Source organism: Aedes albopictus, chromosome 1, assembly GCF_035046485.1.
Source record: "Aedes albopictus strain Foshan chromosome 1, AalbF5, whole genome shotgun sequence".
Taxonomy (NCBI): Eukaryota; Metazoa; Arthropoda; class Insecta; order Diptera; family Culicidae; genus Aedes; species Aedes albopictus.
The window spans coordinates 180,417,337-180,489,425 of NC_085136.1; the positions used below are offsets into that span (position 1 = coordinate 180,417,337).

General features: G+C 43.2%; 3 protein-coding genes across 3 annotated transcripts; all 3 read right to left on the reverse strand.

Annotated features, from left to right (window-relative positions):
* Nucleotides 1–6,902: 6,902 nt before the first annotated feature.
* Nucleotides 6,903–14,143, reverse strand: LOC134285334 (uncharacterized protein K02A2.6-like). The gene is made up of 2 exons (XM_062845913.1): nucleotides 12,354–14,143; nucleotides 6,903–8,191 (listed from the first exon to the last, which is right to left on the reverse strand). Exons 1-2 carry the CDS (start codon nucleotides 14,121–14,123, stop codon nucleotides 7,940–7,942), a joined length of 2,022 nt encoding a protein of 673 aa, XP_062701897.1. The 5' UTR covers nucleotides 14,124–14,143; the 3' UTR covers nucleotides 6,903–7,939.
* A 787-nt stretch (nucleotides 14,144–14,930) lies between these two features.
* Nucleotides 14,931–40,405, reverse strand: LOC134290066 (uncharacterized protein K02A2.6-like). The gene is made up of 9 exons (XM_062857055.1): nucleotides 40,395–40,405; nucleotides 40,287–40,332; nucleotides 40,067–40,225; nucleotides 31,347–31,469; nucleotides 16,560–16,839; nucleotides 16,143–16,491; nucleotides 15,734–16,076; nucleotides 15,395–15,646; nucleotides 14,931–15,350 (listed from the first exon to the last, which is right to left on the reverse strand). Exons 1-9 carry the CDS (start codon nucleotides 40,403–40,405, stop codon nucleotides 14,931–14,933), a joined length of 1,983 nt encoding a protein of 660 aa, XP_062713039.1.
* Nucleotides 40,406–47,534: 7,129 nt separating this feature from the next.
* Nucleotides 47,535–48,238, reverse strand: LOC134290069 (uncharacterized). The gene is made up of 2 exons (XM_062857057.1): nucleotides 47,705–48,238; nucleotides 47,535–47,579 (listed from the first exon to the last, which is right to left on the reverse strand). The coding sequence occupies exons 1-2, from the start codon at nucleotides 48,236–48,238 to the stop codon at nucleotides 47,535–47,537; spliced, it is 579 nt and encodes a 192-aa protein (XP_062713041.1).
* Nucleotides 48,239–72,089: the final 23,851 nt, after the last annotated feature.

The following is a 72,089-nucleotide window of genomic DNA, read 5'->3' on the forward strand; positions in this document are numbered from 1 at the left end:
GTGTGTGTGTGTGTGTGTGTGTGTGTGTGTGTGTTTTTTTTCCTTCTAAACCATAGGGGGATAATCTGCTCAACAGACACCCTAACAGAATGTTAGGGTAGTGTAGGTCTGACAGGCCGTCTCAAAAGTAAAATCCAGGACTACTCTCTCCTCGTACCCACTAAACCATTCCTATGGTCGCCAAACCCTACGTCTCTCCGGAACCACCAAGAAGGTATTGCTTCAGAGAGGGGCTAGTGCACATCGCACCCACAAGGTTAGCTGCGTAGCCTGCAGCAACGAACATCGATGACTCGCTTTGGAGAGTCCATCACGGTAGCATGCTGGCGCTTAGCCAGTTTCCCGAGTGGTCCTCGCCACTCCCTTTGTCCTCGGAAGGCGGGCAGGGTCAACCCCGCCCGCGCCCTACTGCTGAGCGGACATCAAGAACTGATGCCCACGTGCAACCCAATCTGACCTGCCCGTAAGGAAGGGTATCACTACCCTTCAGGCCCTATCAGATGCACCCGTAGGTTGCAGACAGCAGGATCTCACCTACCCCGACCCTTGCCGGGGACCCCTTTCCAACCACGGGCTCGGATCCAACCCAGTAGACCGACGCCACGACAGCACCACTACCGAGACTTCCTCTCCGCGGCCACTTAATCGTTGTAAGGGTCGATCTCGACCGCAGGGCACCGGTATGACCTACGAAGCCGACTCCGAACCCCTGGACCACCTCTTGTACTGCATCTGGACTAGCCATTCTCCGAGTCCACGCGCCACCTCCTCTGTAGCTCCCAGACGATGTAGGTAATAGCCGTTGAAACGGCGTTCCAGCCAAACTCATCCCTACACATCCTCTGGACCAAGTTGTCCGGAGTTGTGTCCTCCCCGCATGTGGCAAGCATGCGGTCACGCATTGTGCGAAAACGCGGGCACACGAACAAAACGTGTTCCGCCGTTTCCTCTAAACCATTGCACACTGGGCATTCGGGAGAATCCGCATGCCCGAAACGGTGTAGATACTGTCGGAAGCAACCATGACCTGTAAGGACCAGTGTCAGGTGGAATGTGACTTCCCCATGGCGCCTATTAATCCAACTATCTACCCTCGGTATCAACCTATAGGTCCACCTTCCTTTGGTGGAACTGTCCCACGCGCGCTGCCATTTGACCATAGAGGCCATCCTGACAGTCCTGCGTATGCCTCTTGTGCCGCGCATTTCGAAGCACTCCATGTCCTCACTGATAAGAATGCTGATAGGCACCATACCAGTAATGACGCAGAGAGCGTCGTGTGACACGGTACGGTACGCGCTCGCAACCCTCAGGCACATAACCCTGTAAGTACTTTCCAGCTTCCGTCGGTAGCATTTAGTACTTAGCGCGGTGCCCCACGCCGGGCCGCCATACCTAAGTATGGATGTAGCAACACTAGCCAGAAGCTTGCGCTTACTGTCGTACACCGCAGAGCTATTGGACATCATCCGGGACAGTGCCGCAATAGCTGTGGAGGCTCTTTTACAGGCATAATCGACGTGGCTACCGAAGGTAAGCTTATCGTCGATCATCACGCCCAAGTGTTTGACGGAGCGCTTTGACAGGATAGTACAGTCTCCTACACTGATCTCCGTCTGCTGCTCCGACTTCAGGTTGTTAACAGCCGTCCAATGTGCCGACGGGTCTCCGGGTGGTTTCCTCGCCTTTGGAACCTTGCGGGACTCCTGAGGTTATGTGAAAGCACTTCCGACCCACCTCCGTGTCGTAGACTAGTACACGATTCTGAAAGTAACTTCCGAGAATCTTGTACAGGTACTCCGGTATCCCCAGACGCAAGAGCGCATCGGCAATAGCAGACCAGCTGGCGCTATTAAACGCATTCCTTACATCCAGAGTCACTACCGCGCAAAAGCGAATTCCCCTCCTCTTAGGCTCGAGTGCTTTCTCGGCGGTTTTTGTAACCGACAAGATAGCGTCTACGGTGGACCTCCCCTTCCGGAAGCCGTACTGGTTACTCGAAAGACCATTTTCGCCCTCGGTGAACCGCAACATTCTATTGAGGATGATCTTTTCGAGCACCTTCCCCGCCGTGTCAATCAAGCATATTGGTCTATATGCCGACGGGTCTCCGGGTGGTTTCCCCGCCTTTGGCAATAGTACCAGGCTCTGCCTCTTCCAAGCTTCTGGGAAAACTCCCTCGTCCAGGCATTTCTGCATAGCAGACCTGAACATCTCGGGAGCCTCTGCAATAGCTACTTTTAAGGCCAGGTTCGGAACTCCGTCTGGACCTGGGGCCTTACCTACGCTAAGGGACTTAGCTATCCCCGCAAGTTCCACATCGGTGACCCGCTCCTCATCGCCAGCCCCAGTCCCCGGCTGTCCTACGAAAGGAGGCCAAGGACTAGGATCATGACGCGGAAAAAGTCCTCCAATGATCCCCTCCAACATCTCTGGAGATTGCTCTGTAGGAGCCATCACACCTCTCATCTTGGCCATAACGATCCTTTAGGCGTCACCCCACGGGTTCGTATTGGCACTCTGACAGAGACCCTCAAAGCAGGCCTTTTTGCTTGCTCTTATCTCGGTCTTAAGCGCGGCTTTTGCAGCGGCGAACACCACCCGCCGTTCGTTTCGCTCTTCCTCTGATCGTGCTCGCTGCATCCGCCGCCTAGCCCGTAGGCAGGCGCGGCGCAGGTCCGCAATCGCGTCGGTCCACCAGTAAGCCGGTGGCCTCCCATTTCTAGGGTGGACTCGCCTAGGCATGGTCGCATCACACGCACGTGAGAGCACCGCTACCAGCTCGTCGCCGTCTAAACCGATTAAGTTTCGCTCACGGCGGAGCGCCTCCCTAAATACCCCTTCGTCGAAGTATGATGTCTTCCACCTGCGAGGGCTTGGCCTTGGCCTAGCCGCCTCTTCTTCTATCCGCTGTCTGCTGTTATTGTAGTCGATACTGTAGCGAACCGCCAGGTGGTCGCTGTGAGTGTAGCCATCATCTACTCTCCAGTTCGAACTACTTGTTAGGCCAGGACTACAAAAGGTCACGTCAATAATTGACTCCGCTCCGTTTCGACTAAAGGTACTCTTGGTACCGACATTAGCCAAGTCGACATCTAAGATGGCCAGTGTTTCTAGCAGGATCTGACCCCGCTGGTTCGTGGAACGGCTTCCCCATTCCACGGCCCAGGCATTAAAGTCGCCCGCTATTACCACCGGCCTTCGCCCTGTTAGCACGGTCGTTAAGCGGTCCAGCATTTGCGTGAACTGCTCGATCGGCCACCGCGGAGGCGCATAACAGCTACAGAAGAAGACCCCGTTTACTTTGGCGACCACGAAGCCCTCATAGGTAGTAGACACCAACTCCTGAACGGGGTATTTACCCGTCGTCCATATCGCCGCCATTTTTCTGGTCCCATCCGCGACCCAGTTGCCGTGGCCGGCGGGTACTCGGTATGGGTCCGATATGATGGCGATATCCGTCTTCCACTCAGAAACCGCCTGACAAAGCAGTTGCTGAGCCGCATCACAGTGGTTCAGGTTCAGCTGCGTTACCTGCACTGTGATTTGTTGTTCACTGCGGCTTTCTTGAAGGCCGGGCACCTTGGACCACCCATCGGATGTCTGTTGTTCGAGGATTTCCCGGTACAGATCATGCAGATGGGCGGACTCGTGCAGCTTTGGGCCTTATGACCTTCAGCGCCGCATCGCCTGCACAGTTTGCGCCTGTCAGGGCCTTTGCAGTCCCACGACTTGTGTCCTGGTTCCAGACACCTGAAGCAAACCTCTGGTGGCTCGTGGAATGTCAGGTGACATACACACCAACCCACCTTTATGCTCCCTACTTTAACGGACTTTTTGACGTCCGCCACAGGTAGCTGAACCAAAGCTATCTGTGTCCCTGCTGGCCCTTTCTGTAGCTTAACGGCTGCGGCGGCCACCTGCACATCGCACTGTTGCCGCAGTGCCGTGACGAGCTCTTCCACTTCGGTGATCTCATCGATGTCCTTGACCTTCAGAGTCGCCTCATGTGTCAGAGCCCTCACCTGCACACCCTCACCAAGGACCTCTTCTGCCAGCCTCTTATAGGCGGCGCCCTTGTGCTCCTTCTGGCGCTTCAGCTCAGGATCATCTCGCCCGTACGAGTACGTCTAATACTGCGTACGTCGGCTCCAAGACCCTCAAGCTTGGCGTCGCTTCGCATCATCTTCAAGACGTCAGAGTACTTGGACTGTTCCGTCTTGATGACGATAGCGTCGCCTTTCTCGCGCTTGGCACCTGCCCTCCTACGCCTTGGCTTGGCGTCCTGTGTGTGTGTGTGTGTGTGTGTGAGTGTGTGTGTGTGTGTGTGTGTGTGTGTGTGTGTGTGTGTGTGTGTGTGTGTGTGTGTGTGTGTGTGTGTGTGTGTGTGTGTGTGTGTGTGTGTGTGTGTGTGTGTGTGTGTGTGTGTGTGTGTGTGTGTGTGTGTGTGTGTGTGTGTGTGTGTGTGTGTGTGTGTGTGTGTGTGTGTGTGTGTGTGTGTGTGTGTGTGTGTGTGTGTGTGTGTGTGTGTGTGTGTGTGTGTGTGTGTGTGTGTGTGTGTGTGTGTGTGTGTGTGTGTGTGTGTGTGTGTGTGTGTGTGTGTGTGTTTTTTTTCCTTTTAAACCATAGGGGGATAAATCTGCTCATCAGACACCCTTACAGGAAGGTTAGGGTAGTGTGGGGTTAAGGCCGTCTTCTACAACACTAGTAGAAGCCAGGACTACTCTCTCCTCGACCCACTAAAACACATTCCTATGGTTGCCAAACCCTACGTCTCTCCGGAACCACCAAGAAGGTATTGCTTCAGAGAGGGGCTAGTGCATATCGCACCCTCAAGGTTAGCTGCCGTAGCCTAGCAGCAACGACCATCGATGACTCGCTCTGGAGAGTCCATCACGGTAGCATGCTGGCGCTTAGCCAGTTTCCCGAGTGGTCCTCGCCACTCCCTTTGTCCTCGGAAGGCGGGCAGGGTCAACCCCGCCCGCGCCCTACTGCTGAGCGGACATCAAGAACTGATGCCCACATGCAACCCGATCTGACCTGCCCGTAAGGAAGGGTATCACTACCCTTCAGGCCCTATCAGATGCATCCGTAGGTTGCAGACAGTAGGGTTTCACCTACCCCGACCCTTGCCGGGGACCCCTTTCCAACCGCGGGCTCGGATCCAACCCAGTAGACTGACGCCACGACAGCACCGCTACCGGGACTTCCTCTCCGCGACCACTTAATCGCTGTAAGGGTCGATCTCGACCGCAGGGCATCGGTATGACCTACGAAGCCGACTTCGAACCCCTGGACCACCTCTTGTACTGCATCTGGACTAGCCATTCTCAGAGTCAACGCGCCACCTCCTCTGTAGCTCCCAGACGATATGGGTGATAGCCGTTGAAACGGCATTCCAGCTAATCTCATCCCTACACATTCTCTGGACCAAGTTGTCCGGAGTTGTGTCCTCCCCGCATGTGGCAAGCATGCGGTCACGCATTGTGCGAAAACGCGGGCACACGAACAAAACGTGTTCCGCCGTTTCCTCTAAACCATTGCACACTGGGCATTCGGGAGAACCCGAATGCCCGAAACGGTGTAGATACTGTCGGAAGCAACCATGACCTGTAAGGACCTGTGTCAGGTGGAATGTAACTTCCCTATGGTGCCTATCAATCCAACTATCTACCCTCGGTATTAACCTATGGGTCTACTTTCCTTTGGTGGAACTGTCCCACGCGCGTTGCCATTTGACGATAGAGGCCATCCTGACAGTCCTGCATATGCCTCTTGTGCCGCGCATTTCGAAGCACTCCATGTCCTCACTGATAAGAATGCTGATAGGCACCATACCAGTAATGACGCAGAGAGCGTCGTGTGACACGGTACGGTACGCGCTCGCAACCCTCAGACACATAAGCCTGAAAGTACTTTCCAGCTTCCGTCGGCAGCATTCAGTACTTAGCGAGGTACCCCACGCCGGGCCGCCATACCTAAGTATGGACGTAGCAACACTAGCCAGAAGCTTGCGCTTACTGGCGTACACCCCTGAGCTATTGGACATCATCCGGGACAGTGCCGCAATAGCTGTGGAGGCTCTTTTACAGGCATAATCGACGTGGCTACCGAAGGTAAGCTTATCATCGATCATCACGCCCAAGTGCTTGACAGAGCGCATTGACAAGATAGTGCACTCTCCTACACTGATCTCCGTCTGCTGCGCCGACTGCATGTTGTTAACAACCGTCCAATGTGCCGACGGGTCTCCGGGTGGTTTCCTCGCCTTTGGCAATAGTACCAGGTTCTGCCTTTTCCAAGCTTCTGGGAAAACTCCCTCGTCCAGGCATTTCTGCTTAGCAGACCTGAACATCTCGGGAGCCTTTGCAATAGCTACTTTTAAGGCCAGGTTTGGAACTCCGTCCGGACCTGGGGCCTTACCTACGCTAAGGGACTTAGCTATCCCCGCAAGTTTCACATCTGTGATCCTTTCCTCATCGCCAGCCCCAGTCCCCGGCTGTCCTACGAAAGGAGGCCAAGGACTAGGATCATGACGCGGAAAAAGTCCTCCAATGATCCCCTCCAACATCTCTGGAGATTGCTCTGTAGGAGCCATCACACCTCTCGTCTTGGCCATAACGATCCTTTAGGCGTCACCCCACGGGTTCGTATTGGCACTCTGACAGAGACCCTCAAAGCAGGCCTTTTTGCTAGTTCTTATCTCGGTCTTGAGCGCGGCTTTTGCAGCGACGAACACCACCCGCCGTTCGTTTCGCTCTACCTCTGCTCGTGCTCGCTGCATCCGCCGCCAAGCACGTAGGCAGGCGCGGCGCAGGTCCGCAATCGCGTCGGTCCACCAGTAAGCCGGTGGCCTCCCATTTCTAGGGTGGACCCGCCTAGGCATGGTCGCATCACACGCACGTGTGTGTGTGTGTGTGTGTGTGTGTGTGTGTGTGTGTGTGTGTGTGTGTGTGTGTGTGTGTGTGTGTGTGTGTGTGTGTGTGTGTGTGTGTGTGTGTGTGTGTGTGTGTGTGTGTGTGTGTGTTTTTTCTTTTTTCCTTCTAAACCATAGGGGGATAAATCTGCTCATCAGACACCCTAACAGGAAGGTTAGGGTAGTGTGGGGTTCAGGCCGTCTTCTACAATGCCGGTAGAAGCCAGGACTACTCTCTCCTCGACCCACTAAAACACATTCCTATGGTCGCCAAACCCTACGTCTCTCCGGAACCACCAAGAAGGTATTCCTTCAGAGAGGGGCTAGTGCATATCGCACCCTCAAGGTTAGCTGCCGTAGCCTAGCAGCAACGAACATCGATGACTCGCTCTGGAGAGTCTATCACGGTAGCGTGCTGGCACTTAGCCAGTTTCCCGAGTGGTCCTCGCCACTCCCTTTGTCCTCGGAAGGCGGGCAGGGTCAACACCGCCCGCGGCCTACTGCTGAGCGGACATCAAGAACTGATGCCCAAGTGCAACCCGATCTGACCTGCCCGTAGGGAAGGGTATCACTACCCTTCAGGTCCTATCAGATGCACCCGTAGGTTGCAGACAGCAGGATCTCACCTACCCCGACCCTTGCCGGGGACCCCTTTCCAACCGCGGGCTCGGATCCAACCCAGTAGACCGACGCCACGACAGCACCGCTACCGGGACTTCCTCTCCGCGGCCACTTGATCGCTTTTAAGGTTGACCTTGTTACCTTCTTCAATTATTCTTTAGTAAAAGAAAGAGCTAACAATTCTATGATTTATTTATTCGGAAGGTAAAGCTTGAATGTCAAAATTTTTCACTTTGAATCTGCATCAAACTGCGATTGTTGCTCGGTCTCGTACCCATGGTAGCATCTCCCCCTTTGAGTTGATAGCAGTGGAAATCAGCCAATCTCCTCGGCGGCCGGATTGAGCGCTCTGGACGTCGCGATACTGGCTGCACGGGTGTTGATGTTTGGATGGGCAGACTGTTATCCGTCGGTAATAGTTTCTTCTTTTTCAATCGACAGAGTTTCTTCAGGAACAATCATGGATGACTCAAAAGTTTCTTCGGAAAATGACTGCTGATCTGATACGACGGCCGGCGACTCGCTTTGCCGGGGCTGTGTAGCTTTGTTTGCGGAAAGGCCAAAATCTTCGATTAAGATGGACAGCGGCGCTGGTCCAACTGGAACGGCTTCTTCCATTCTTGAACGGAGCTGGTCGACATGTGAGCGCAGAACCTTTTTTTTTTTTCTTCTAAACCATAGGGGGATAAATCTGCTCATCAGACACCCTAACAGGCAGGATAGGGTAGTGTGGGGTTAAGGCCGTCTTCTACAACGCCGGTAGAAGCCAGGACTACTCTCTCCTCGACCCACTAAAACACATTCCTATGGTCGCCAAACCCTACGTCTCTTCGGAACCACCAAGAAGGTACTGCTTCAGAGAGGGGCTAGTGCATATCGCACCCTCAAGGTTAGCTGCCGTAGCCTAGCAGCAACGATTATCGATGACTCGCTCTGGAGAGTCCATCACGATAGCATGCTGGCGCTTAGCCAGTTTCCCGAGTGGTCCTCGCCACTCCCTTTGTCCTCGGAAGGCGGGCAGGGTCAACCCCGCCCGCGCCCTACTGCTGAGCGGACATCAAGAACTGATGCCCACGTGCAACCCGATCTGACCTGCCCGTAAGGGAGGGTATCACTACCCTTCAGGCCCTATCAGATGCACCCGTAGGTTGCAGACAGCAGGATCTCACCTACCCCGACCCTTGCCGGGGACCCCTTTCCAACCGCGGGCACGGAGCCAACCCAGTAGACCGACGCCACGACAGCACCACTACCGGGACTTCCTCTCCGCGGCCACTTAATCGCTGTAAGGGTCGATCTCGACCGCAGGGCATCGGTATGACCTACGAAGCCGACTTCGAACCCCTGGACCACCTCTTGTACTGCATCTGGACTAGCCATTCTCCGAGTCAACGCGCCACCTCCTCTGTAGCTCCCAGACGATATGGGTGATAGCCGTTGAAACGGCATTCCAGCTAAACTCATCCCTACACATTCTCTGGACCAAGTTGTCCGGAGTTGTGTCCTCCCCGCATGTGGCAAGCATGCGGTCACGCATTGTGCGAAAACGCGGGCACACGAACAAAACGTGTTCCGCCGTTTCCTCTAAACCATTTCACACTGGGCATTCGGGAGAATCCGCATGCCCGAAACAGTGTAGATACTGTCGGAAGCAACCATGACCTGTAAGGACCTGTGTCAGGTGGAATGTAACTTCCCCATGGCGCCTATTAATCCAACTATCTACCCTCGGTATCAACCTATGGGTCCACCTACCTTTGGTGGAACTGTCCCACGCGCGCTGCCATTTGACCATAGAGGCTGACAGTCTTGCGTATGCCTCTTGTGCCGCGCATTTCGAAGCACTCCATGTCCTCACTGATAAGAATGCTGATAGGCACCATACCAGTAATGACGCAGAGAGCGTCGTGTGACACGGTACGGTACGCGCTCGCAACCCTCAGACACATAAGCCTGAAAGTACTTTCCAGCTTCCGTCGGCAGCATTCAGTACTTAGCGAGGTACCCCACGCCGGGCCGCCATACCTAAGTATGGACGTAGCAACACTAGCCAGAAGCTTGCGGTTACTGGCGTACACCGCTGAGCTATTGGACATCATCCGGGACAGTACCGCAATAGCTGTGGAGGCTCTTTTACAGGCATAATCGACGTGGCTACCGAAGGTAAGCTTATCGTCGATCATCACGCCCAAGTGCTTGACAGAGCGCTTCGACAGGATAGTGCACTCTCCTACACTGATCTCCGTCTACTGCGCCGACTGCATGTTGTTAACAACCGTCACCTCTGTCTTGTGGTGAGCTAGCTCCAGTTTCCTGGACCGCATCCACGCCTCCACAACCTTGATCGAGTGGTCGGTAGTCAACTTCACCTCCTCGATCGTTTCACCGTAGACTTCGAGCGTAATATCGTCGGCAAATCCGACAATCACCACTCCCACTGGGTACTCTAACCTCAACACCTCGTCGTACATGACATTCCATAACACCGGACCCAGGATGGAACCTTGCGGGACTCCTGAGGTTATGTGAAAGCACTTCCAACCCACCTCCGTGTCGTAAACTAGTACGCGATTCTGGAAGTAGCTTCCGAGAATCTTGTACAAGTACTCCGGTATCCCCAGACGCAAGAGCGCATCGGCAATAGATGCCCAACTGGCGCTATTAAATGCATTCCTTACATCCATAGTCACTACCCCGCAGAAGCGAATTCCCCTCCTCTTAGGCTCGAGTGCTTTCTCGGCGGTTTTTGTAACCGACAAGATAGCGTCTACGGTGGACCTCCCCTTCCGGAAGCCATACTGGTTGCTCGAGAGACCATTTACGCCCTCAGTGAACTTCAACATTCTATTGAGGATGATCTTTTCGAGCACCTTCCCCGCCGTGTCAATCAAGCATATTGGTCTATATGCCGACGGGTCTCCGGGTTTCCCCGCCTTTGGCAATAGTACCAGGCTCTGCCTCTTCCAAGCTTCTGGGAAAACTCCCTCGTCCAGGCATTTCTGCATAGCAGACCTGAACATCTCGGGAGCTTCTGCAATAGCTACTTTTAAGGCCAGGTTCGGAACTCCGTCCGGACCTGGGGCCTTACCTACGCTAAGGGACTTAGCTATCCCCGCAAGTTCCACATCGGTGACCCGCTCCTCATCGCCAGCCCCAGTCCCCGGCTGTCCTACGAAAGGAGGCCAAGGACTAGGATCATGACGCGGAAAAAGTCCTCCAATGATCCCCTCCAACATCTCTGGAGATTGCTCTGTAGGAGCCATCACACCTCTCGTCTTGGCCATAACGATCCTGTAGGCGTCACCCCACGGGTTCGTATTGGCACTCTGACAGAGACCCTCAAAGCAGGCCTTTTTGCTTGCTCTTATCTCGGTCTTGAGCGCGGCTTTTGCAGCGGCGAACACCACCCGCCGTTCGTTTCGCTCTACCTCTGATCGTGCTCGCTGCATCCGCCGCCTAGCCCGTAGGCAGGCGCGGCGCAGGTGGCCTCCCATTTCTAGGGTGGACTCGCCTAGGCATGGTCGCATCACACGCACGTGGGAGCACCGCTACCAGCTCGTCGCCGTCTAAACCGATTAAGTTTCGCTCACGGCGGAGCGCTTCCCTAAATACCTCTTCGTCGAAGTATGATGTCTTCCACCTACGAGGGCTTGGCCTTTGCCTAGCCGCCTCTTCTTCTATCCGCTGTCTGCTGTTGTTGTAGTCGATACTGTAGCGAACCGCCAGGTGGTCGCTGTGAGTGTAGCCATCATCTACTCTCCAGTTCGAACTACTTGTTAAGCCAGGACTACAAAAGGTCACGTCAATAATTGACTCCGCTCCGTTTCGTCTATAGGTACTCTTGGTACCGACGTTAGCCAAGTCGACATCTAAGATGGCCAATGTTTCTAGCAGGATCTGACCCCGCTGGTTCGTGAAACGGCTTCCCCATTCCACAGCCCAGGCATTAAAGTTACCCGCTATTACCACCGGCCTTCGCCCTGTTAGCACGGTCGTTAAGCGGTCCAGCATTTGCGTGAACCGCTCGATCGACCACCGCGGAGGCGCATAACAGCTACAGAAGAAGACCCCGTTTACTTTGGCGGCCACGAAGCCCTCGTAGGTAGTAGACACCAACTCCTGCACGGGGTATTTACCCGTCGTCCATATCGCCGCCATTTTCCTGGTCCCGTCCGAGGCCCAGTTGCCGTTACCGGCGGGTACTCGGTATGGGTCCGAAATGATGCCGATATCCGTCTCCCACTCAGAAACCGCCTGACAAAGCAGTTGCTGAGCCGCATCACAGCGGTTGAGGTTCAGCTGCGTTACCTGCACTGTGATTTGTTGTTCACTGCGGCTTTTTTAAAGGCCGGGCACCCTGGACCACCCAGCGTATGTCTGTTTTTCGAGGTTTTCCCGGTACAAATCATGCAGATGGGCGGACTCGTGCAGTTTTGGGCCTTATGACCTTCAGCGCCGCATCGCCTTCACAGTTTGCGCCTGTCGGGGCCTTTGCAGTCCCGCGACTTGTGTCCTGGTTCCAGACACCTGAAGCAAACCTCTGGTGGCTCGTGGAATGTCAGGTGACATACACACCAGCCCACCTTTATACTTCCTACTTTAACGGACTTTTTAACATCCGCCACAGGTAGCTGAACCAAGCCTATCTGTGTCCCTGCTGGCCCTCTCCGTAGCTTAACGGCTGCGGCGGCCACCTGCACATCGCACTGTTGCCGCAGTGCCGTGACGAGCTCTTCCACTTCGGTGATCTCGTCAATGTCTTTGACCTTCAGAGTCGCCTCATGTATCAGAGCCCTCACCTGCACACCCGCAGAACCTTGCGTCGGCCCACTTGACAATCCAGCAGGACATTGTAGCTCACACTCCCGATTGCTTCGAGAATGGTTCCAGGCATCCACTTCCAGTTCTCGTTTGAAGAGTAGACCTTGGCGAATACTTTGGAACCTGCCGAGAAACTTCGTTTACCTGACTGTTGTGGCTGGAAATCGGGTTTCGGTGATGGTCGCAACAGGTCCAAAGTTGTCCTCATCGGTCGTCCAAGCATGATCTGGGCAGGAGACTTACCGTTCAACACCGTTGACGGAGTGAATCGGTATACATACAGGAACGTTTGCAGTGCGCTAGCAGTTGATGTTTCTCCTCCCCCGACAAATTTCTTGAGCGATCTCTTCAACGTATCCACAAACCTTTCCGCTTGCCCGTTTGATTGTGGGTGGTAGGGCGCTGTTCGGATGTGGACGATTCGAAACTTTTCGCAAAACGTACGGAAATCAGCGCTTGTGAACTGACTTCCGTTATCTGAAACGATGACCAAAGGGATTCCGAATCGAGAGATACCTTCTTGAAGGAAAGCGATGGTAGTAGAGGTTGTAGGAGAACAGGTTTGAAGAATTTTCGGCCACTTGGAGAAAGAATCCACCATTACTAAATAGTACATTCCATCCACAGGTCCAGCAAAATCGATGTGGATGCGTTGCCACGGTCCCTCAGCGCGAGGCCATGGTTGTGGCTGAGCTTGTGGCGGAGATTTGGCAGCACTTGCACAGCTCGAGCACCGGCGGACGTAGCTGGTGATGTCTTCATCCATCGTCGGCCAGAACACGATTCCACGAGCAACTGCTTTTGCCCGCTCGATGCCAGGGTGTCCTTCGTGTACTTGCTTGAGGATTCGTTTTTGAAGGGACATTGGAACCACGATTCGGTCGACCATCATGAGGCAACCGTCGATTACGGAGTAGGAATCACGACGGCTGAAGAACGATCGAACCTCGATGTCTTGGATGCCTTCGCAGCGCGCCGGCCAGGTACCTTGAACGAAAGAAATTACCTTCTGCAGCACGGTGTCCTTCTTGGTGGCGGCCTTGAGCATCTCGTAGGTGACTGACAAATGTTGGTACGAATCGTGGAAGCAGGAACTGACATCTTCTTCAATTCGAACTGCGGCGATGACTGCTTCTTCTTCGTGCTTCTGGTGATTGCTAATCAGTCGAGACAGCACGTCAGCGTAGCCGAAGTCTTGCATTGCCACGTATTCGATTTGGAAGTCGTACCCTAACAGCGTCAGGGCCCATCGCTGGAGTCGATTTGCGGAATGCACGGGAATGCCCTTTTTGGAACCAAACACTCGCAGCAACGGTTGATGGTCCGTTTGCAATATGAAACGGTGACCCCACAGCATGCGGTGAATCTTCGTACAAGCGAAAACCAATGCCAGTGCTTCCTTTTCGATCTGGCTGTAGTTCTGCTCTGCTGCGGACAGTGATCTTGATGCGTGCGATACCGCCTTGATGGTGCCGTTCGAGAAACTATGCAGAATGACTGCACCGATGCCTGTTTTGGAAGCGTCGTCCGCTACGATGATCTCTTGCTCTGGATTGTAGTGAACGAGCAAAAGATCGGACTGCAACACGCGCTTGATGTTTTGGAAAGCGTGCTGACACTCTCGATTCCAGACGAATTTCGTGTCTTTCTTGAGCAGGTTGTCCAACGGATGGCGTAGTTGATGCATCTCACGGACGAACTTTCCGTAGAAATTGACTGCACCCAGGAATGAGCGCAATGTGGACACGTCGGTTGCAGCAGGCATCTCCGAAATCGCTGCAATTTTCGCTGGATCCGGTTGGATACCCCTGGCACTGATGATGTGTCCGAGGTTAGGGCAGTTCAGACTTTAAACATGTCAAAAATTCAAAGCTCCCATATGTTCATTACAATCCTTGGTGTAAAACTAGAGCCCTGTCAAATTTTCAGTCATTTCGGTGGTGATTTAATGGTGGCCCAAAAGCAAAATAGGTTTATATGGGAATTACTATGGAGAATTTTCAAAAAAGGTTATCCACGCTGTAGAGCATTAATACATAGATGACGTCATAGGGTCAAAGCCGAATTGAATTTTTCAGATCTCAATGATGAATGTTGCCGAAGACCGGAACTTATTTCGATAATCGGGTAAAAAGTTATTCAACAAATTCTCACTCGCATGCGCATCTTCATACACGATGCCCTACAAGGTGTGCAAGAAGGTAACACGCATACTATGATTGCGTGTCAAGCGTGTGGATAGAGCTGTGGTCCTCTGTTCAAGCATACATGGACGATTATTGATAAATAACTTTTGTCTCGTGAGTCGAAACGAGTTGCGGTCTTCGGCAACATTCATCGTTGAGGTCTGAAGAATTCAATTCGGCTTTGACCCTATGACTTCATCCATGTATTGATGCTCTATAGCGTGGAGAACCTTTTTTGAGAATTCTCCATAGTAATTCCCATATAAACCTATTTTGCTTTTGGGCCACCATTAAATCACCACCGAAATGGCTGAAAATTTGACAGGACTCTGGTTTTGCACCAAGGATTGTAATAAACATATGGGAGCTTTGAATTTTTGACAAGTTTATAGTCTGAACTGCCCTAGTCCGAGGTGTTTGAGCTGATCTTGATAGAACCGGCATTTTTCCACTCGCAGGTGAAAACCATATTCACGCAGGCTCCGGAAGAACATGTGCAGGATTCGGTTGTGTTCCTCGAGCGTCTTGCTGTGCACCAGAATGTCGTCGAGGAAAACTTCTACGCCGCGTAGACCGGCTACCATCTTCGCCATCAGCTGCTGGAACGCGCCGGGGGCTGATTTGACACCTGGTGCCAAACGATTGAACCGGAATAAGCCTTGGTGGGTGTTGATGGTCAGCAATTTTTGGACTCGTCGTCGACCTCCACCTGCAGGTATGCGTATGACAGGTCGATGATGCTGAAGATTCGACTGCCAGACACTTTGCTGAAGATCTCCTCCGGCGTTGGAAGAGAATAGTTGTTGCTTTAGAGTGCCGCATTGAGCCCAGTGGAGTAATCGGCACATACCCGCACCTTGCCGCCGGGTTTCTTGACTACGACGATAGGTGCCGCCCAGTCGGAAAAATCCACAGGTGTGATGATGTCCGACCGTTGGAGTCGATCCAGCTCTTCGTCCACTTTTTGGATAGCGTGAAACGGAACAGGCCGCTTCGGTCGAAAAACTGGTTGGGCGTGTTGTTTCAATGCCAACGAAATCTTGGTTTTCGTGCAGTGACCCAGACTGTCCTGAAAAACTTCCGGGTATAGCGTGAGGAAGTGCTGATCAGAGGAGAGCGAGAAATTGGAACTATTCACCTGTTTGCAGTAGGCAGCAAGCGGCTTCGATCAGAGATCGAATGCGTCCACCCAGTCCATGACGTTCAGATCTGCAACCGATGTGATGTAGCAGACCGTTGCCAACGTGGTGTCCCCGACGGTTATCGGGCAAGTGAATTCGCCGATCAACTCTAGTGGTTCCCCTGATGCCGTTGATGCTTCCACGCTGGTTGGTGATGATGGAGGTGCTCCAATCATTTTCCATGTTCGGTGGCTGATGACGGTGATGTCGGAACCGCAATCCAATTGCAGTTTGGCTGATTTTTGGTTGAAGATGACGGTGACGAACCTCCGGCGGCTACGAACCTGCTGTACGGTTTGGATGACCTTCGTGTTGAATGGCTTCTTCTTCGCACCAGTTTTCTTCTCGCCGCTGAACTCCGTGGAAGTTTTTCAAAAGCAACCACAGTAGCCCTCTGTGTGGCCCGTTTTCCCACACTGTTTCGAGGTGTGCTTGGAAAACTGGCAGTCCTTCACGAAATGCATCGCACCGCACTGCCAGCAAGGGGATGGGGGTGTCTTACCGTCGGCTGACGACTTCTGCTGGTAGGACGGCTGCTTTCTTGAGTGTCGTACTGCCTGCACCGCTGAAGATGTCGGTTTCTTCTCCACCAGCGCCGTGTCGTGCTTGAGGTTCGACAGGCGTTGGCACTCGGTGACCAGGCCTTCCAGGTTGATGGTGTCAGCTTGATCGGACTCGAGCTTGGACAGAAGTCGAGTCCTGACGTCGGCGTCCTTCGTCGATTTGAGACCGCAGATGAACTCTTGAACTGGTCGACGGTGAGCTTCTGCAGTTGGAAATCCTCGCATTGCCGGTTGACGATTCCGGCATACGAAACGAAGTCGTCGGCTTCACTCTTCTCGAGCTTGAGGCAGTCGTAGCGCTTCCTGAACAGAGATTTCTGTTGGCCGAAAATCTGCTTCAGCTTTGCCACAACGTCGCAGGTGAAATTACGTGGGTGGGATGGCAGGAGGTAGTTCAGGAACTTTTCGTGCACCGGGACGCTGAGACTGCGCAGCAGGAGCTTTACCTTCGCAGCGTCGTCCAAACTTCTGCCATCTTGCCGGAACAGATCCTCGTACTTCGAAAACCAGCGGTCGAACGTTAGGCCATTTTCCGGGTCGAAGTGGAACTCCTTGATGTTGGAGGCACTGGTATGACCTACGAAGCCGACTTCGAACCCCTGGACCACCTCTTGTACTGCATCTGGACTAGCCATTCTCCGTGTCCACGCGCCACCTCCTCTGTAGCTCCCAGACGATATGAATAATAGCCGTTGAAACGGCATTCCAGCCAAACTCATCCCTACACATCCTCTGGGCCAAATTGTCCGGAGTTGTATCCTATCCGCATGTGGGAAGCATGCGGTCACGCATTGTGCGAAAACGCGGGCACACGAACAAAACGTGTTCCGCCGTTTCCTCTAAACCATTGCACACTGGGCATTCGGGAGAATCCGCATGCCCGAAACGGTGTAGATACTGTCGGAAGCAACCATGACCTGTAAGGACCTGTGTCGAGAAAACCGATTGGAAAAACTCTGCTACACCTTGACGCCTCGATCCCCCTGGTACCACTGATATGCGACTGCTTCAGGGGGGGGGGCAATGCGCTCTTCTGCTATTGTGCTCATGCACTTTTTGTCGCTTCTAAATTTGTTATTCTAGTCATTCTCGTTTTCGTACCTAACCTATCGCCATTCAGCGACACAGTTAGTACAAACATACACCAAATTTGTTATTCTAAAATTAAAATTTGTTATTCTAGTCGTTCTCGTGTTCGTACCTAACCTATCGCCATTCCGCGACACAGTTAGCACAAACATACACCAAATTTGTTATTCTAATATCACCAACAAGTACTTCGGATCATACTGAGTTTCTCCGAGGAACGGTGCCGTTTTAGCACTCCAGTTTTTCGCGCACGACTCGGATAGTCCCCGACGGTGGATCTACCCTACGCCGACAAAGACTTCCCCGGCAGTGGAACATCTTCCGAAACCGTTTCTTCCCGGACAGGTGCCGAGGTCTCTCCTGCGATTCCGGTTGGAGACTGGCTTCCGGTTCACAGGCGCCCCGACGACCAAGTTCCGGTGCTTCTCCGCGATATACTCGGTCTAGTCCCCGGCGGTGGACGCGTGTGCGTGTGTGTGTGTGTGTGTGTGTGTGTGTGTGTGTGTGTGTGTGTGTGTGTGTGTGTGTGTGTGTGTGTGTGTGTGTGTGTGTTTTGTTTTTGTTTTTGGAGAACGTTGGGGATTTGAAGAACATATTCAGGGTGTTAAAGGGAATCATGAGGTCTCCATGGAAAATGATGCCTTTGGGAAATCTAAGCAACAAGTTGGGGATTCTCCCATAAAATCCGTTGGGGAGTGTGTGTGTGTGTGTGTGTGTGTGTGTGTTTTTTTTTTTGAGAACGTTGGGGATTTGAAGAACATATTCAGGGTGTTAATGGGAATCATGAGGGTCTTCATGGAAAATGATGCCTTTGGGAAATCTAAGCAACAAGTTCGACATTTTAGGAGAAGTTGTGGATTTTTAGAGATCGTTGGGGATTTGAAGAACATGTTGAGGGTGTTAATGGAAACTTAGGAATCATGAGGGTCTTCATGGAACATGATGCCTTTGGGAAATCAAAGCAACAAGTTGGTCATTTTAGGAGAAGTTGAGGATTTTTGGAAATTTTTGTTGAAGAACATATACAGGGTGTTAAAGGGAATCATGAGGTCTCCATGGAAAATTATGCCTTTGGGAAATCTAAGCAACAAGTTGGAGATTGTCCCATAAAATCCGTTGGGGGTATTTGGAGAACGTTGGGGATTTTTGGAGAACGTTGGGGATTTGAAGAACATATTCAGGGTGTTAAAGGGAATCATGAGGGTCTTCATGGAAAATTATGCCTTTGGGAAATCTAAGCAACAAGTTCGACATTTTAGGAGAAGTTGTGGATTTTTAGAGATCGTTGGGGATTTGAAGAACATGTTGAGGGTGTTAATGAAAACTTAGGAATCATGAGAGTCTTCATGAAAAATGATGCCTTTTGGAAATCTAAGCAATAAGTTGGACATTTTAGGAGAAGTTGAGGATTTTTACGGACCATTGGGGATTTTCGGAGATCGTTGGGGATTTGAAGAACATATTGAGGGTGTTGAAGGAAACTTAGGAATCATGAGGGTCTTCGTGGACAATGACGCCTTTGCGAAATCTAAGGACATTTTAAAAGAAGTTGGGGATTTTAAGGAATCGTTGGGGATTTGAAGTCTTGGAATAATACACGTCTGTACGTAATGGCGGTTGAAAAACTAATTATTAATTATTACTACACAATAACATCTGTTGCTATGCTTATGTTTCTAGGCTTATGTTACTATGCTTATGTTGCCTCGATTGCATATTGCCATTCCGCAACACTCCTCCTCAATATGGAATCAGGCCAATTCTTGAATGAAAGTTCTCCAGCTTGATCCGGTTGAGAAGGCAAGATCACGATCTATGATTGCTTTTGCAATATTATGATTAAACCACGGATTAGATTTACTTCGTTTACGGACAGTTTTCAATGGTACGAAAGCATCGTGCAAACTGATAATTGCCGAACTAAAAAAAAGTCTACAAGCAACTCAGGGTTGTCAATCTGATAAAACTGGAACCAATCAAGTGGACTGGAAGTATTTTGAAGGTCTCCTGCATTAATTTTGTTGTAATCACGATATTGATAAGAATTGATTTCATTTTGTCTTGAAAAACTTAAGGAAGCGAATATGAGGTCGTGATGAGAAAAAACAGGTACCTCAATCTGATTAAAACGAAGAACTGTTGATTGATCATTTGTTAAAATAAGGTCTAGCTGAGAATTTCCGTTTTCGTGGAAATAAGTGGGTTCTTTACCGATGCAGTAAACCATGGGTCTCTAAAGAACCGATGAGTTTTTTGGTCTTAGGCGCACTACTATTCAACATGTTAGTATTGAAATCCCCAAGAAAATAAATTTGATTTTAGTCTATACCATATTCACACCGCAAATTACGTCACGTTTTTAGGGTGGTGGGGGGGGGGGTTTGCAGAGCGTTACTACCCTTACAAAAAAAATTGAGGTCCCATACAAAAAGTGTGACATAGGGGGGAGGGGGGTTGAAAGAGGTCAATTTTTGAATGACATAATTTGTGTATCACCCCTAGAAGTAATGTTTTCTCATTGATAAAAAGTTCTAGCAATTTGAACTCAGTGTTGCCTATTTCATACACAGATTTACGCAAAATTTTCAGCTTGATATCCTTTTTTACGTAAACAACAATACCACCCCCCATACGTCCAACTCTATGTATCATTTCTTACAATCTGGTATCCACTGACATTTACAACACTTTCATCAATCCTCTCGTTCAGCCACGTCTCCCTTATGCAAAATACATCGACATTTGATAAAGATAGAATTTCACGCAACTCACTTAGTTTTTCAAGCTTCCTTGCACAAATGCTCTGACCATTTATACAAGAAATGTACAGTTTCCGGGCAACAGAGCCGACTTCAAAACAACTCCGGGCATACACAAGTTCGCAGAGGTGTTGTTACTGTCAATACTAGCCATAATTGAAAGAGCTTAAGGCAGTTAAAAGAAAGAAATGTATCGTGAACACTACCCCCTCGCAAAATAACATAATATTCAAACTAATAATTTTACAAGTGGCGCAAGAAAAACAAAGAAATTAGAGTAATCAACGTAAAGGCAGGATTTCGATACAGTACAATGACTTGTAGAAAAACCTATGGTGCAGCAAAAGATGAACGTCCTTCAATCCCAACAGCAAAAAACAGCAGCAGACAGCAACAGCCAACAACAGCAGCAACGGTAGCGAACGGTGTAGATTTGACTTTCAGGAGTGGAATCATAGGATAAGTTGATGGGATTGGAAGGATACAGAGAAGCATTGGAAATGTATCAACGTAACGTTAGCATATTTGACTTTCAGGAAGGAGTCATAGGAGTGCCGGAGAGGATTGGAAAGATTTAGAGTAACATTTTTAGAAAGGTAAATTGATGTTTTTCATTCTGACCAGAAATTTTCCCAGCGAAGCCTCGGAAGTCACAGCCATCGGTTTTTATGGGAAATAGCGACATGAGGAAATCTAAGCAACAAATTGGACATTTTACGAAAGTTGGGGACTTTTACGGAACGTTTGGGGTTTTAGGAGATATTGGGAGGTCAAAGGAAAATTCTTCTACTCAACTAAAATCATTGCAAATTTTCATCAAAAATCGTTGCAGTCTTCTACTGCTACGATTGGTTCTTTGTATAATAAGTTTTAGTTAGGTTAGAGTTAGGATAAGTTAAAAAATGTATTTCTGACACGCAGGTGAAAAATAAAGCCTGCAAAAAATCTTAACTGCTACAGCAAATGAAATGTAATATGTTATTAATTAATATTGATAATAGCTCAAATTTATTTTACCATATTAGGATACACAGAACACCTAGTTTAAATTGAAGATTGTAAAAATTGATTGAGATACCAATAAAGACTATTAAAAAAACTTATATATGCTATGTGTGTTAAATACTTACAAGAGAGTGGCCATCACGGCAGACTGGCTATGGGTGTGAATGACAGCTCCAGCATTCCTGTCACGATACGCTAGCATGAATAGAGGCGTACATTGGCTTTTTGTCAATCTGTAATAGAATAATAATATTGGAACTCTTCAATAATTTCAAGCTATTAATTATTTTACAACGATAGCAGTAACGATTGGATGGTTTGATACTAACTGTAAGCGTATTGGGAACCCCTGACCCATAGGAAAGTCAATGGAACAGGAATTATAAACACTCTATTCACATTTCCAATGTGGTTCTCCCGGACAATCTTCTCGTCAATACTTGGTGGCAAGGCGGACAATGCAAAAACAAAATGGTGGGAAAAAGTATTTTTTTGAGAATAAATTCAACAATTTAGGTTTAGCCGGCCTTACATTTTATTGAAAAAGAAAATGCGGTATTAATTTCGTGCTCTAAATTTTTATTAAAATTTAATGAAAGTCTATCTAATTGTGAGCTCATTGTTGCAGCCGTTGGTCGAGATGGACGACATGTATGACATTGAGGAACATGCGGGCAGGATCTCCATAGGCGAAAACTCCATCCTCTTCTTATTTATCTTCTATTTTCTCCTTCTGCTTCTTTACTTTTCTTCCTCTATTACTTCTTTATCACCAGGGTGTTCATTGTGCCAAGACTTGTTTGGCAATCTCCGTCACAAATCCATAATAAAAGGATAGTAAATGCAACTTGGGAAGCTGACGGATCAGCCAAAGAACGGAACGTGAGACTGCAGCTCACATGAAGATTCTCATTTATTAGAGTTACCTCCCACCTTATCTAGTAGACAGAATTAGAAATTTCCATGTTTCCTTACCATGGGAGGTAATTTACATTTATTGCATCCTCCATTCTGTCTATAGACAGGTGACAATTGCTACTCCCTGTAGGGAAACATGGAAATTCCTAATTCTGTCTAGACAAATGACAATTTATATATTTATTTGTCGTCAATCATGAGTAGACCAGTTTGTCTTAAATTTAGAAATACATAATGTATATCATAGAGTATTCACTTATATCAACTATTTAGAGCTATTTTTGCGTATCGTGTTTATCGGATAGCATTGAAATATTTTCTTAATTTATCTTTTGTTAATGTAAAGTCTATAGCCTCAGAATGTTTATTGAAAAAACCCATCATTCGATATAAAGGACCAAATTTGGCATAGTTTGTGCGATGATTGTTGGCAATGAAAATATTTCGGTTTCGTAATGGTCGAGATGGTATGTAAAAATTGAGTTTGGATAACAGTTCAGCTGAATCTATTCGATGAAAAACTAAATCATTAATGAACGAAATCATCGCAAATTCACGGCGCTCTTTCAATGTTTGTATGTTGATTAGCATACAACGGGCTTTGTATGAAGGAAGAGGAAATCTTGTCCAGCCTTATTTACGGAGTGCAAACAATAAGAATTGCTTTTGTACAGATTCTATTCGTTCCTCATGTGTAATGGAATATGGTGACCAAACTATGCTACAATATTCCAGTATTGATCTCACATATGCAATGTATAAAGTTTTAATCATGTATGGATCATAAAAATTGTAGCTGAAACGCTTGATAAATCCAAGCATGTTATTTGCTCTGCTAATGATTGTGTTATAATGGTCGATAAATGATAGCTTGGTATCTAATACAACTCCTAAATCTCTTATGATTTCACACTTTTCTACTTCTTCATTGCCTAGAGATATTATTATGTCTGGTGTGTTTCGTTTTCTAGTAAAGGCAATCGATTTGCATTTTTGTACGTTTAGTTTCAGTAGACTCTTTTGACACCAAATGGAGAAAATGTTAATTTCTTCTTGGAACATCTGAACATCTTCTTCGTTTCGTATTTCTAAATACAACTTCATGTCATCCGCATAAATAAGAAATTTCACATTTTTTAGTATTAAAGAAATGTCATTGACAAATAATATGAAAAGAAGTGAGCCTAGGTGAGAGCCTGAGGTACTCCTGATGTTACATTAATTGGTTTGGATTTTTTTCCTTTAAATCTGACTATTTGTTGCCGGTTAGTTAAATGATCCAGTTGAGGAGGCTTAATTCGATTCCCAATTTGTGTAATTTAAAAAGCAGCATAGGTATATCCACTCGATCAAAAGCTTTACTGAAATCGGTATAGAGAGCTTCAATATGGTTTCCGTTGTCCATAGCCGTTAACGAACTCAATTAAATTAGTATTGGTTGAGCGCCCTTTGAAAAATCCGTGCTGCATATTCGTTATTCTGTTTTTGGTTTGCTCAAATAATTTCTCATTGATAATTGCTTCAAACAGTTTGGGAATACAAGAGATAATGGCAATCCCTCGATAGTTGCTTACGTCTGATTTTCTGCCGCTTTTAAAAATAGGTACCAAGTACGAAATCTTCCATAGCTTAGGAAAGTTGCCAGACTTTAAGGACATATTGAAAAGCCAGAAAAGCGGCGCTGTTAATTCAACTGCTAAGTTTTTCAAAAATACAGGTGGAATTCCATCAGGTCCTGAACCTCTGGAAGCATCCATATTTTTTAAACCTTCTAAGATTTCTTGTACTTTTACATGATTAACTCCAATGTTTCTCTCGAGTTCTGGAAGGAAGTCAAAATAATTTCGATCTCGATCTTCTTCAGAAAAAGTCGTATAATTCTGTTGAAAAAAATTAAAAAACAAATTGCATATCTCGTCTGAGTTATTGCCAACATTTTCGTGAAGATGCATTTTTGATGGAAAGTTGTCTGTTTTAAGTTTGGATTTTACGTAGTTGAAAAAGTTTTTCGGATTGGATTTTATGCCAAGCTCAGTTTTTGAATTGTACTCCTCAAAAGCAAAATTAATAGCCAGATTTAATTTCATCGCAAATTTGTAAATAGTTTGTCAAATTTTCATTATTACTATTTTTCCTGTACTTTTTGTGTGCTTTTTGCTTACGATTTTTTAAGTTTTTTTATTTGCGCGTTGAACCAGACAGGTGTTTTTGTGTTATCAAACCGCCTTATTTTTTTTCAATGGCACTTAGTCTGACACAATTCGAAACCGTAATTTTTAAAAAACATCCACAGAGTTCTCTACATTCTCTTCATTCTTAAGAATAGATTGCCAATCTATAGCGTTAATTTTATGCTTTATGGTATTGTAATTCGCTGAATGATATTGAAACTCCTCTTCATACTCATATTCATCAGGTCTATTATTTTCCTGTACAAACAAAGAATATTCAACTGCTGTGTGATATGCCTCATTTTTCCACAATGGACATAAAGATTCAGTTACTCAGAAGTCTTCATGAATGTTCGTAAATAGCAAATCTAATTCCTGTAAGAAAACATGGAAATTCCTAATCCCCTAGGTGGGAGGTAACTCTAATAAATGAGAATCTTACAGTTCGTGTTCCGTATAGGCCACTGTATCAAAGGCCATAGTTACAAGCCCGGGGAATGATACCGTAAAAAGAGGTAACTTTGATAGTTTTTCCGCAAATTTTCCTAATATTTTTCCATGTAACAGTATACCCCCTAGTTTTATAATTTTAAAACTAGTACTGAAGTATCAGTTATCAATTGCAATTGAAAGATTCGATAATTTCAAATATATTGGGTGACTTTTAATTTTTCATTTGCGCGAGAATCATATTTGCATTTTGAGGTAACTTTGCTAGTGCCCTGAAAAACACATCAAATACAGAAAAAAATCATCACAACTTTGTAAGTATCGGGTCAGCCAATCGGGAGCGTCTTAGAGACTCCCCGATTCAACTGCCTCAGGGTCGGCACGCTCACCTACGTTTATCGCAGGACAGGGAATTCTCGCACTATAGTTAGGTAGCTACACAAGCACTTCGTTACAACAAGGCCTATATTTCTGGTTTCTGGACACTGTGCACACTTTATTGCTTCTTCTCCTGTTTCTCCTCTACACTCCTCCCCACTTTCTTATATTCTATCTAACCTTTTTCCTAATATTCGGGGCCCCTTTCCTCCGCAGCAAACCTCCTTTCTCCTCACCACCGGTCGCCGGCGTTCCTCCCTTCGGCGCACGTGGTACCGCAGGTTCTTCAGGCCACGTCTGGCCGCGTCTCTTGCCTCTGGGTGGCTTTGGGGTACAGCTGCAGCTGAATGGACCCGCCTACCCGAGGAGGAATGAATAACTGACACATAACTGGAGCATACCAAAGGCAGGTATCATACCAAAACCAGGTATTGGTCGGTTGTCCAGGTATTGAAAATAACTTATTTTGGTATTTTGTAGGTATTGATAGAAAACCTCAACGAGTTATTATTCTGGTTTTGAGGACTGATTGAGGTATTATTCAATTATGGAAAAATAACTATTTGTATGGAAAAATCGCCGATTATTATTTAGGTATTACCATACCTGAAGTCATTATTTGCGTGTTATGCACAGGAAACCCATCAGTTATTAATTAAGGTATTTTACCTCTTATGCGGGGCTTCTTAATACCTCATTCAGGTTGTAGGTATTCGTTTTTCCATACCTGAGTTTGTTATTCTTCAGCTGTTTTCTCCTGCTCGGGTACACGTCCTAGGCTGCCGATCTTTGGGCGGATCGGCCTTCGGCCAACAACGCTGCCGGAATCTACCCGGTTGAAGCACCAGGACGTGGTAGGGCGAAGGGGAAACCTTTGCAGGCTTCACACTAAAACTACGGGGTCCTAATAAAATAGACGGACAAGTATCGGTGTAAGGGAACAAGCTGACGTCGGTGGTTGAGTTCCGTTACCTGATGTCCTCTTTTCGCACTTTCTCTCCACTTCACTCCTCTTCTAACTCTTCAACTTGGCTCTCTATCGAGTTCGCTTTGAAACTTTCCGACTACTAACTTTTCGTCTGACTTGGCTAACAATCACCGGGTAAGTGAAAGACTTTGGCTTCAAGGTCCATGACCTCGGCCCTCGGTCATTGCCTTTTTGAAGTGCATCCTTCGTAATGGCCCCATTACGCCACCCCTTATGGCCGCCCATAGCTGCATCGTCTTCGACTTCTGGCGGTGGGTTGTGGAAGTTCGGTGGGAGATATGCAGCGTTTAAGGTGATTTTGCCTGTCCTAGCTGTATGCGAAGTGGGAGACTACTGGGGGGAATACCTATTTCTAACACGAAATCTACTTGCCATTAATTTTTCGTACATACAAAACACAAAATCTCTTCAATACTTCCAAATAATAAACCAAACACTTACAACTTCAAATCTTAGGAGTATGAACATGATGATAGAAGTCTTGTGGAATATATTAGACTAGCTGAATTGCCCGGCTTTGCTCGGGTTTAGTTTTTGAGGGAGACTGGAGCAAATGCGAAGTCCCATATAGCCGAATGGGTAAACATGCCGGTGTTCCGCAAGATCATGCTGAAAATAAAGAGATTCCAGGTGATATAAAAGCCATTTGAAAATACTGCCAAAAATCCAGAATTCCAAAGCATACTTAGTATGGGACTGTTCATGAACCACGTAGACTAAAATTTGGCCAACTCAGAACCACCCCCTCCTCCCTCGTAGACTTTTGACCATACAAAAATTTGAAAATTTGTTTGGAGCGTAGACTTTTACCAAACCCTTTCTGCGGCTTTCTGCCGCCGATGTTCCTCAGTCCTCCATACTGTTGCAACGCAATAAATTGCCAGAAGTGGTTATATATTTTATGGGAAACGAATGTTTTACGGTTCGCTATCTTGATCTTCAAAATAGCGTTCGATATCGATTTTAGACTTACATTCATCAAGCCCGATCGATTGATACCCACATTGCATGGTATCATAGCACAAACCATCATTCCATGGCCACCATCTTAGATTATGGTCCGCCATCTAGGATTTCAAATTGACGTAAAATATCTATTTTTTACATCTTCTCGTCAAGCCTGATCAATAGATACTCATATTGCATGGTATCATAGTTCAAACCACCATTCCATGGCCGCCATCTTGGATTTCAAAATGGCGTCAAATGTCGATTTTTGACTTCTACGCATCTGGATCGATTGATATCATAGCTCATGGCTGCCATCTTGGATTGAGGTTCGCCATCTTGAATTTATAGTCCGCCATCTTGAATTTCAAAATGGCATCATATATCGATTTTTGTTTTCTACTCGTCAAGCCCGATCGATGGACACCCATACTGCATGGTATAATAGCTCAAACCACCATTCCATGGCCGCCATATTGGATTATGGTCTGCCATATTGAATTATGGTCTGCCATCTTGAATTTCAAAATGGCATCAAATATCTAGTTTTGACTTCTACTCGTCAAGCCTGATCAGAAGATACCCGTATTGCATGGTGTCATAGCTCAAACCACCATTCCATGGCCGCCATCTTGGATTATGGTCCGCCATCTTGGATTTCAAAATGGCGTCATATATCTATTTTCGATTTCCACTCGTCAAGCTCGATCGACAGATACCCGTATTGCATGTTATCATAACTCAAATCACCATTCCATAGCCTCCATATTGGATTATGGTCCACCATCTTGGATTTATAGTCCGCCATCATGTATTTCAAAATGGCGTCAAATCTATTTTTGACTTCTACTTGCCAAGCCCGATCGATAGATACCCATATTGCATGGTATCATAGCTCAAACCACCATTCCATGGCCGCCATCTTGGATTATGGTCCGCCATCTTGGATTCCAAAATGGCGTCAAATATCTATTTTTGACTTCTACTCATCAAGCCCGATTGATAGATACCCATATTGCATGGTATCATAGCTCAAACCACCATTCCATGGCCGCCATCTTGGATTCCAAAATGGCGTCAAATATCTATTTTTAACTTCTACTCGTCAAGCCCGATTGATAGATACCCATATTGCATGGTATCATAGCTCAAACCACCATTCCATGGCCGCCATCTTGGATTATAGCCCGCCATCTTGGATTCCAAAATGGCGTCAAATATCTATTTTTGACCTCTACTCGTCAAGCTCGATTGATAGATACCCATATTGCATGGTATCATAGCTCAAACCACCATTCCATGGCCGCCATCTTGGAGTATGGTCCGCCATATTGGATTCCAAAATGGCCTCAAATATCTGTTTTTGACTTCTACTCGTCAAGCCCGATCGATAGATATCCATATTGCATGGTATCATAGCTCAAACCACCATTCCATGGCCGTCATCTTGGATTATAGTCCGCCATCTTGGATTCCAAAATGACGTCAAATATCTATTTTTGACTTCTACTCGTCAAGCCCGATTGATAGATACCCATATTGCATGTTATCAAAGCTCAAACCGCCATCTTGGATTATAGTCCGCCATCTTGGATTCCAAAATGGCGTCAAATATCTATTTTTGACTTCCACTCGTCAAGCCCGCTTGATAGATACCCATATTGTATGGTATCATAGCTCAAACCACCATTCCATGGCCGCCATCTTGGATTATGGTCCGCCATGTTGGATTCATAGTCCGCCGTATTGGATTTAAAAATGGCGTCGGATATTCATTTTTGACTTCTACTCATCAAGCCCGATCGATAGATACCCATATCGCATAGTATTCGTAACATATTTACCGTTAAATAGCATGCATTCTGACGTTTTGGCCACCATTTTGGAACCCGAGCCGCCATCTTGAATTCCAATACCCTTATAACCACCTCCTTAACCTAACAAATGTGTATACCAAATTTGGTTGAAATTGGTTGAGGCACTCCAGAGTTATGCTGGAAAATACATACATACATACATACATGCATACAAACATACAAATCAACATACAAACATACATACATTGACTTTTATATATATAGAAGATTAAAATTTTATGGTTAAATATGGATTGTTTTCAAAATTCTACATATAAAATGAGTTTGTTGAGTACTGACTGAAAAAAAAACAATGAGTTTAGCTATCAAAAATCATTATCATTGTAAAAATATATTTTGAACGATACATCAACATATAATTACCTGCTATTCATGATGAACTCTCATTTTTAGGTTGTTTCTGAATGTTTTATAAATTTTGAACACAACAGAATTAATTATATGAAATCACAATGGCATTGCATACTTTTAAGCGTTTATTGGTGTATGGAAATTTATGTCCCAATTTACAAAGTTGATTCCAGTTTGTTTAAAAGATTCAAGGCCAGATTTGGAATCTTCTATGATTGATCTTTCGAGAATTAAGGGCGGACGGGACGATCGGGGAAATATCCGCCATTGTTCTGTTGCTACTAAGATGGTAATCTCAGATTCTACTTCATATTTTGCAACAAAAACCTATCACTGTGTATGCTCACTTGGAGTGCATATGCTGATTGTTTTCAGCATCTTCAGTGCGATAGAACTCGAGATTACCATCTTCAAAATCGCGAGGCAAATTGTTAGAAAGAGAGGCAAGATAGGAAAAACAACACGGCGTCCCGTTTCACCTTAAATGGAGGTCAATCATTGAAAAAATAGTTGTAACAAAGTCGTACACAGATTGTTTGAAGGGGTTGACAAATGACAAAAATATCAAGAAGTTTAATACAAACTTAAAATGGACTTCCATATGTATAGTTTTGATCTACGTTTGCCTTTTTTCTTAACTGATTGAAGGAATCATAGTTATAAGATAAACTGTACCATGCCTGTCGGACTGCAAAACTATGAGTCGATAAGCGTCCAACATAGCTCTGGTCCTCACAAGTTCCTACCTCATGCTTCCATGGGTCAAATGATGACAAAGACCGCCAGCTAAGAGTTGTGTGCTTAGCTGGTAGTGCAGCCTGGGCACTGTTGTCCTTTTGACTTCAGCTAGATTGAGGAGGTACGACCCGAGCGTCTGTTCACCAAGGAGGTGCGACTCAAACAGCGTCTGTTCTAGCATCCAGCGGCTGAGTAAGAAACGCTGCACCACGCCCAGTAAGATCCAAGGTGATAGCCCTATCAGCGTGGTCGTCCCAGTGTTGGTTGGGACTTTAAACAGAACTGGCACGATGGCCCTCCGGTGGGACAGGAGTGTTGGCGTAGACCCAATAAGCCACCCGTAAAAATCCCCATTGCGAATAACATAGGAGAAAATACGACTCGATACAATCGGCAAAGACCCCCGCGACGAAATAAGGACTACGATTGGAAACTTGGAACATGATATTGCAAGTCACTAGGTTTCGCAGGATGTGACAGGGTAATTTACGACGAACTACGTCCCCGCAACTTCGACATCGTGGCGTTGCCGGAGCTTTGTTGGACTGGACAGAAAGTGTGGAAAAGCGGGCATCGAGCGGCTACCTTCTACCAAAGCTGTGGCACCACTAATGAACTGGGAACAGGATTCATAGTGTTGGGCAAGATGCGACAACATGTGATCGGGTGGCAGCCGATAAACGCAAGGATGTGCATGTTAAGAGTTATGGGCCCTTTCTTCAACTACAGCATCATCAACGTCCACTGCCCACACGAAAGGAGACCTGATGACGGTAAAGAAGCGTTCTAAGCGCGGTTAGACAAAAAATGTTCAAGTAGCTGTAACTTTTCGAAAAGTGCATCAAACATTCTCAAATTTTTACTGTAAGTTGTTAGTTGTGTATGTGGTCAAAATTTGGAAAGGATCGGACTATTATACTCAAAGTTAAAACGATTCTAAAAAATATGATAATTATCTGATATCAAACTTTGATCTCAGTTACTTTTGTGTTGTAGTCTGCATCAGACGCATCGACAGTGTGCTCTCCGTCGGAGTAATAAACAGTAGTTGCCCTTTGTTCGGTGCTGCTATTGTTGGTTCGGTCCGCGCACATTTGATTGCGAAAACAAAGCCTGTGCGCGATGGAAGTATTCTCGAATACTTTACAGTTTCGGTTCCTCACGGGGTCTTCGCCGCCGTCGTGGGTGGAAATAGCGGAATTCACAAAACGGATTCACGCGGATCTTATGCAAATGGAAGTGGTTTATAAACTTCCACAGCAAAAATCGCTTTGTATTAAATACAAAACACGGGAAGCGATGGAGGATACATTAAATCAATTTTAATATGCCGATGGAAAAGCAGCGGACGTTCACGTGACTACAGCGGGGAGCAACGTTGCTTACGTCCGACTGTTCGATCTCCCTCCGAAGGTGCATGACAACGTCGTAGCAGCAGTTCTCACCGAGTACGGAAATGTTGGCAAAACTGTGCGAGAAAAGTTTCCCGCCGGTCTGGGTCTCGACCACCTATGCACCGGTGTTAGGGGAGTGTATTTGGAAATCGGAAAAGAAATCCCTCCTTCGCTGGAGATAAGCTCATGGAGAGTGAGGGTCTTCTACGACGGATTAAAGGAGAAATGTTTTTTTGTGTAACCAGGAAGGGCATTTCAAGGCGGCTTGTCCAAAAAGGAGTACGAAGAAGCCGAAGCAGAAACAGAAGTAGAAGCCAGTTTCCTTCGCTGAGGTCGTAGAATCGGGAAGTGCAGCATTGTCGGATGATATTGTAATTATAGAGGAGGAAATAATTCAGGAAGAAGCAATACCGCAAACAGTCGCATTTGCAATACAACAGGAAGAAATAGAACGGCAAAGAAGGGTTCAAAAAGAAGCGGAAGAACAACGGATGAGACAGGAAAAAGCATTGGCTACTTTGACGAAATGGACGAGCTCAATTCTGGAAGCGGTGATCAAGCAGGAAGCGGCCGATCGTCGCGCCCAGTTTGCTACTGCGGGAACATCATCGACGGAGGTGCCGAAAAAGACAGCACGCAAAAGTTATTTTTTTAAGTATCTTTCTTTGTAATAATTATATTGTTTACTATTACGATTCGGCTCCGTTATGTGCCATGCACGCATGAGCCTTTAAAATAAATGAAAAGGAAAAAAAACTTTGACCTGTAATATCTCCGGAATCAATGAACCGAATGTAATGAAATTTTGAGCGTTTATGACTTATATAATAAGCTTTGAAAAACATTAACTTAAAATTTTTAACAGGGGGGAAAATTATAACGATTAGATTTTTTTTCTAATATAACACCTAATTATCCAAAACTTCAATATCGTTTCAAAATTCAAGATGCTAATTATAGTACATTTAAATACCTTCCAATTAACTCGGATATAAATGTGTTTTAAAGGAAGGAAGCAACATAGCCGGCAATGAATTGAAAAAAGTAATGGGATGAATATTAAAAATAGACCAATTACCTAAAAAACCATACAATAATTTAAAACGCTATAACTTTTTCTTTTATTAAAAATTTCAAGTTAAGTAAACCGTTTTTTGAAGCTCATCATAGAAGTCATAAATGGTTAAAATTTCATTGTATTCGGTTAATTGATTCCGGAGATATAACAGCTCAAAATTAGCTATCGAAAAATAATACCTTTTTCTAGAATCTTTATAACTTTGTTCTGAATAGCCCGATCTTTTCCAAATTTTGACCACTGATACACAACTAGTTGATCTACTGTAAGTTAAAATTTGAGAATATTGGATGCACTTATCGAAAAGTTACAGCTACATGAATAATTTTTGAAAAGTGAAAATTTTGCCTGTCCCGATCATTTTGTCTATCCCCTGTACGATGCTTGCTCGCCGCGTGACGTGAAAATCGTTGTCGGCGACATGAACGCGCAAGGAAGGGAGAAAATGTACAGACCGGTAATTGGGCGAAACAGCCTGCACGAATGATAACGGCCGGTGATGCGTATACTTTGCAGCCTCTCATGGTATGGTAGTCCGAAGCACCTTCTTCCCCCGCAAAGATATCCACAAAGCCACCTGGAGATCACCCGACCATCAAACAGAAAACCAAATCGACCACGTTATAATCGACGGTATATTCTTCTCGGATATAACCAATGTCCGCACATACCGCAGTGCGAATATAAATTCGGATCACTACTTAGTCGCTGTATGCATGCGCTCAAAACTTTCGACAGTTATCACCACGCGTCGAAGTCGAACGCCGCGGCTCAACATCGAGCAGCTGCGTAACGTAGAAGTGGCTCAAGACTACACGCAGCAGTAAGCAGTGGCCCTACCAACGGAAGAGCAGCTTGGCGCAACTACACTCAGGGCCAATTTCTTCACCTAGCCGGCTTAACGACCTAAGCCTGGTTTATCTTAAACCACACTTAAAGTTAAGCCAAATTCTTAAGCCAGGTTTAAAAATTTGCATTTCTTCACACCGGTTTAGCAAATAAAGGCGACGGCTTACGCTAAGCCAAGCTTAACGAAATTTCCCATATCATTCCAGTGACTTTCCAATGGAAACGTCATTTTAAGCCGCCGATATTTTGAAATGCCCGTTATATGCAGTATGGAGTAACAACAACAAAACATCCGCTAAAATTTTAGCAGGAAAAGCGGAATTGCTGGGTATTTTTTTCGGATACAGAAGGAAATTAACAATAATGATCTACCTAAACTGTTGGTGTTTTACCCAACGCTAGTATCGAAGATCTACGATTTAGTACCTACTACATATGATCGTTCCACAACATTTGGTGTTCGAATTTGCCTCTCAATGTTGATTTTATATTTTGATATCCATAATCGCCTTCGAATAAATAATCGTCCTGTTAGAGTTGCATTTTGATAGTGAGTTTTTGAAAATATGTTTGTCGTGAGATGCTGAGAGTTCAGACCATTTTTCGAATATGTTTAAAATTTTGAACTGTGTACATTCAATGAAAACCACAGCAAAGTTCAAGTTGGACTACAAACTGAAATCCCTTAATAAAAACAGTTTATTCTACTTTTATTCTATTCGTTGGTGTTTTTAATACTTTATTTTAAAAATGTTTAGGTTCCGTTCACAATGTTCTAAAGAAAAAGAAAATATGATCGCGCGTTACGGCCCATGCAAAAAAATTAGGATTTTAATATAAAAATGCGTTAATACGATGCACGTTGTACTAACTTTTCGGCACACTTTTTAAAGTTTGGAAAAGTAGGCCAATTCGCTGCCTTTTCACCGTTTGAAAAGTAAGCACATTAGGAACGTAATTACAAAAATGTAATTTCGACCTATCTAGATTCAATGTCATCGAATATCTTCGAAAAAGGCAAGAATATTCATAATGAAAAAAAATGGGATTAAATCAGAGTTTCCCATTGCTCATGTGTACATACACTCCCGTTCAAAAGTTTGGGGTCACCCCCTCAAAAACATGTCATTTTTTTAGGCCCATATCTCCGCCAATTTGCGTCCGATTTCAAAACCCTAGGTTTCATTCAAAAGATAATAAGTCAAAGGAACTTTGAACATGATTTAAAAGAAACTTTTTCAAAAAATTTTATATGTAAACGTTTACCCAAAGTTGCCAAATTCTCTAAAAATGAATATAAACTTACGGCAGTGTCGCTGGAAATTGGGTCGACCAAATTTTAAGATGAGAGCGGTAATATGACCCATTTTCTATTAGCTTTCAACTGCTTTTTACAGAACTTAGCTAAAAAATCTAGAAAAAAAGTTATTAAGTAAATTAATCCTTGATGTCATCGACCAAAAGTTTGGGGTCACCCCTCAATATGATGTATCGGCCAAAAGTTTGGGGTCACATTCGTAAAACATGGAAAAGTGATTTGGTGATATCTTCGTCATCTATAGTTAAATTTTAATTATTTTTGGCTCATTTCAAAGATAATTAACTAAATTTACGCTCGATGTCTTCAACTTAACGTATTTAACGATTTTTGTATATAAAAATGTTAAGTAAAGTTAGCACATTTTACCACGCTTCAAAAAATGTGGCAACTTTACGTTAAGTTTTAGTATGTAAATTTCAAAAAATATGTGTGGTTCAATGTCTATGCAGTAAGTATTATTCATTTTGTTTCAAATAAGCCAAGAAGAATTAAAATTGAATGAAAGATGACGAAGATATCAACAAATCACTTTTCCATGTTTTACGATAGTGACCCCAAACTTTTGACCGATTCAGCATTTTGGGGGGTGACCCCAAACCTTTGGTCGATGACATCAAGGTTTAATTTACCTAATAACTTTTTTTCTAGATTTTTTAGCTAAGTTCTGTAAAAAGCAGTTGAAAGCTAATAGAAAATGGGTCATATTACCGCTCTCATCTTAAAATTTGGTCGACCCAACTTCCAGCGACACTGCCGTAAGTTTATATTCATTTTTTAGAGAATTTAGCAACTTTGGGTTAAGTTTACATACACAATTTTTTGAAAAAGTGTCTTCTAAATCATGTTCAAAGTTTCTTTGACTAATTATCTTTTGAATGAAACCTAGGGTTTTGAAATCGGACGCAAATTGGCGGAGATATGGGCCTAAAAAAAATGACATGCTTTTGAGGGGGTGACCCCAAACTTTTGAACGGGAGTGTAAATGTGACAGCGAGCCTCCCACCAAATTGTCTCCCAGCACTTCAAAATCGCAGTGTGCTGCGCTGCTAAGAGGCTCACGAAAATCTGGTGGGTGCGAGCTAGACACCTAGCTCCCGGGGAGCTCGTCTCATGCGCTGCGTGAGCTGTTGGTATCTAAGGTGAAAAACAACTGCTTGGTAACGAAGAACCTCAACAACTTTTTTTCCATACAGAACACAAGTGTCTGGTTGGTCTATGCGATACGACTAGGGACTCTCAATGCAAAGGTTAAGGTTTCAATTCTCATTCGTTTAGGAAATTTTTACCGTAAAATTTTCTAATTTAATCGGCGCATGAGACGAAGCTCATGAGACACATCTTGAGAAAAATGAGGCACACAACTTTCAGTCTCAAAATGTACTGTGCTCCTGGGAGCTTGCTTGCAATGAGGCTCTCGTACATGGGACTACAGCACGTGTACATCAACTCTGGATTAAATGTGCGCCTCAAAAATCGATTTTTGCGACGAGTTGCAAAACAAATCACTAGAATATGATCATTTTTATCAGTACCATCGTGCTTCGCGGTGGTTCGATGAGAACAGTCATGTGTTCTATCATGCTAGACACTAAATTTTGATCAAGCAAGCTGTACCATAACCGTGACAATTTGGCAAGCTCTTGCCGTGACAACTCTGGTTGTGGATCAAACAATTGCATTATGATTCATAATACAACCGAAATCAGTTGTTGCATTGTGATTCATATTGCAATTGTTTGGTATAGTACGATAAACTAGTCCGTTATGATACGGCAAGTATAAATCAAATTTCATAGTGCTGAATTGCAAAAAGATATTTAAAATTCACTTACGTCGTATTTTTGGCAGTTTTGTTCTCTTCGTCACGGGAGGTTTTTAGAAACCTATTGAACTCAAAGTTGGCCTCAAATCCTTCCAAAGTAAGCTGAATGATATGGCAATGTTGCAGGCATTTTGGCCGACAAAAACCCCCGACGACGGGGAGAGAACAAACCTGCCAATAATATCCAACGTCACCCTATTAGGTATTCAAAATAAGTAGACGTTCGATAACAGCAACATGTTTATGTTTCACTTAACGAATGAAATTCGATAACTGCAACAACTGACAGACGTCAAAGAACTGTCAGTCACTACAAAATGCAACCAATGTGCATTCAGAAATCATCGCACTGCAACAAAAGTGCATGCAAAAAACATCGCATCGCTGTTGACATTTGATTTTGCACTTGCACTTTAAAAGCATTGCAGTTAAACCATTTGCACCGAGCGAACGTCTACTGTACACCACGAATAATATTGTCGCGCTTATCTTTTATTAGAGTCTGGCGGCGATCGTACGCTCGCAAGGAATACCGCCGCAGTGGCAGTCGCAAGGCAAAACAAAAGAAAATATGTTCCCGCCAAAAACAAAAGCACAGGGGTTTCGCGAAGTGACAGATGTTTATGAATGTATTTGTGATAAACGGTAAGAGTGGCTCACTGGAATGAGTGTGTTTGCTGTCAAACCCCATATAAAGGAATTAAATACTTTTAAATGTGCAGGGATGAGAAATGTACTGGAAAAACGGTTACCGGCTGTACATTTGACATTTTTCCACACGAACATCATAGGCCCAGCCAAACTCAAACTGTTCGAAAAATAAAAGTCATAACATTTTTTTTCCTGCAGCCGTCTTCCTCGAAACGGTTTCCAAGCGCGAGAGCACCAGTACTCGTGAACAACGACGACAAAAATTTCTGTCTCTCCCGTTTTCGCATTTTTCTGCGTTTCAAGCCGCTTCTAGACAATCTTCTTTACATGCATCACAAAGCTAGAAGTGTGCTCTAGCTATTGTAACCGTCGGTTCCAAATTTAACTTGTCGGCTCCACCGCAAGACCAAAATATCCTTTTCCCGAACCTAACACGCCCTTATTCCAACATAGTCACTAAAACAAATGGAGTGAGCGGCACTCATGCAGTGACTTGATGCATGAGAAAGTGCCACTCCACTCTCACGGCGATCTGTCATGCTCGAGTGTCAGTTCATATTCGAGCAGTTTGAACCGGTTCGTTCCTCAGGCTCCAACTCACAGGTGTCGCCCAAATAACAGAGTACAGGCAGATTCCGATTTTAAAAACACGGAAAGCATAGATTTGCATTAGTATGCAAATCTTTGATTCCCTATAAATAGGCTAGCATTCCATAATGCAGCTCTCTTTTCTGGTGATTTCTGAAAGAAATAGTAGTGCGCGCGTGTGTAGTGTATTTCCCTAAATGTTGAGGTTATATTGCAGAAACCTCATGTGGTGTAAATGTTTTAATTTAGTGTTTTTTCTCTCTTTATAATAGGATAAAGTTATAAACGTTTGTTAGTTCGACCTACTATCTGTGTTAATGTTAGTATGGTTAAAAATGTGTTAGTAACGGTTAAAATCATGCAAAAGTATGTAAATTGTTAGTATGTGTTAGAAACTTATCCTAAAACTAAATGTTAAACTGTTAGATCCATTGTTAGATTACACGCAAAACAAGAGAAGAACAGTTAGAAGACAACAACAAACACGTTAAAACAATAAGAAAAAGGTAACCTATATTGTATAATTGTGAAAAGTGTGTCAGGTCGTAAGGAATGTGACGTCACAGGGGTCTAATGTGTGGTTAGGTCCAAGGATTGGGCCTTTTTCTTTGCTTTGAGCTTTTTCCCAGCAGACGGTACCGCCTCGATGGCCAGAGCGACGGTGACGGCCAAACCACCCAGAATCGCCTTCGAACCGTTAGAAGCGCGAAACACCAGCGCGCTCTCCGCCAGAACCCCCCCCCCCCCCTTTTGGGAGTAGGAGATATACGAAACCATGCTTGTTACGTCGCTGGCTACCATCGTCGACCGCCGTATGCTGTGGGTTCAACAGGAGCCGCCATATTGGTTCCCAGTGGCCGGCTTTGCCACGATTTTTCGGCGTTCGCTGCCGAAAATCATGTTCCGGCTACCTCATCAACTCCGGTGGCCGCCATCTTACTACCTCCGTGGTCCGTGGGCTCCAAACGGCACTCGAAGAGCTCCAGACGTTCCCGAACTACCGGCTGGCGATAACAAAACCGCAAGTACAAACCCCCTAAAAGTGACGTCATTTCAATAAAATGTAAAATTGTAAATAGGAGCCACAGTGGTAGCTTATTTCGAGAGCATAGCCCTGGGTTAAGATTTTTCCACCACTTTTTGCTATTTTTCGCTTTGTCGGGCTCGAAAGGAGCCACCAAGCCTCGTCTTTCGGGAATTCACCAATTTTGTATCAGATTTTATGCTTTTTGTATTTCCTGAATGTAATTCGTATATTTGTGAAACACTGGTGAGTAAGTGTAGTCTATTGTACCGGTCCTGCTGTTATGTTCGTCCTCCTTGAAAGATGTGAGAGCCAAGTCATGCTATAAACGACCCTAAGATCCACAATCCCTGAGCCAAAGAGTTACAAATTGGCGCCCAACGAAAAATGACAGAAAGCTTTCATTTCCCCCCGGAGGGAACGAGAAAAAACAGTGGCCTGTTTTAGTTATTTGCTTCGTTCTCCTAACGAAGATTTTCTTTGAATGTGTCCAGAACTGGGTTTTGAACATCCAGGCCTGTTCGTAGCCTGTCCTAGAATAACAAATTTTGCATTACGAAATGCTGGAGCTCATAGTAGGAATTTTCAAATGCGCTTGCAACAAATAGTCGCTTTTAATTTATTTTCGTTTCGAATTCTGTTCGATAATCGCCGTTTAGGATAACAAATTTTAGAAAATTGCCGCGTACGCGTAGTTAAAGGTAGTTCTGGTTTGCCTATGTCGACTGAAATAGTCAAATACGAATGATGATCCGTAGAACAACCGTTGAGAAACACTTTCGGAGTCTAATGCAATCCCGAGAACGATTCGTTCGTTCATCGACGAGATTGATCAAAACGATTGACAACGATCCGTTTCGTTGGTTCAAACCGCAAAACGAGACCCGTAAAACAAGAATAAAACGTAATATGCCAGTCTTCGATTCGTAGAAGACCGATCGTCCGGCAACCGTGGCCGAATGATCAACCTGCACCATATCCGTCGGTAAATGGTCCAAAATAGAGATTCAATCGTAGGATCGAATCAATCACGACACGTTATGATTACCGAATTCACGATTTTCCGCGAAAGCTAATTTCCGCGATCGTTAGTGAACCCGATTAAAAATGTCCATACAAACCTCGATACAAACCTTTGCCTCAGCATTCAAGCGATTCTCCGACAGCATCTTATCTCATTAATAATTTGTAGCCCCGAGGCACAACCACCCCCGTAAACTTGGGAAAATTTCTTCCCTAAAAGCAATAAAAGCACCCCCGACCAACCCTTCTTTATTTTGAATCATTGTCTCCTGAAAATACAGCGAGAGTAATCAAACGATTCAGTTTTCTCGGGTCACCCGAATGGCCTGAGAGTTATCCTTGAAGAAGAGTCAAACGTCCCGTTCCTTTGAAGCCGACAGCCCAAACTCAGGAAGAGTAGCGGTCATGTCCGGCGATTCACATCGGCGATCGGGACCAGCTCGGCGAAATGAGTTGGCGAACGAAAAGATCCCATCGCAGATACCCTCATTCGGTGGACGGTTGTTTGGCCGATCCTAAAACCGAAACTGATTATGAAATATCTTCATGTCAGTCGTTAATTGAATATTTACTCACCCATTCAGATGTCCGGACGCGGATGTCCATCAATGGTGTGATGATGCTAAAAATAGAATAACAAATTTAACTCGTCGAGACTTTTGTTTACAAAATTATTACTCTTACCTGGTATGCATAATTGCCTCCCCTGGAGAAAGTTCTCCCCCCGATTCAATAACAGTCCGAGAGAAATATGACCGAAAAGTGACCCGCGAATCGATGACCCGTTAACATCCCGGGAACTTCCTACGGGCGGACACGATTTTGTTCCAGTTTGCGCCGGATTTCACATCGAAAAGTGTCCGCGATAGCTTCGAGTAAACACGGATTACGGTTTCGCGAGCCGATAGTTTAGTGTCGAAACGTAAACAAACGTAAACGATGTTGTTCAGTTCATAACAGAGAATGAGTTACTTTTATGAGTGCTTTGCTTCTTCGCATGAGCGAAGAAGATGAACAAGCAATATCAAAAGGGCCTATTCAAGATCATAAATTCGAAAATCATAATTTCGATTAAAACTTCATTGATTCACCTGATTAGACTTTGACCAAAAATGAAAATTCTTTCATTTTTCAGGAGGGACGACGGGGTATTGTAACCGTCGGTTCCAAATTTAACTTGTCGGCTCCACCGCAAGACCAAAATATCCTTTTCCCGAACCTAACACGCCCTTATTCCAACATAGTCACTAAAACAAATGGAGTGAGCGGCACTCATGCAGTGACTTGATGCATGAGAAAGTGCCACTCCACTCTCACGGCGATCTGTCATGCTCGAGTGTCAGTTCATATTCGAGCAGTTTGAACCGGTTCGTTCCTCAGGCTCCAACTCACAGGTGTCGCCCAAATAACAGAGTACAGGCAGATTCCGATTTTAAAAACACGGAAAGCATAGATTTGCATTAGTATGCAAATCTTTGATTCCCTATAAATAGGCTAGCATTCCATAATGCAGCTCTCTTTTCTGGTGATTTCTGAAAGAAATAGTAGTGCGCGCGTGTGTAGTGTATTTCCCTAAATGTTGAGGTTATATTGCAGAAACCTCATGTGGTGTAAATGTTTTAATTTAGTGTTTTTTCTCTCTTTATAATAGGATAAAGTTATAAACGTTTGTTAGTTCGACCTACTATCTGTGTTAATGTTAGTATGGTTAAAAATGTGTTAGTAACGGTTAAAATCATGCAAAAGTATGTAAATTGTTAGTATGTGTTAGAAACTTATCCTAAAACTAAATGTTAAACTGTTAGATCCATTGTTAGATTACACGCAAAACAAGAGAAGAACAGTTAGAAGACAACAACAAACACGTTAAAACAATAAGAAAAAGGTAACCTATATTGTATAATTGTGAAAAGTGTGTCAGGTCGTAAGGAATGTGACGTCACAGGGGTCTAATTTGTGGTTAGGTCCAAGGATTGGGCCTTTTTCTTTGCTTTGAGCTTTTTCCCAGCAGACGGTACCGCCTCGATGGCCAGAGCGACGGTGACGGCCAAACCACCCAGAATCGCCTTCGAACCGTTAGAAGCGCGAAACACCAGCGCGCTCTCCGCCAGAACCCCCCCCCCCTTTTGGGAGTAGGAGATATACGAAACCATGCTTGTTACGTCGCTGGCTACCATCGTCGACCGCCGTATGCTGTGGGTTCAACAGGAGCCGCCATATTGGTTCCCAGTGGCCGGCTTTGCCACGATTTTTCGGCGTTCGCTGCCGAAAATCATGTTCCGGCTACCTCATCAACTCCGGTGGCCGCCATCTTACTACCTCCGTGGTCCGTGGGCTCCAAACGGCACTCGAAGAGCTCCAGACGTTCCCGAACTACCGGCTGGCGATAACAAAACCGCAAGTACAAACCCCCTAAAAGTGACGTCATTTCAATAAAATGTAAAATTGTAAATAGGAGCCACAGTGGTAGCTTATTTCGAGAGCATAGCCCTGGGTTAAGATTTTTCCACCACTTTTTGCTATTTTTCGCTTTGTCGGGCTCGAAAGGAGCCACCAAGCCTCGTCTTTCGGGAATTCACCAATTTTGTATCAGATTTTATGCTTTTTGTATTTCCTGAATGTAATTCGTATATTTGTGAAACACTGGTGAGTAAGTGTAGTCTATTGTACCGGTCCTGCTGTTATGTTCGTCCTCCTTGAAAGATGTGAGAGCCAAGTCATGTTTAAAACGACCCTGAAGATCCACAATCCCTGAGCCACCGAGTTACACTATTTGTGCAAATTGATTTGAATTATTTATTAAAACAAGTGAGTAATTAGCAGTTGAAAATATTTGACATTTTTCGCAATCATCCGCCTCAGCATGACTGCTCATAAATATTTTCGTGGGGAAGCGAAAACCATCAAGCGTCTGCTTGACTGCCATCGGCGCGGCGTCTGATGGTATTGGTGCTGCCGTTGTTTTGTTTTTATTTGACTGCCAGTATCGATGAACGGAAAAGAGGAAAAAGTATTTTTGCCATCCCTGGTGGTGACGTTGTTATGATTAGTGACTGTCGCGCTTATCAGAAGCCAGAGGCAGATAATCGCCATATTCTGATTTTTCAAGAGACGCATAATACTTTTTAAATTTAGAATTATGAGTCAAAATGCTGAATATTCGATGGGCTTAACGTGCTTTGAACTAAGTTTTTATAAGAAATGAGTGTATAAAAAGAAATCAAAAGATTTTTTTTTAGTGTCATCCTAATTTTTTTTTGTAAAAAAAACAATACCCCTTGAACCAAAGAGACGAAAATATGTTTATTGTGACCTGAAAATATGGAAGGACCGGATTAAAATAAATAAACTTCAATGCAAATGTACATACTTTCGACTTCCAAATCAGTATGACAAAAACCGGTGTGAATATTTTATATTGACGACCCGCCGGCAATAGGTTATCATTTTCTTTATCATCGTCTCCATCCGTAACCAAACGTTTTACAATTTTGTCGTTCCTGGGTTTCATTAACATATTTTCTGCTGTTTCAAAAATTTATTTATGAAGCTGGTGAAGAAACCCAAACTCTGCAATTTGTGGCTTAAGCCTGGCTTAGCGCTGCTAAGCCACCTCAGAGCACCGCTTAAAATAAGCCACACTGTAAAAGTAGTAATTAGTGGACCGTGATATCTCGCAAGCACAATTGAACCAATTACGTTGAAGGTTGAAATCACTCTGCCTTGTATTCATTTTTTCTTAAACTTCTACAGATTTTCCTACTGGAGGTGCTTGGAGTTTTACATAATTATTATATGAACGATCACCAATTGTGATTGGTGTGAGTGTGAGAGAATTTGGTTAAAGAAGAGAGAAATGCGGAGAGGGCAATTCTAGCGAAGTCGGTTGACGACAATACATCGATTATGCCTTTGAATAAATGCAATATGATCGCGACACATTTTGTGTCGAATCAGAATAATTTATGGCATGGGAACTAGCAAGGCTTCCCACGATATGTGAATAGACGGTTTCGGCAACATGTGCAGAATGCTCATGTTACACCATCCCCGTAAGCGAAAATGTCTGAAGGACAAGGATAGATTGTAATGACTCCAAGGACCTCTCACAAAATTCTGGTTACATAGCAGGCTAAATGGAAATATTGTTAAATTTTATTTTGTACTTACTACTCACTATTATTTTTCACTCACTATTTATTATTCCTTCCCCCTGAGAGAGTTTGGAATTATTTAAATTTTATAAGTCTGGATTTATGTACCTCTAAACATTTATTATTGGTATCTACAATGGTTGCATTGGAAAAACTTGTTTTGGTAACTCTATACGGACCTTCATTGACTTTATCCAACTTGCTTCTATTTTCCAATTTTAAATACGCAATATCATCTGTCTTTATCTCAGTTTCTTGAATGTCACTATTAGCTTTAATTGTACGTTTATTTTTAATTTTTTGAATCGCGTCCAAAACGTTTGCATGCGCAACTTGCAATCTGAATTTCATCTCTTTATCGTAAGCTTCATGATTGTGTGGGGATCGGATGCGGAAAATAAAGAATTTTACCGAGACTTCAACTATAAAACATTTATTAATACGGATCGAAATTTTACGGTACTTTTCGTTTACGTCGCGGGATTGTTCTGCCTCCTTTTATTTACACTCGGTGGGCAGTGATGCCAGATAATCCCACAGCGCCCCTCCAGTTACACCAAAAATCTGACCCGATGACCAGATGGTGTAACTTTCGTACGATGATCATCCTGGGGATACTCGTCCAAATCTGGGTTGCATACGAAGGCAGGTTTGACGCGATCTATTGAAATACGGTGAACTTTTCCTGAAATAACTATGTCCATGAACTTCGTATCCCGTTCAACCACTTTGAATGGACCTTCATACGGCGGTTGCAATGGGCGTTTCACGGAATCTACGCGTACAAATACATGGGTACATGTTTTCAAATCATCATTAATGAAAATTGGTCGTTTGCCATGTGATTTGATCGGTCGTGGTTGTATGTTGTCGAAGGTCTGGTGCAGCATTTGGGCAAACTGTGAACGATCAACATTCGAAGCTGAGGGCTGGAAAAACTCGCCAGGAATGCGCAACGATTGACCGTAAACCATGTCTGCAACCGAGCACTGAAGATCATCTCTGAACGCTGTTCGAAGTCCGAGCAGAATCATTGGAAGCTCGTCGCACCAGTTTTTGGAATTTACACACATAATCGACGCCTTCAAAGTGCGATGGAAGCGCTCCACCATGCCATTGGCTTGCGGATGGTAAGCGGTCGTATGGATGTGGTGCACCCCCAATATTCTCGTCAGCTCTCGAAACAGATCGCTCTCGAACTGTCGTCCTTGATCAGTGGTCAAATTTTCCGGAACTCCGAATCTGGAAATCCACGTTGCGCATAGTGCTTGAGCTACTTATGTAGCAGTCATGTCGACCAATGGAACAGCTTCAGGCCATCTCGTAAAACGATCAACCATCGTCAAAAGATAGCGATTTCCTTGTGAGGGGGGTAAAGGCCCCACCAGGTCAATGTGTACGTGCTGAAAACGAGCTTTTGGTAGATCGAATTGTCCCAATGGAGAAACAGTGTGCCGAAGGACCTTGGACTTTTGACAATTCACACAGTGTTTAACAAATTCAGCAACATCGCGGTTCATAGAAGGCCACACAAATCGATCGGAAACCAATTTTCTCGTACACCGCATGCCGGGATGAGAGATCCCATGGAGCAGTTCAAGGACGTTTTTGCGATATGCTTTTGGGATAAAAGGCCTCGGTTTCCCAGTGGAAATATCGCAATATATCTGCCGACTACAGCCATCCATTCGTTTAACCTCAAATTTCAGGGACGTTGTTTTTGAGTGCATGATTCGTTGTAGCTCCTCATCAGTTGCTTGTGCCTGTCCAATTTGGTCATAATCAATGGACAAACCAGACTGCACGCTTTCTACGCGAGAGAAGCATCTGCAACGAAATTTTCTTTTCCGCTTACGTGCTGGATATCCGTGGTGAATTCCGAAATAAACCTGAGATATCGCTCTTCGTGGGGTAGCCGTGACTTCGATTCAGTAGTCAGCGCGTACGTCAGGGGACGATGGTCAGTGAAGATCGTGAAAGTACGCCCTTCAAGAAAGTGCCGAAAATATTTGACGGACATTCTCATCGCAGTCAACTCGCGACCGAATGTCGAGTATTTCAACTGTGGTTTGGAGAACTTCTCTGAATAGAATCCAAGTGGTTCCCAAACGTTTCCGTTTAGCTGTTGTAGAACCGCCCCGGCAGCAATATTTGAGGCATCGATCATCAAAGCCGACGGTTTCGAAGAATCTGGGTAGTGAAGCAGTATCGATTCCGCCAATGATCTCTTGCATAATTCAAAGCTTGACAAAGCAGCATCCGTCCACTGAAGCTTGCGCGTATCATTCCTCTTGTTGCCTGGAATAAGTTTCTGTAACTCTGCTTGAATATCGGAAGCATGGCGAACGAACCGTTTGTAGCCATTCAATATGGCCAGGAACCGGCGCAGTTCTTTCACCGTCGATGGCTTCTCGTAGTTTGCAATAGCCTGAACGCGTGCTGGAAGAGGGCGGACACCGTCGCAGTTGATCAGATAGCCTATGAACTCCACTTCGTTCTGGGCAAACACGCATTTGTCCAAGTTGATCACGAGGCCATGTTGTCGAAGGCGCTCAAACACAATCCGCAAATGCTGCTCATGCTCTGCAAGAGATTTAGAAGCGATACATATGTCATCAATGAATACGACAACAAAATCCAGATCGCCCAGGATTTTGTGCATATAGCGTTGAAATGTCTGGCTAGCATTACACAACCCGAATTGCATACGGGTAAATTCAAACAAGCCAAACGGTGTGATCACCGCTGTTTTTGGGATGTCCGCCTCTTCCACCGCAACTTGGTGGTACGCTCGCTCCAAATCAAGAGTTGTGAAAACTGACTTACCATGTAGTGAGTGCAGCAAGTCGTGGATGTGCGGTACTGGGTAACGGTCCGGTTGAGTAACGTGATTTAGACGACGGTAATCGCCAACGAAGCGAAACTGCCCATTTTTCTTGAGCACACAATGCAATGGGCTAGCCCAACTACTGCTAGAGGGCCTGCATATACCCATTTCACACATTAGTCGAAACTCTTCTTTTGCTGCTTTTACCTTGTCCGGATGCATCCGTCGGACCTTTGATGCCACTGGAGGTCCTCGTGTAACGATGTGATGAGTTACGTCGCTATGGGTGGAGGTACGCATCTCGGCAGGCATGGTAATTTCGCGGAACTCTTGGAGCAAATCATGGAAAGGGTGACTGGAATTCACAAGCGTTATCGTGTGTAGTGTTGCGGTCATCATACCCCCAGAAGACTTCACACCAGTTTGACCGTCAACCAGCTGTTGGTTTTTCAAATCAACAAGGATTCCAAACTTCGCCAGAAAATCTGCACCAACGATAGGCAGCGTCACATCAGCGATGAGAAAATTCCAGGTGAACTTACGTCGCAATCCAAGGTCGATAGAAACGAATTTCGTCCCAAATGTTCGAATGCGGGTTCCGTTGGCAGCGTGGAGATGCTGTTTTTCGCTCCCGTAACATCGATCGCTTCTTGTCGCTGGCAAAATTGAAACGTCGGAACCGGTGTCAATCAGGAAACGTGTACTGTTAGTCTTGTCAAATACAACCATTCGGCGGCTTTCACAAACTCCGTCCACCATCGCCGAAGACGGTGGGGAGGTTACTAGTTTTTTGAACTCCATGAGCACGGGTCACGGCAACGTTGGGCATCGTTTCCATATTTGTTATGGTACCAACATAGTCCAGTTCTGGATGCCGAGCGACTGCTGCTTCGATTACGTGACATGGATCGACTCCGGTTCGAATTAGGAGCTTTCATACGACGAATTTCCGCAGTGAGCAATTCGATCTGCTCTGCCAACTTGTCGCTGGTGTTCGCTGGTTCAGTATTTACCATTCCGACAGTAGTCTGACTGGACGAATCGGTGATCTTATCAGCCATTTCAGCCAGTTTGTCAATAGTGCCGTCGTGACAAGTCAAAATTGGCCGAATACCAGCCGGAAGCCGCTGGATGAAAATCATCTTCAATAGGCTGTCGTCTACTCCCAATCCGGTTGACAATTCTCGCATTTTCGCCAACAAATGTGTTGGCCGCATATCACCAAGGTCGTGAGATCCGAGAAGCTGCTCGAAGCGATGTTCAGCGGACAGTGCAAACCGAGCGATCAAACGATCTTTCACAGCTTGGTATTTATCTGCAGCAGGCGGAGTTGCTACCAAGTCAGCTATGTGGCAAATGACGGACTGATCCACCTTAGCGACTATGTGGTAGAACTTAGTCTCGTCACTCACAATTTTTGCGAGGTGGAATTGCGCTTCCGCTTGCGCAAACCACATAGCTGGGTCGGACTTCCAAAAATCCGGCAGCTTGACTGAAACAAATGCTGCAGTAGCCGCCGCAGCGGCAGCGTCGTTTCTATTTGGCATTTTGAGGTTACACTCGTTGGTCTTTGATCAATTCACCGAAAACGCGCGGAATTACGTTCGAACGGAATTCTTTTTTCGATTCGCGACGTCGCGGGTCACCAATGTGGGGATCGGATGCGGAAAATAAAGAATTTTACCGAGACTTCAACTATAAAACATTTATTAATACGGATCGAAATTTTACGGTACTTTTCGTTTACGTCGCGGGATTGTTCTGCCTCCTTTTATTTACACTCGGTGGGCAGTGATGCCAGATAATCCCACAATTGTACAACGGAGAAACATCTGTAATTATGTGTTCAAAGGTATTCGGTTTCCGAGCAAACAGTAATTCGAATGGTGTAAAGTTGTGGTCAAGATTTGGTGTTGTATTATAGCAGAAACCGTAATATGGCATCCATTTATCCCAATCGTTATTTATATCATTACAGAAAATTCTCAAGTACTCGTTTAAGCACCTGTGATTCCTCTCTAATGCTCCTATTGTTTGGGGGTGGTAAGCAGTAGAACATATATGTCTTATGTCCAACAAATTGCAAATTTCATGAAAAACGGCTTTAAATTCCGTACCTTGGTCGGTTTTAATGCAAGACATTGGTCCATATAGAAGAATACATTTTTCGACGACAGCTTTTGCCACAGTTGTTGCAGACTTATCTGGTATCGGGATAATTATAATATATTTAGTAAAATCGCATTGTATCGTTATGGCGTACCGATTTCCATTTTCGGATAATGGAAAAGGTCCAACCGTGTCTATCGATACAACGTCGAATGGTTTAATTGGAGTTGTTGTTATAGTAGAGTTTGTTCTTACTGGATTAAAATGTTTGTTTGACAAGCATGAAGCGCATGACTTCACGAAATCTGTTATTGTCCTCTTCATGTTTGGCCAGAAGTACATGGCTTTGATCTTCTTATAAAGTCGATTAATGCCTAAATGTCCTCCTGTAGACGTATTATGGTATAGTTTCAAAACCTTTTCGATTTCATCAACTTTTGTCAATATTTTTGGTTTAGTGTAGATTATTATGGTAATATTCCGAAGAATGCTGTTACCGATTTGTTTAAACAAATCAAAATTCAATAGATTGAAAATGCTATCATCTTTAGCAATAGCCAATTGTTTAATTACACATTTATTTCTCGTATAATGTTTATTAGCATTTATTTTGTTGACTGAGGCCTCAATCGTTTTAAAAATGTGTTGCAACAATTCAATAGTATTACTGTGTATTTGGAGGTTGTACCCTAAGGTCAACCCACCTGTGTATTTTTTTTTAAATAGTAAGATGTTCAACTTGTTTTTGTCATATCCGAATGTCAATTTTGGTAGTTCAAAAGCTTCGTGGTTGCTCAATGCCTCGTAAACATGGAGTTGATCAGGCTCCTGAGTGGAAAGATTGAGCTTTGCTTTCTCTTTGTTAGCCATTGCACGTGTCGTAACGTACATTTGTTTGAGATTTTCAGTATTAATCTGTACTCTGGAAAGAGCATCAGCAATGACGTTGGCCTTTCCTTTTATGTATTCTACTTTGAAATCAAATTCTTCCAAGTCTAGTCTCATTTGAGTTAGTTTGGATGAAGGATCTTTCATGGAAAATAAATAAATGAGAGGCCGATGGTCGGTTCGAATCGTGAACTTGCGCCCATAAAGGTATGAACGAAAATATCGTACTGCCCAATGAATCGCAGTTAATTCTTTCTCTATGGTGGATTTATTTGATTCACCTTTCGTAAAAGCTTTAGAGGCGAAAGAAATGGGCAATTCGACACCGTCGTGTAGCTGAGCAAGCACTGCTCCACATGCTACCTTGGAGGCATCTGTAGTCAAAATAAATTCTTTTCTGTAGTCGGGATACTGTAAAATGCGTGGTGACAGCAAACTTGCTTTTAATGCTTTAAATGCATTTTGGCAGTCTGCATCCCACTTAAATTCAACGTTTTTTCGAAGTAATTTGCTTAACGGGTTTGAAATGTGCGAAAAATTTGGGATGAATCGTCGATAATAGTTGCAAAAAGCAACAAATCGTCGTGTTTCATCCGAGTTTTTTGGTTCCGGGTAGTTCAAAATCGTTGCGTATTTAGATTTGTCTGGTTGTATTCCTAAATCAGAAATATGATGGCCTAGATAGGTGACCTCGTTTCTGAAGAAATTACATTTACTGGGATTTAATTTTAAGTTGTGTTTTCTTAAACATTGGAAAACATGCCGTAGGTTTGAGAGATGATGTTCAACGGAACATCCAATGACTATAATGTCATCGATGTACAGAAACGCGCATTCCGGAGGGAGACCACTTAACGCTATGGTCATCATCCTCTGGAAGCTATTCGGGCCGATGTTTAACCCGAATGGTAGCCTGTTAAATTCGTAATGTCCACTATTTGATGAAAAGGCTGTAAAAGGTTTGCTTTCCTCCGTTAGGGGGATCTGATGAAATCCAGACATCAGGTCAAGCGTAGTAAAATATTTCGCTCTTCCTAATTGGTCTAAGATTTCGTCGATTCTAGGCAAAGGGAATTTATCGGGGCTGATTTTTTTGTTTAATTGGCGAAAGTCCACTACAAGGCGCCATTTCTTGTCACCTGTAGTAGATTTCTTCGGAACTAAAAGGATTGGGTTATTGTATGGCGATGTGGAATTCTGAATAATTCTATCTCCCAACATTTGTTGAACTTGTGAATCCATTTCTACCTTTTGTGATTCGGGAATTCTATAATTTTTTTATATATACCGGGCTTGGATCGTGAAGATGAATTTTTTGTTCGTAGAAATTATTTGCGGTTAGAATATCATTTTTCAAAGAAAATATGTCATTAAATTCGATGCACAATTTTTCCAATTTAACTTTTATTTTCGGATCCAAATTTTGAACTGTTAGTTCATTTAGAAGAGATTGTTTTCTTGTGGAGCTTGAATGAGATGATTCAAAAGCAGTCAAGATTTCAAGATCTGAAATTTTGGAAGAAAATTTGATGGAATTTGAATCATATATTCAGTAGTATTCATGAATTTAATATATGGATTACTTTTATTTATGATACTGTTTGCGCAAAAAACTCCTGGCTGAATTTCTTGTGCAATGGTGACATAGTCTTCTGATAGATCAAAAGCAATTGGTTTTATTACTTCACACCTAGGAGGGATTACAAATTTGCCTTTTAGCTGATTTTGAATGGGTATGTCTCTAACTTTTGAGGTTGTTTTACTGACAATAGCCAAGTGTCATAATTAATGTTACAACGCCAGCTTGTCAAAAAATCCCTTCCTAGAATTCCATCTGTTGGAATTGGAAAGTCATTCCTTACGATGTGGAATTTCTGAGGAAGTGTCAGATCTTCTACAATTACGTTTGATTTTGTATCTCCTAGGGTGGTCTCAGACCCAGTACCAATACCTGTAATATTACATTTGTTATCTGGAAAATAAATTTGTGACGGCTTGATATGTTGTGCTTTAATGATCGAAATGTCGGAACCACTATCAAGCATCATTATGCATGGTGTTTCCGACGCTTCGATATTTATGCACACAAAATTTGAGGCAGATACATTTATTGTGTATGCTGCCCGAACGGAACTCCTAAAGGGTGCTGCCTTTGTGCTGTTGGTTGGATTTGCTGCGGAGCGACTAAAGGGTCTGCCTGTTGATGTACGTGCCCAGTTGAAATGACCCTGACCTGTTCATGTTGCTGTGGAGGAAACTCAGTAGCATAAAACACTCTTGAGCTACCATTTAACTGATTATTTGAGTTATTTGGACCATAATTTCTGTAAAACTGATTTTGGCCATTACGAAAACCACCTCTGCGATGAAATCCTCTACCGCGGGAAGTGAATCTTCCGCGATTTCCATAGAAATTTGTTGGCCGGTTGTTTGGTGTCCTATATCCATAATTTTGTTGATAACCACGACCATTGTTGGGGTATCGGTGATTTTTCCTTTCATTAACATTAGCATGCAAAATTGATGCTGTAGATCCTTGGCTTGTTTGCTCATTTTCCACCATAACATTCAGGGCTTCTTGTACCGTGGTAAATTTGCTAACTTTTAACATTATTTTAGTTTCAGAATTGTGTGAATTTGAAATTAGCGTCTGTATCGCTTGCTTTTGGGCCAATTTCTTAGCTACATCTCCTGGAACTTGCTCTCGAATGTACGCTTGAGCAAGGTTTTCACAAAGATTTTCGACATCTTTTGAAAAATTTACCATATCATCAGTTTTCTTTAATTTCAAATTTTTCAAATTGGCTGCGGCTAAATCGCATGATCCGGTTTCGCTACAATTATCCTTAATTTTCTGGATAATTTCATCTAAAGTTGCAGGAGCTACAGAGAATAAATTTCTTGCTCTTCCTGTCAATTTCGTAAGTACCAATTGTATTGCACTCGCGTGGTTTGCCTCTGCCACTATCGTTTTAGTTAATTCCACCGCATCTATAAATGATTTTGATCCTGACGGCTTACCGTCGAATGCTGGAATCAACTGCGCTAGCTGCGCAGCAGTAGCAATATTGAAGGCCATTGCTGTGTTTGGAGCGATGGTCAAAGGCTGTGTAGAATTTGAACGTTTCTTATGTTTAGAATGATGATGAGGGGATTTGTGTAGATTCTTTCTTCTTGTGCCTAACAGCAACTGCGAACACAATACCGTAGTCTTAGCAACGCGTTTCAAACTGTGTCTACTGGACGAATTTAAATTATTTTGTATTTTGTTTTCAGCAATTTTTTGATTAACAATTTGTTGTATTTCGTAATTAAAGAGATGCGAGTTTTTACTTATATTAGTAAAAACTGTTTCCTCCAAAATCGCACAATTTTCCTTTAAAAATGCTTCTATTTCGTTGTACAACGCAGTGCTTATGTCAAGTTTTGCTTGCAAGGTTTTGTCCGAAATTTTATTATGTATGGATTTTTTCAAGTTTGAATGAAGCTTTTTTAACTTTTCGAACTGATTCATTGATAATATTATTCAAATTATAAGAAACTGACGATTGCTTTTCAAATTGTTAGAAAGGAAAATCCATTACCTGAATGTAAACTTGAATGGTATCACAACGCACAATTTTTAAATTTTTGAACTATTTCATTTATAATGGTACTTAGCTTTACTGTCAGCTGGAACGGCATCCCGTGGTGCATGAGCTGCAAACAACAATCATCCAAGTTGCCATTTGTGCCCCCTGCACACTGCTTCGGTTTTACTGCTGAGATCGGATCCACACGAAATTGTAGTAACATATCCACTGCACTCAATTGTTGTGTCTGTACTCGATGTAGCAGCGACTCAAAATATAAACATCACTGATCATCTGGAATCCAAGGTTTCACTTGTTCATGCTGCAGTAACACATTTGCGACACCCAACTGTTGTGTTTATACACCTAGTTTGAATTGTCCATCAGCGACTCAAAATATAAACATAACTGATTCTCTGGAATCCTGGTTTCGTACACTGTTCATCTCACGTTATCAACTGGAATTTAACGTTGATAATTGACTTGGCGTAATCTAAAACGATGCACTTGCTTAAATATCTTCACCTAGGTTCACCGCGAAAGTCGTTTTTCGAATTCGCTGGGGCTTATTAGTTCCTTTTTGCACTTTAGTCTTTCTGAACTGTAACCTCAGTAAGGTTTGCCATTGATTTAGCAATTCGATTAGCTGCACGTCTTCTTTCACGTTTGGAGATGAGTTTATACAGCATTACCACTAGCTGTATTGAGACAAGGATAATGATGATCAACAACTTTTCGTCATGGCCAATGTGAAATTCCGTATGTACTTACTTACTTACCGGTCAGGCTAAGGCCGGGGTGGCCTCTGCTGTACATAGTAGCCGCCTCCACTCCACTCGGTCCATGGCTGTTTGTCGCCAGTTCCGCACTCTGCGTAGGGTCCGCAGATCGTCCTCCACTTGGTCGATCCACCTAGCTCGCTGCGCTCCTCGTCTTCTTGTACCGGTCGGATGACTCTCGAGAACCATTTTAGTCGGGTTGCTATCCGACATCCTGATGACGTGACCCGCCCACCGTAGCCTCCCGATTTTCGCGGTATGGACGATGGTTGGTTCTCTCAGCAGCTGATGCAGCTCGTGGTTCATTCGCCTTCTCCAAGTCCCGTCTTCCATCTGCACTCCGCCGTAGATGGTACGCAACACCTTCCGTTCGAAAACTCCAAGGGCGCGTTGGTCCTCTGCACGTAGGGTCCATGTTTCGTGCCCATAGAGGAAGACCGGTCTAATCAGCGTTTTGTAGATGGTTAACTTCGTGTTACGGCGAACTTTATTCGATCGTAGAGTTCTGCGGAGTCCAAAGTACGAATGATTTCCTGCCACAATGCGCCTCTGAATTTCTCTGCTGGTGTCGTTGTCGGCGGTCACCAGTGAGCCCAAGTACACGAATTCTTCAACCGCCTCGATTTCATCACCGTCGATATGAATTCGGGGTGGCGGGCGCGGTGATTCCTCCCTAGAGCCCTTTGCCATCATGTACTTTGTCTTCGACACATTAATGACTAATCCGATTCGCCTGGCTTCACTCTTTAGTCGGATGTACGTTTCCGCCATCGTCTCAAATTTACGAGCAATAATATCAATATCATCGGCGAAACCAAGCAGCTGAACGGACCTCGTGAAAATCGTCCCACTCGTGTTTATCCCCGCTCTTCTTCTTACACCCTCCAAAGCAATGTTGAACAGCAAGCACGAAAGACCATCACCTTGCCGTAACCCTCTGCGAGATTCGAAGGGACTCGAGAGTGTCCCTGATACTCGAACTACGCACATCACTCGATCCATCGTCGCCTTGATCAACCGTATCAGTTTATCCGGGAATCCGTATTCGTGCATAATCTGCCATAGCTGTTCTCGATCGATTGTATCATACGCCGATTTGAAATCGATGAACAAGTGATTCGTGGGCACGTTGTATTCGCGGCATTTCTGCAACACCTGGCGGATGGCGAATATCTGGTCCGTTGTAGCGCGTTCACCCATAAATCCAGCCTGATATTGCCCCACGAACTCTCTTGCAATCGGTGATAGACGGCGGCATAAAATTTGAGAGAGTATCTTGTAGGCAGCGCTTAGTAGTGTGATCGCGCGGTAGTTCCCGCAATCCAACTTGTCGCCCTTTTTGTAGATGGGACACACGATACCTTCCATCCATTCCTCCGGTAATACTTCCTCCTCCCAAATCTTGGTAATGACCCAGTGTAGTGCTCTCACCAGTGCTTCTCCACCGTATTTTAGAAGCTCGCTTGGTAGTTGATCTGCTCCAGCGGCTTTGTTGTTTTTCAACCGACCAACCTCCTCCTCAATCTCTTGAAGGTCAGGGGCTGGAAGTCTTTCGTCCTGTGCACATACTCCTAGATCGGTTACCACGCCACCTTCGGTACTTGCAACGTCGCCATTGAGGTGCTCATCGTAATGCTGCCGCCACCTCTCGACCACCTCACGCTCGCTCGTGAGAATATTCCCGTGATTATCTCGGCACATGTCGGCTTGTGGCACAAAGCCTCTGCGCGAGCGGTTCAGCTTCTCGTAGAACTTTCGTGTGTCCTTAGCGCGGTACAGCTCTTCCATCGCTTCGCGATCTCGTTCTTCCTGCTGGCGCTTCTTCATCCGGAAGACTGAGTTCTGCCTGTTCCGCGCCTGTTTGTAACGTGCCTCATTCGCTCTCGTACGGTGTTGCAGCATTCTCGCCCATGCTTCATTCTTCTCGTTTTTCAACTGTTCACATTCGCCGTCGTACCAGTCGTTTCTGTGATTCGGAGTCGCGAAGCCTAGTGCTGTAGTCGAGGTACTACCTATGGCGGATCGGATGTCCCTCCAGCCATCTTCAAGTGTAGCTGCGCCAAGCTGCTCTTCCGTTGGTAGGGCCACTGCTAACTGCTGCGCGTAGTCTTGAGCCACTTCTACGTTACGAAGTTGCTCGATGTTGAGCCGCGGCGTTCGACTTCGACGCGTGGTGATAACTGTCGAAAGTTTTGAGCGCATGCATACAGCGACTAAGTAGTGATCCGAATCTATATTCGCACTGCGGTATGTGCGGACGTTGGTTATATCTGAGAAGAATTTACCGTCGATTAGAACGTGGTCGATTTGGTTTTCTGTTTGATGGTCGGGTGATCTCCAGGTGGCTTTGTGGATATCTTTGCGGGGGAAGAAGGTGCTTCGGACTACCATACCACGGGAGGCTGCAAAGTTTACGCATCGCTGGCCGTTATCATTCGATACGGCGTGCAGGCTGTTTCGCCCGATTACCGGTCTGTACATTTCCTCCCTTCCTACCTGCGCGTTCATGTCGCCGACAACGATTTTCACGTCACGCGGCGAGCAACCATCGTATGTTTGCTCTAACTGCGCGTAGAACGCTTCTTTCTCGTCATCGGGTCTCCCTTCGTGTGGGCAGTGGACGTTGATGATGCTGTAGTTGAAGAAACGGCCCTTAACTCTCAACATGCACATCCTTGCGTTGATCGGCTGCCACCCGATCACACGTTGTCGCATCTTGCCCAACACTATAAATCCTGTTCCCAGTTCATTGGTGGTGCCACAGCTTTGGTAGAAGGTAGCCGCTCGATGCCCGCTTTTCCACACTTTCTGTCCAGTCCAACAAAGTTCCTGCAACGCCACGATGTCGAAGTTGCGGGGATGTAGTTCGTCGTAGATTATCCTGTCACATCCTGCGAAACCTAGTGACTTGCAATTCCATGTTCCAAGTTTCCAATCGTAGTCCTTATTTCGTCGCGTGGGTCTTTGCCGATTGTATCGAGTCGTATTTTCTCCTATGTTATTCGCAATGGGGATTTTTATGGGTGGCTTATTGGGCCTACGCCAACACTCCTGTCTCGCCGGAGGGCCATCGTGCCAGTTCTGTTTAACGTCCCAACCAACACTGGGACGACCACGCTGATGGGGCTACCACCTTGGATCTAGCTGGGCGTGGTGCAGCGTTTCTTACTCAGCCGCTGGATGCCAGAACAGACGCTGTTTGAGCCGCACCTCCTTGGTGAACAGACACTCGGATCGTACCTCCTCAATCTAGCTGAAGTCAGAAGGACAACAGTGCCCAGGCTGCGCTACCAGCTAAGCACACAACTCTTAGCTGGCGGTCTTTGTCATCGTTTGACCCGTGGAAGCATGAGGTAGGAACTTGTGAGGACCAGAGCTCTATTGGACGCTCTCCTTATCGACTCACCGTTTTGCAGCTCAAATTCCGTATGTAGCTCCTGATTATTAATGATGGTCAGGTCTCCATCTCCACTCTGTTTAATCGCAGGGCTAGATTTTTGGTTACCCATGCTTCACTAATTCACTAATCACGGAGAAGGCGCGGGTCAACGGTCAGCCATGTAAAAGTAGTAATTAGTGGACCGTGATATCTCGCAAGCACAATTGAACCAAATACGTTGAAGGTTGAAATCACTCTGCCTTGTATTCATTTTTTCTTAAACTTCTACAGATTTTCCTACTGGAGGTGCTTGGAGTTTTACATAATTATTATATGAACGATCACCAATTGTGATTGGTGTGAGTGTGAGAGAATTTGGTTAAAGAAGAGAGAAATGCGGAGAGGGCAATTCTAGCGAAGTCGGTTGACGACAATACATCGATTATGCCTTTGAATAAATGCAATATGATCGCGACACATTTTGTGTCGAATCAGAATAATTTATGGCATGGGAACTAGCAAGGCTTCCCACGATATGTGAATAGACGGTTTCGGCAACATGTGCAGAATGCTCATGTTACAACACTTAACGTAAACCGTAGCTTTATTAAACCGGGCTTAGCGGTTAAGCCGAGGTGAAGAAATTGAAAAAAAGTTAAGCCCGGCTTAAAATGTTGCTAAGCTTGGTTTAAAATTTAAGCCTGGGTGAAGAAATCGGCCCTCCGAAATAAAAGTATTCACGGAATTACTATTATTTATGCATTTTGTATCCGCATCTCTCTCACTCTCTTTCTGTTTTCATGCTATCCGCTGCTTCGTCTGGGTTGACAAATCACTTCGCTTCAACCCAGGCTAAACGGCAGATAACATGAAAACAGAAAGAGAGTGAGAGAGATGCGGATACAAAATGCATAAATAATAGTAATTTCGTGTATACTTTTATTTCTGAGTGTACACTTGAAGATGGCTGGAGGGACAACCGACCCGCCATAGGTAGTACCTCGGCTACAGCACTAGGTTTCGCGACTCCGAATCACAGAAACGACTGGTACGACGGCGAATGTGAACAGTTGAAAAACGAGAAGAATGCAGCATGGGCGAGAATGCTGCAACACTGTACGAGAGCGAATGAGGCACGTTACAGACAGGCGCGGAACAGGCAGAACTCAGTTTTCCGGATGAAGAAGCGCCAGCAGGAAGAACGAGATCACGAAGCAGTGGAAGAGCTGTATCGCGCTAAGGACACACGAAAGTTCTACGAGAAGCTGAACCGCTCGCGCAGAGGCTTTGTGCCACAAGCCGACATGTACCGCGATAATCACGGAAATATTCTCACGAGTGAGCGTGAGGTGGTCAAGAGGTGGTGGCAGCATTACGATGAGCACCTCAATGGCGACGTTGCAAGCACCGAAGGTGGCGTGGTAACAGATCTAGGAGTACAGGGGATGGCCAAAATGTTTGGGATAGGTCAAAATTTGAGATTTTTTGATGCACTCTATGAAAGTTACAGCATGTTGAATTTTTTGTGGGAGAAAAAAAGTTGCCTATCCCAAACATTTTGGCCATCCCCTGTATGTGCACAGGACGAAAAACTTCCGTTCCTGAACTCCAAGAGATTGAGGAGGAGGTTGGTCGGTTGAAAAGCAATAAAGCCGCTGGAGCAGATTAACTACCAAGTGAGCTTCTAAAATACGGTGGAGAAGCCCTGGTGAGAGCGCTACACTGGGTCATTACCAAGATTTAGGAGGAGGAAGTATTACCGGAGGAATGGATGGAAGGTATCGTGTGTCCCATCTACAAAAAGGGCGACAAGTTGGATTGCGGGAACTACCGCGCGACCACACTACTGAGCGCTGCCTACAAGATACCTCTCAGGCGGCGGTGCTAAAAAAGTAGCCTCAGGAGACGGTGCCTACAAAACACCGTTACACTAATTTTTAGAAAAATCATATCACCTGGGAGGATTTTCGGCGTGGCAGTCGCAATTGCAATCAAACGATCAGATATTCTCCTTCATCCGACGTTTCGATGTGTATTACATCTTCTTCAGGGAATTAGGGGTGTTAATCGCTTTCGTTTTGAAAGGCTTTGTGGAAGCATAATCCGTCCGAAAAACTATTTAAAAAACGTTGGAATCGACTTCTTGAACACTAGTTATGTTTTTGCCGAATTCGGTTCGCACTTCTAACAACACTACTAATTGGCCGTTAGTAGTGTTGTTAGAAGTGCGAACCGAATTCGGCAAAAACATAACTAGTGTTCAAGAAGTCGATTCCAACGTTTTTTAAATAGTTTTTCGGACGGATTATGCTTCCACAAAGCCTTTCAAAACGAAAGCGATTAACACCCCTAATTCCCTGAAGAAGATGTAATACACATCGAAACGTCGGATGAAGGAGAATATCTGATCGTTTGATTGCAATTGCGACTGCCACGCCGAAAATCCTCCCAGGTGTCCAGATACCTCAGTCGAAAGCTGCCTCCGAAAAATCATATCTTCTTCGTTTTAAACCCAAATGTATTTTTTTTATATTGCTGAAAACCTTGGGGCTTCAGCTTTCATAATAATTTTCATGGATAGTTTTCATGGATAAAACACTGAAAACCATATAGATTATGGAACTATAGATGTGATTCTATGATCACAAATATAAAACTTCTGAGTAGATTCAGTTTTATTTAAAAAAATCGTTAGATATTTCACGCCATCAAAACACATCCAATTAATTTCGTCAGCAATAGTCCATACAGCTTTCGAGCCACGATTATTTATATTGTTCTACATCAAATCATTGGTTTCTTGTATACCAATACTATTCGTATAGTATCCTTCCCGTATGCGTATTTGCCGAACTAAAGCTTATGCGAAAACAACTTTTTTGACCTTAAATGTCTATGCAAGTCTTTGATTTTCCATAAAACCCTTCAAGGGCTTACCATAGCTATATTGGAAATTTTAAAACACTCATGGAATATTTTGCCTCCTTTAATCAACAATCATAATACCAAGAACTATTCTATACTGCGTAATTGGTGGGATTGATAATTATATATTCCTACACAAATCTTGAATCTGACAATGATTGGTTTTTGCTCAATGTGTGCAGAAAAAACTGGCGCTATTTACGAATTCAGATCAATAGTTCATCTAAAAATATAAAAACAGCAAATTTTATATTTTTCCTACAATCTACAATAGATAAGCTCCAATTGCTTCTAACAACACTTTTTTCCTAGTGACACCGTTTTTGAGCGGCCGCTGGTTGAAAGTGTACCGATTCTAAAGTGCGCAGGCTTTAGTCGTAGCCAGTAACATGGGTTCAAAAGGAACATTAAATTTTAAAATCAGTCTACTAATATGTGTTCATTCAAATATTACGTAACGCAAAATTTGACCATTTCTGACCCCCTCCCTCCCCCACGTAAATAGTTTTGTATGAGAATTTTTTAAATGTTGTATGAAGCGTAACACAGCGCTAAACCTCCTTCCTCCCCTTTAGCGTTACGTTATATTTGAACGAACCCTATTCACCACTTATTTTTCAGTTACCAAATTGAAAATAATCAAAAATGGGGTGGGGAGCTAGTTTTAGGTCCCAAACCTTTTCATTTCTTTTTCAAATCCTTAAGCCTAATTTCATGTTCAACAGGAATCGTCCAAGATATTTATCGATGGATACTGGTAGAAACTTCCAACAGAGAACATCATTTGAATCATTTCTTAACAACTGCGTACTGTGATCCAATAGAAACGGTTTCTTAGGAAATACAGGCAATAAATTTCCTATGCATCAAGATAGGCCCACGTATTCCTACTGAACTGCAAATAGCCTTTTGGTTAAAATAAACATTAAAATAACACAAAAATTAGACGAACTATGCAAACTAGTAATAAGGGGCAACCACTTAAATCAATTACTTCTACGGAAGACATAAAGAATAAAAAATAAATAAAATAGTTATTTATGTGACGAGTTGCAAACAGTTGATTTTTTCAGCACGAGTCGAACATTTATCCAACGATGCCGAGTTGCATAATGTTCATAATTCTACTCAAATGAGTTGCATTATGAACATTATGCAAGTATTTTCCATTATGTAACTCGTTTCAGTTGCATTATGAACCGGTACGAAAAACTTGGTCATTATGATACTGAAACGAGTAGTATAAAATAGAAATTATGACACTGAATTGCATAAAAACTCTTAAAAAAACTCTTCCAGCAATGCTTACTAGTATTTCTCCAGAAATACCTTCTATGAAATCTCCCGAAGTTCTAGGAATTCCTCCAGAAATTTCTTCAAGAAGTTTTGGTGGGATCATTCAAGACAATTTTCCATGGATTATTCCAGAAGTTCCTCCAGCGATTTCTCCAGGAACATCTTCAGAGATTTTATCCAGAAATTTCAGCTGTGATCCGTCAAGCAATCGCAACTGTGGTTTTACCAGCAATTGCTCCTAGGACTCCTCCAGAAATTCTTACTGTAATACCCCCAGGAGTTCTCCAAGAGATTTGTCGTGGAATTTCTTCAGGATTTTTTTCTAGAATTAAGCATGGCAATATTCCGGACATTCTTATAGAAGTTTCTCCGATGAATTGTCTAGGAGTTCCTTCAGAGATTTTATCCAGGAATTCCTCCAGTTATTTATCATGGGATTCCTCCAGGAGCTCCCCGTGGCCTTCCTCCAGAAATTCCAGCAGGGATTCCTCACGTACTATTCCTCTGTTTCTTCCAACTATTCTTGCTAAGCCTCCTCCAGAAATTCTAACTGTGATTCTTTAGCAATTCTGCTAGGGGTTCCTCTAGAGCTTTCTACTGGCTTTCTTGCTGTGATCCTTCCGAGCAAACTTCCTGGAATTCTTCTAAAAATTGCTTCGGTCGTTCTGCCAGGGATTTCTTCAAGGACTCATCCAGGAAATCGATGAGATTTTATCTAGGAATACCTCTAGATATTATAACCACCGTACCTCTAGAAATGATTTTAGTGATTGCTTTAGGCATTTATCCTGGCATTCTTGCTGGATTTTTCCCAAGAAATCTTCCTGAGATTTTTACAGAAACTTCTCCTGTGATTCCATCAGGGCCTTGGGCCTTCTCTGTTTCAGCAGATATTTCTCCAAGAAATTTTTCTTTAGATTTTCCAGACATTCCAGGTTTCTTCAGACATTTAGGACTGGTTTCCTCCAGTAATCCCTAGGATTTCTGTTGAAATTTCTACAATTATGCATTCCAGAATTCTTATAAGATTTCCTACAGAGATTTTTGCAAAGATTCTTCCAGAAGTTCATCCGATGATTCCTCCAGATTTTTTTATCCAAGAGATTTTATCCAAAGATTTTTCCATAAATGTCTCATGATATTCCTCCAGGAACTCCTCTTGGCCTTCCTCAAGCAATTCCTGCTGTGGTTCTTCCAGCAATTCTTCCCATGACTTCTCCTGAAATTCTTACTATAATACCTCGCGGTATTATTGTAATGATTCTCCTATGAGTTTCTCCTGGCTCCCAAAAATCTGTTGCTGGGATTATTTAACTCTATCATTCTAGGATTCTGAACTCTCTAGAAGAAGTATTTCGGGAGACAATAAGTCACTGAAATCCCATCAGAAATGGCTGCAGGAATGCTAAAAGAAGTTCCTTGAATATATGCCAAGAGGAATGCCCTACTGGAGGAATCGGTAGAAGTGTTCTGGAGAAATCCATGGAGGAGTCCCTGAAGGAAACGCTGGAGAATTTTTTGGAGGAATTGTTGGAAGATTGTTCAAAATAATCCAGCAAGAATCCTAGCGTTGTGTGCCAGGATGGGAATCCCATACAACAGTATAGTGTATTTCGAAAGCCGATGTATTAAGTGTCGCATGACAGCGTTGAATCATTTTCGAAACTTGGCTTTGATAACTTGATTCCGGAAAATCGATAAGCGGATTCCAAAACAGCCAAATATATTCATATGATATAAGTTTCAAAATCATGAAGCTTGATGTGTGTTTATTTATCTTCGAAAAATGGACCGCGGGAACACCGGCACCGATTCCCGTGAAATTCGCATATTGATTTCAACATGGCCAAAAGTATTTCGAGTATCACAAAAATAGCTCAGAATGATGTATCATAAAAAATCAAGAAATTTGAGGTGTCGTATGAGCTACTGAATAATATTCAAAAATTGACCCCGAAACTGGTTCCAATGCACTTAGTGACCGGGATGAACTTTCAGACATATTTTTCTATCATTCTAGTTCACTTAGTCTGAAAATTAAACTTTTCTCATTTCGGAATTCACTTTTCCCAATATAGACAATTCCAATCAGGGGCTGTCCATTAATTACGTAAGGGTTTATGGAGGGAGGGGGGGGTTGAGAAATCTTACGCGCCATGCAAAAATTTTTGGGTTCTCATACAAAAAATCTTACATGGGGGGGAGGGGTGTCGAAAAATCGCTGAAATTCCCTTACGTAATTAATGGACAGCCCCTCAGGGTGCAAAATTTTCATAGCCATTGACTGAAAACAGCACGAATTTGAATGATTCTGCACTGAATATTCAAAACACATGAATTCATTTTCGCTCTTCCTCTTCACACAGTCAGTCAATTCGTAGTCATTGAATATGAAGCCGATCGAGAAACATCTTCATAATTACAATCAAATGGGAAAAGATCTGTGTAAAGCACCGTTAAATGAAATCGAAACGTTTATATTTTATCATCAATTACACATTTTGTAAGATGTTTACAAATATTCATTGACTTTCATTCAGTTGACAAACGAGTATCGAGCAGCTGAATATGAATATGCAGGCAAGTGAATGAAAATTGCCGCACGGTGAACTTCAACTCGTCTGCTCGAAAATTTTGCGCCCTGATTCCAATGACCCATTTTGATTCCGGAATAACTCCGGAACCAGGTGTCCAATCCAAAAATCCCTATCAAATCCCTTAACCTTAGCATTTTTGACCTTTTTCAAATTTCAATTCTCTGTAGCTTTTGTTTAACGAATCTTAACAATCTGAAATTTTCTGACAATTATTTTTTCGCGGAAATTAACCTTTTCCAAAAATCAAAAACATTGAACGACCCCTAGGGGCGCTCGCAAAAATCAGTGGCTTGTCCGATTTTGAATCTCTTTGGCTCAAATGAAAGGGGCACATGTCTAGTTTTGAAAACCACCGGAGAAATCCGGATTTGGAAACTGTGGCCACCGGGAACCTGCTTCAACTTGAAAATGTCGCTTTAGAGACCCTAACTTTGACAAGCTATAACTTTGCAACCAAACAAGTAATGAGGACCGTCCAAAAATTGTTGGAAAGGTTTTCACGTGTACTTTGCTTACATACATTAAGGTGAATATATAACGAAGCCAGCCCTAGAATTCACAAGAGCACAAATCTGAAGAACCAAATGATGGATAGTGATGAAAAGTTGATCGATTGGTCACCACCAGCGGATGACCAATCGATCAACTTTTCAGCGTGGTGAGACATTTGGTTCTTCAGATTTGTGCTCTTGAAAATGCAAGGGGTGGCTTCGTTATATATCCACCTTAATATTGACTAACTAGCAGCCCAGCGTTTCTAAAAAAAGTAGTTTTTTTTTATACAATCAAGAAAATCCTACAATCTCCTAGAAGAAATTTTCTAGGAGCTTTCTTGTGCTACATGAAATATTTCACTCAGCATGGTGCACCTCTTTGGAAAGCGCCAGAAGCATTACTATTACATATCCAACATTGGCTTGTATATTACTGTTGTAGGGTTCTAATTCATAGAATGAAAGATCTGTCTACATAAAATATACGTTAAAGGGGCTAAAATGTAAAGAGTACTATAAAATATGCAAATATATTAGTTTTTTCGCGTTTTCATGGTCTCGGGACCAAAGAGGTACCCTGGTTTTATATTTTTATCAGAAAATTTAGGAAATTTGGTGTAACATATCAAAAAATCAGAAATGTATGTTGTTTTGTTTTTGAATATAGAGTCATATATTTTAGTACTAGCTACTCTAAAATTGCTTGAAATTGCAAATTCTAATAAAACTATGCGTAGTATTGCTTTTTAAAGTGATTCCTGGTGATTTTGGTATCCATAATATTATAAGGAATCAAAATTTGAAAATTTGATCTTTTATTTTCAAAAAATCATATCTCAAAAACTAAAAAACATACATCTCTGATTTTTTGATATGTTACGCCAGGGGTTCTCAAACTTTTTCAGCTTGCGACCCACTTTTGATTTTCAAAGAATTCGGCGACCCACCAGCACAAGAATTTATAAAATAAGTCTTTTTTTTTGTAAATTTGAACTGCTTTACTAAATCAATACATTTTATCACTTTCATAGGTTATGATAAACTTATGTTACGTAGCCCTCAAATAAAAAAAAAAATTGTTTTTTGTTTATTCATAGTGAAGGTAAGGTTAAGGTGCTCAAGTTTGCAGTATCAGTTCACTCTTAGTCTTTAAAAAGTGAGATAATAGTCCAAGTTTCTTATCTAGGGGCAAGACACTGTGAAATCCGGAGCAACTTTGAGCAATCCCGAGTAACTCTTTTTGCTCGAATCCATTCAGAAACGTCGCTACGAAGCGGGAAATCGGGCAAGACTGCTCGATTTTTCACTGGTATCAGGCAACACTTCGGGAAAACAGAGTGATCCAGAGCAATTCAGAGGAATTTTGAGCAACACTTCGATAACAGAGTTACTCTTGCTGTATCTGTCTTGCCCCTAATTTCTAATATATTTAACCAGTGGTGTTTTTTAATGATATCCTTTATACACAATTATTTAATTTCCATTTTTATTTGAATCACTTTTCAGTTGTTTCGTAATCGACATTCATCTGAATTTCACAGAAGTTCAGCTATCAGCTACACAGAGGTTCAGTAAAGGTAAGGGTTCTAGCCGAAGTTGTATTTTTTTGCTGATTTTTTGAATTGTATTTCTATTTTTTTTTTCGATGTAAAACTGGCTAATCTGCTAAAACTGGCGTGTAAGTCTAACAGAAAATGCGAACTGCAAATAACAACATGAGCTTTTTTCCAGAAAACAAAATACAGAATACAAATACAAATAAAATCTGAAATTTTACTCTATTCTTAAAATTTTCAATTTAAAACTCATAGCTTTAGAATCGATTTCAGAACGCAGACAGTTGTTTCGATATTCAATGTACTCCAGACAAGACTCCTAAAACAAAATTTTGAATTGAATCAAGGAGAAACCAAAATTCTAGAAATAAATCTTCTAGAAAAGGATTCTCCAAGGGAATATTTGAAAATAAGAAAATGACTAGCAATAACATTCGACATAAGTTAATAAAGACTTCGCGACCCACCAAAAATCAGCCTGCGACCCACCAGTGAGTCGCGACCCATAGTTTGAGAAACGCTGTGTTACGCCAAATTTCCTGAATTTTCTGATAAAAATATAAAACCAGGGTACCTCTTTGGTCCCGAGACCATGAAAACGTGAAAAAACTAATAAATTTGCATATTTTATAGTACTCTTTACATTTTAGCCCCTTTAACGAAGGAAATAATATGCTTTATAAATGAAAGAATGTTTCCGGAACAAAGAAAAGAATATATTCTAGGACAAATTTCGAACGAAACAAAAGCCGTGTGAATAAAATGTTCGTGAATTGTTTCTTTCAAATTAAAAACAATTGTTGAAACTTTCCTGGGAGCAGAAATTAAATCTTAGGTAAATTCCAGTGAGAACCAGAAGATGAATTCGAAGGTTTATGAACATTCTCGAACATTCTTCGTAGGAATCACGTTCAAGTGTTTTCCACGAATAATAGCATATTTTAAAATTTTCTGTTAAGAATTGGGAGAAATTTCTGGAATGTATATTCTGAACAGAGTTTTAGATTAGCAAAAAACTTAAAGCAGACGTTTCTAAGCTATTATGTCAATTCTATGAATTGTGAAAACTCTTTAAGCAAACGTGGCTAGCCACGTCGGGTCAGCTAGTACTTGTATAACCATGTGAAACAGTTCAACGAAACATTTCAAACGTGACGGAAGAACGGACAACTCTGGGATTTCATATCTATGATTTTTATTCACAAAATCTTCTAGAAGGAAACTTTTTAAAAGATTCCACGAAAGCTATTACATCAACTAGCTGACCCGACGTGGCTAGCCACGTTAGCTAGGAAAAGATTGTTTTTAAGATTCCAATCACACTTCTTCACTGCTACACTTTTTCACATAAACGTCTGTCGGTTCATAAAATACTGCCGAATCTACTAGTCGTATGCATTTATATAGTAGAAAGGAGAGTTATAGAGATTTCCAGAATGCTCAGCTATTTCTGTAAAATTCTCGAAAACATTCCAGAATCTCTCTCCAGAATGCTTCTCTCTTGAACGTTTATTAATCTCCAGAAAGTTCTCGAAATTTTATGTAATTTGATGTTCCAGAACATCTCAAAAGGTCCTTTATTCTTTCTTGAATGATTATTAACTTTGAAAGTTCTCGAAATTAAAAAAAAGTGTAAAAGAACATTCCAAAGGGTCCTTCTCATTTTAGTAGCTTACAGAAAGTTTTCCGTATTTGGGAAAGTGTGATATTCCAGAATATCTCAGATGATTGTTTCACTCTTGGAACATTCAGTAACTTCCAGGAGGCTTCTGGAAATTTTATAGATTTTTATGTCCCAGAACATTCGAGACGGTCTTTTAATTGCTTTTCTTTTGCTTGTTTCCTAATTTCCATTAAGTTTTCTAAATTTTATTAGGTTTGATGTGGAGAACATTCTAGAAGGTCCAATTGGGATGTTACTCCAAGAAAAAGAAGAAGATGTTCCATAATGCTGCAGCGTCCAGAAGCGTGCAGAAACTTCAAGGAGATTCTCGAAACTTTAAGAAGTTCAATACTCCAGAACATTCTAGAACGTTTTTTTTTCCTTTTTTTTCTGGCACCTTCAGCAACTTCCAGAAAGTTCTTGGAATCTTTAGAATATTGATGTTCCAGAACATTCCAGAAGGTTCTTCTTATTATTTTTGTGAAAGTCAAAACACATACAGAAAGTTCTCGGTAATTTTTATAAATTTGATACAACTATGGCGAAACATTTGAACGAAACATTTCAAAGCGTTACGGACAGACAGACAGACAACGGTGGACTTTTATATATATGATGCATATGTGAAAAATTTCACAGCATTGGGCATCTCATCGGGAAGCGCCAGAAGGTATACTTCGAAGCATCCACCTTTTGACTGTAAATGACTGTTGTAGGGTTCTGATCCATAGAATGGAAAGAAAATTTTAGTAACTGCTGAAATCCTACGATGCATTGATGTACGACAAATGCAGCGATGCACCAATGCAACGATGCACTAATTCAAATATGCACCAATGCAGCGATGCACCAATGCAATGATACATCAATGCACTGTTGCACCAATCCAACGATGTATATATGCAACGATGCAGCTATGCAACGATGCACCTATGCAACGATGAACCAATGCAATGAGGCACCAATTCAGGGATGCACCAAGTCAACATAGGTACAATGCTACAGTGTTATGATTATTGTAGCTTTCATTCTGTGAAACATTTCAATGAAACATTTCAAACGTGACGGAAGAACGGACAACTCTGAGATTTCATATCTATGATTTTTATTCACAGTCCTTTTTACCCAGAATAAGCGCAAATTATAAAAAAAATTAAGTGTACGTTATATCGATGCAAAATGTACGTTATATCGAAGCATAAAAAACGAAATGACTTTTTGGTGAAAACTCATGTTTTGCATTATTAGTATTGTAAATTTCATCGAAATCATTATTTGGGGTTAATTTCACGTCGAATCCATGAACACTTGCATAAAAAACATTAAATTTTTCTCTGCTTCGATATAACGTACACTTCGATATAACGTACAAAGAGAAAAGTTTTTGTACGTAATATCGAAGAGTACCTGTACTTCCAAGCATTCACCTTTCGACTGTAAATGACTGTCGTAGGGTTCTGATCCATAGGATGGAAAGAAAATTCTAGAAACTGCTGAATTGATTTAACAAAACAATGCTTTAAAAATCCTACGATGCATTGATGTACGATCAATGCAACGATGCATCAAGGTAGATGTACCTATGCAATGATGCACCAATGCAATGGTGTGCACCAATGCAGCGATGCACCAATGCAACGATGCACCAAAGCAACGATGTACTAATTCAAATATACACCAATGCAACGATGCACGAATACAGTGATGCACCAATTCAATGTTGCACCAATCCAACGATGTACCTATGCAACGATGCAGCTATGTAACGATGCACCTATGCAACGATGCACCTATGCAACGATGCACCTATGCAACGATGCACCTATGCAACGACGCACCTATGCAACGATGCACCTATGCAACGGCGCACCAATGCAATGAGGCACCAATGCAAAGATGCATCAAGTCAATATACAGGGGATACTCAAAATAACTGGGACAGGTGAATGTTTCACTTTTCAAAAAATGTTCAACTCGCTGTAACTTTTCGAAAAGGGCATCAAATATTCTCAAATTTTTACGGTAAGCTCATCAACTAGTTGTGTATCAGTGGTTCAAAAAAAAAAGATCGGACCATTCTACACGAAGTTATAAAGATTCTAGAAAAGGTTATAATTATTCGATAGCCAACTTTGAGCTGTTATATCTCCGGATTCAATGAACCGAATGCAATGAAATTTTGATCATTTATGACTAATATAATGAACTTTGAAAAACAGTTGACTTGATTTGAAATTATTAATAAGAAAAAAAGTTATGGCGATTTCATTTATTCCTTGTTTTTTCAGTAAATTTATCTATTTCTCATATACATACCATTACTTTTTTAATTTAATACCTTCTATTTGGTTGCTTTCCTTTGAAACATAAATAAATTCAATTCAATTAGAGGCAATTTAAATGAACTATAATTACTATCTCGAATTTTGAAACGATGATGAAGTTTTGGATAAATTGGTGTTATATTAGAAAAATAATCTAATCGAAATCATTTTCTTTCGTGTGAAGAATTTTAAGTTAAGTCAAATGTTTTTAATAGCTCATTATATAAGTCATAAATGATCAAAATTTCATTGCATTCGGATCATTGAATCCGGAGATATAACAGCTCAAAATTGGCTATCGGATAATTATACCTTTTTCTAGAACCTTTATAACTTTGTGTAGAATGGCCCGATTATTTCCAAATTTTGACCACTGATACACAACTATTTGATGAACTTGCAGTAAAAATTTGAGAATATTTGATGCCCTTTTCGAAAAGTTACAGCGATTTGAACATTTTTTGAAAAGTGAAAATTTTACCTGTCCCAGTTATTTTGTGTATCCCCTGTAGGTACAATGCTACAGTGCAATGACTATTGTAGCTTTCATTCTGTGGAACTTTTCAATGAAACATTTCAAATCGTGACGGAAGGACAGACAGATAACTCTGGGATTTTGTATATATGATTATTGAGAACCAGTTCCGGAAATCCGGAACATCCGAAATATTAGTTTTCATCGTGGCTATGTGCATAAAAATCCACAAAAGTTATTCACTTTATGCATTTTATTGCATAACTTGTCTGCGCACTGCACTGAAATGAGAAACATATTGTTTAGTATACATTGTATAGTTTTTTATCATGTGGCAGGTCGGCCTAGAAACTTTTTGTAAGGTAAATTACCTTTACCTCCTTCGGCATAGAGTGTCTTCGTACACGATATAAGGACTGTATCGGAAATTAACTATAAACGTTCAAAATGCTCTATCTCGAAGCACGGTTGGTCTTTTTATACCGGTTCTTCTATGAAATCTTCACAATATAGTTAAGTTTAGAACAGCTTGAAGAAATTTTAAAAATGTTTAGCATTATTGAGAATATGGTTCTATGAGTATACCACACAAAATAACAATCTGTACAAACTGCATTTACTTTTAATGTTTTTTAACGTATCAATAATTTGTAGCGAATAAAATTTATTCGTGGAAAAATCTGGAAAATAATGATTATTACTAGCAGTTATGTGCACATAACATATCACTCAATAGCGTTAGCGTTAGCGACTTTTAAAATGTTTATTATGGATAGAAAAACCTCCAACATTTATAATATAGTCTATCCCAAAAATCACCTACATTCTGGTCGAACTTTGATGCTCTGTTTTAAATATCTTCAGAGGTTATAAAATTCCGTTCTCTGGTAAAACTACCTTTTCAATAGATTTAAATACATACCCAATTATAAAAATTATTGTGTTGTTCTTTGCTGAGTATTTTGTTGTTCTTTACAGAGAAGAAGATTAATCAAGACAATTAAATAATCGGCATTGAACCACAAAACCCCACAACAATTGGTGAGATCTTTCCAATATTATTTATTTATTTATAAATAATTCTACTTAAGTATATTTACTTTATAACTGCATATAAATTGGAAATTCGCTATTTTCAACATCCTTTCATCTATTGGAAGATGCTTCAGTTCTGGGCTCTTTCGAAGTTGATGAAGGGATTTATAAATGCTTGCAAGGACTTGGCCAGGTGTGTGGAGCTGAGTGAATCTATGACATTGTAGATAGTAGCGACATCAGCAATGTCAATGGAAATTCAACTTTGCAACTCCATCCAAGATTTGTGCAAGTATTCATGCTATG

Bases quoted from the DNA above. Each gene is read 5' to 3' on its own strand.
- LOC134290066 (XM_062857055.1), bottom strand. The intron at 16,840-31,346 runs GTAAGCAACGTT...TCCAACATCAAG, and splicing joins GGGAGATCGAACAGTCGGAC to GAGTTCCACTTCGACCCGGA. The intron at 16,077-16,142 runs GTGTGGGAAAAC...CACGGAGTTCAG, and splicing joins TCCAAGCACACCTCGAAACA to CGGCGAGAAGAAAACTGGTG.
- LOC134290069 (XM_062857057.1), bottom strand. From the start codon at position 48,238: ATGCCAAATAGAAACGACGCTGCCGCTGCGGCGGCTACTGCAGCATTT. The intron at 47,580-47,704 runs GTAAATACTGAA...ACGTAATCGAAG, and splicing joins GTCAGACTACTGTCGGAATG to CAGCAGTCGCTCGGCATCCA.
- LOC134285334 (XM_062845913.1), bottom strand. From the start codon at position 14,123: ATGCCTGCTGCAACCGACGTGTCCACATTGCGCTCATTCCTGGGTGCA. The intron at 8,192-12,353 runs GTTCTGCGGGTG...AAAAAAAAAAAG, and splicing joins GTCAAGTGGGCCGACGCAAG to GTTCTGCGCTCACATGTCGA.